Here is a 60,948-nt window from a genome sequence, read left to right on the forward strand (position 1 = left end):
GGGAGAGAAGGATGGAGGGGAGGGCTAAATAAGTGCTAAGTTTGAGGAGAAAATGAAGAAAGAGAAAGAGATGGAGTAAGAGAGAAAGGGGGAGAGGGAGAAATACGACTAAGTGACCTACTAAATTAAATGTGTGCACCTGTATCAGATTGTTTGTATTAGCTAGGCACTCGGGAGGCATCTTCTTAAATTCTCCACTCCTCTGTCACAACCCACAATTCCCCCCTCCCTCTCTTCATCGCTCCATCTTTTCAAAGCCAATCCCACTGCTCACTTGGTTCCAGTGAGTCCCATTGAAAAGCAACCCGTGATTGTTTATTAAAAGGGCCTTTTAACTCTGCCAGCCCATTCCATTGTTGGGGCTTTTCATGGGGAGGGCTTTGAAATTGTAATCTCTAGACGGCTCAAGAGCACACTATTTGTCCTGACCTTTACTGCTTGTAATAACATTATTAGTACTACAGTATCAAACAAGTGCAATCCGGCAGAATGAAGGGCAATAGTGAGGAACCAATTGGGATCTCTTTAAAGTGAGATAGAGTGTGTTTTTTGAAAAGTCACAATGACACTGTGAAATATACACATGACCCTAAGTGAAATATACACACGACCCTAAGTGAAATATACACACGACCCACACCGCAAACTCTGAACATTTTCATCTGGATCTTCACAACTAGTTAACCGCAATCCCGGGTGACTACTCCTGGCTAGCAATTCCATCCCGGAGCAAGCACCAATTAGCCTGAAGCTAGCCCGGCCAGGGCTCCTGTGCTACCACCGAAGCCCACTCCTGGGCTACAATATCCGGACCCCTTCTACTGCCGGTACGGGGCACAGAACCCTGCCGATCCTCTATGACTGGAATACCGACATAATCTGCCCGAGGATTCCAACAGGCCCCTCAGGCGCGACGTCCGCTGAAGGCCCATTCTGCTAACTGCGGCCTACTAGCTACCTAGAGCTACTTGGAACCCTACTTATTCCACGACTGGTCTATCGACGTCACCGCACGAAGAGGCAAAAACAGACTTACCCCAAATCGCGACGTCCCCCAAAGGCTAGCTTGCCTGCCCTGGTCTGCTAACTGCTAGCCCCGGTCTGCCAACTGCTTGCTTGCTAACCCGGTCTGTTAACTGCTAGCTTGCCAGCCCCGGTCTGCTAACTGCTAGCTTGTTTAGCCCCGGCCTACTAACTGTTAGCTTGTTAGCATCGGCCTGCTAACTGTCTGAATCGCCGTGTCCCCAGTCAGCCCAACCACTCATTGGACCCATATGTTCACTTGGCTACGCATGCCTCTCTCTAATATCAATATGCCTCGTCCATTACAGTCCTGGTTAGTGATTACTATCTTATTTCACTGTAGAGCCTCTAGCCCTGCTCAATATGCCTTAACCAACCATGTTCCACCTCCTACATATGCGATGACATCACCTGGTTTAAACGTCTCTAGAGGCTATATCTCTCTCATCATTACTCAATGCCTAGGTTCACCTCCAATGTACTCACATCCTATCTTACCTTTGTCTGTACACTATGCCTTGAATCTATGCTATTGTGCCCAGAAACCTGCTCCTTTTACTCTCTGTTCCGAACGTGCTAGACGGCCAGTTCGTATAGCCTTTAGACGTACCATTATCCTACTTCTCCTCTGTTCCTCTGGTGATGTGGAGGTTAATCCAGGCCCTGCAGTGCCTAGCTCCACTCCCACTCCCCAGGTGCTCTCATTTGTTGACTTCTGTAACCGTAAAAGCCTTGGTTTCATGCATGTTAATGTTAGAAGCCTACTCCCTAAGTTTGTTTTATTCACTGCTTTAGCACACTCTGCCAACCCCGATGTCTTAGCCGTGTCTGAATCCTGGCTTAGGAAAACCATCAAAAACCCTGAAATCTCCATCGCCAACTTTAACATTTTCCACCAAGATAGAACTGCCAAAGGGGGCGGTGTTGCAATCTACTGTAAAGATAGCCTGCAGAGTTCTGTATTACTATCCAAGTCTGTACCCAAACAATTCGAGCTTGTACTTCTAAAAATTCACCTTTCCAAAAACAAGTCTCTCACTGTTGCCACTTGCTATAGACCTCCCTCTGCCCCCAGCTGTGCCAACGATACCATATGTGAATTGATTGCCCCCCATCTATCTTCTGAGCTCGTGCTACTAGGTGACCTAAACTGGGACATGCTTAACACCCCGGCCATCCTACAATCTAAGCTTGATGCCCTCAATCTCACACAAATGATCAATGAACCTACCAGGTACAACCCCAAATCCGTAAACACGGGCACCCTCATAGATGTCATCCTAACTAACTCGCCCTCCAAATACACCTCTGCTGTGTTCAATCAAGATCTCAGCGATCACTGCCTCATTGCCTGCATCCGTAATGGGTCTGCGACCAAACGACCACCCCTCATCACTGTCAAACGCTCCCTAAAACACTTCTGTGAGCAGGCCTTTCTAATCGACCTGGCCGGGGTATCCTGGAATGACATTGACCTCATCCTGTCAGTAGATGATGCCTGGCTATTCTTTAAAAGTGCCTTCCTCACCATCTTAAATAAGCATGCCCCACTCAAAACATTTAGAACTAGGAATAGATATAGTCCTTGGTTCACTCCAGGCCTGTCTGCCCTTGACCAGCACAAAAGCATCCTGTGGCGTTCTGCATTAGCACCGAATAACCCCGTGACATGCAACTTTTCAGGGAAGTTAGGAAAAAATATACACAGGCAGTTAGAAAAGCTAAGGCTAGCTTTTTCAAACAGAAATTTGCATCCTGTAGTACTAACTCAAAAAAGTTCTGGGACACTGTAAAGTCCATGGAGAATAAGAGAACCTCCTCCCAGCTGCCCACTGCTCTGAGGCTAAGAAACACTGTTACCACTGATAAATCCACTATAATTGAGAATTTCAATAAGCATTTCTCTACGGCTGGCCATGCTTTCCACTTGACTACCCCTACCCCGGTCAACTGCCCGGCACCCTCCACAGCAACCCACCAATGCCCCCACCATTTCGCCTTCACCCAAATCCAGATAGCTGATGTTCTGAAAGAGCTGCAAAATCTGAACCCATACAAATCAGCCTGGCTAGACAATGTGGACACTCTCTTTCTAAAATGATTTGCAGAAATTGTTGCAACCCCTATTACTAGGCTGTTCAACCTCTCTTTTGTATCGTCTGAGATTCCCAAAGATTGGAAAGCTGCCGTGGTCATCCCCCTCTTCAAAGGAGGTGACACTCTTGAGCCAAACTGCTACAGACCTATATCTATCCTACCCTGTCTTTCTAAGGTCTTCGAAAGCCAAGTTAACAAACAGATTACCGACCATTTCGAATCCCACCGTACCTTCTCCGCTATGCAATCTGGTTTCAGAGCTGGTCATGGGTGCACCTCAGCCACGCTCAAGGTCCTAAACGACATCATAACCGCCATCGATAAGAGACATTACTATGCAGCCGTATTCACCGACCTGGCCAAGGCTTTCGACTCTGTCAATCACCACATTCTTATTGGCAGACTCGACAGCCTTGGTTTCTCAAATGTTTGCCTCGCCTGGTTTACCAACTACTTCTCTGATAGAGTTCAGTGTGTCAAATCGGAGGGCCTGTTGTCCGGACCTCTGGCAGTCTCTATGGGGGTGCCACAGGGTTCAATTCTCGGGCCGACTCTCTTCTCTGTATACATCAATGATGTTGCTGTTGCTGCTGGTGATTCTCTGATCCACCTCTACGCAGACGACACCATTCTGTATACTTCTGGCCCCTCTTTGGACACTGTGTTAACTAACCTCCAGACGAGCTTCAATGCCATACAACTCTCCTTCCGTGGCCTCCACCTGCTCTTAAACGCAAGTAAAACTAAATGCATGCTATTCAATCAATCACTGCCCGCACCTGCTTGCCCGTCCAGCATCACTACTCTGGACGGCTCTGACTTAGAATACGTAGACAACTACAAATACCTGGGTGTCTGGTTAGACTGTAAACTCTCCTTCCAGACTCACTTTAAGCATCTCCAATCCAAAATTAAATCTAGAATCGGCTTCCTATATCGCAACAAAACATCCTTCACTCATGCTGCCAAACATACCCTCGTCAAACTGACCATCCTACCGATCCTCGACTTCGGTGATGTCATCTATAAAATAGCCTCCAACACTCTACTCAACAAACTGGATGCAGTCTATCACAGTGCCATCCGTTTTGTCACCAAAGCCCCATACACTACCCACCATTGCGACCTGTACGCTCTCGTTGGTTTGCCCTCGCTTCATACTCGTCGCCAAACCCACTGGCTACAGGTTATCTACAAGTCTCTGCTAGGTAAAGCCCCGCCTTATCTCAGCTCACTGGTCACTATAGGAGCACCCACTCGTAGCACGCGCTCCAGCAGGTATATCTCACTGGTCACCCCCAAAGCCAATTCCTCCTTTGGTCGTCTTTCCTTCCAGTTCTCCGCTGCCAATGACTGGAACGAACTGCAAAAATCTCTGAAGCTGGAGACTCATATCTCCCTCACTTGCTTTAAGCACCAGCTGTCAGAGCAGCTCACAGATCACTGCACCTGTACATAGCCCATCTGTAAACAGCCCATCTATCTACCTACCTCATCCCCATACTGTATTTATTTATTTATCTTGCTCTTTTGCACCCCAGTATCTCTACTTGCACATTCATCTTCTGCACATCTAGCATTCGAGTATTTAATTGCTATATTGTAATTACTTCGCCACCATGGCCTATTTATTGCCTTAACTGACCTCATTTGCACTCACTGTATATAGACTTTTTGTTTTATTTTGTTCTACTGTATAATTGACTGTATATTTTGTTTATTCCATTTGTAACTCTGTGTTGTTGTATGTGTCGAATTGCTATGCTTTATCTTGGCCAGGTCGCAGTTGCAAATGAGAACTTGTTCTCAACTAGTCTACCTGGATAAATAAAGGTGAAATAAATAAAAAAAATTAAATGTGAAATATACACACGACCCTATGTGAAATATACACATGACCCTATGTGAAATATACACACGATCCTATGTGAAATATACACACGATCCTATGTGAAATATACACAGGACCCTATGTGAAATATACACACGACCCTATGTGAAATATACACATGACCCTATGTGAAATATACACACGATCCTATGTGAAATATACACACGATCCTATGTGAAATATACACAGGACCCTATGTGAAATATACACACGACCCTATGTGAAATATACACATGACCCTATGTGAAATATATAAATGACCCTAGGGTAAAAACCAACACTGATCTGATCAAAATATGTCTACTTTAGATATTAATTTCACAGTTAATTAAATGGATGAAAACAACCGACTATTATTGCAGTCTCATTCCCTTTGACTCTGAGTGAGCTTAGCGCTATTTTCCTCGAAACAATACAAAAGGGGCATTTGTTTCAAGACACTGAGGCATCATATTATAAATAGCGTCATAGTCAGAATATGACCTATGCGAACATTACTCAACAGTGTCTACTATCTTTCTCGTGACAAGGGTTATCGCAAAACTAATTTGGTGTCAGGGCATGAGACGTTCAATAAGAAAAAGACAAAAATGCCCTTTTTGAACGTTTTGATACAAATCACACTATTTTTAAATTGTGATCATTCATTGATTTGATAAGAAAGTTTGAATGGTGTGTGTATCTTTTTATTCATATAACATAACGATTTAGAGAATATTTTGGTTTTCATTGATAAAAATAATCTCCATGAGACTGTAAACAGCCATGAATATCCATCTGATATTCAGTGGAACCAGATGGGTTGGATATGCTGTCACAAGTTCTTTGGCCTGACAAAGTGTGACGACACACACATAACAAGGCTTCAGGATCAGGATAAAACAAACGCTGCTTTGATAACCTACTTATATCACCCACACACACACACACACACACTTTTGACCAAAACACACACTCGCGCAAACACACCCAACACACACACACACCTTTTTTTATATTTTGCCTACAAAACCCCCAGAAGGACGGTTGCAACACGTCTTTTTGATTCTACCCTTTTCTCACTCACAGCCCATATTTCATCCAATCGGTTTTTATTATGTGAAAATAGTGTTTTTATATAATATACTGTATACTAAATTGCTGTAATTCATGTAATAGTTACTGGTTTGGCCCCGGCTTGAAATGCCGGCCAAGAGTGAAGAGAAAATTGAGGCTGCTGCCTAGGGTTTTCTCAAATATAATGCATCACAACTTTGGCTAAGAAGATAGTAGGAGTTTGTGGTGACATTCTTTGGTTGCCTTTGTAACCTCAAAGTAGTCACACTAAGTTCTTTGTCCCCTGTATTCCCAAACCTCGCTCGCCCACTCGCATTGTCTCCAGACTTTCCTCAAGAATGCTGATTTCTATGGCCGACGAACGCGGAGGTCAAATGAAAATGGTTAATTGCATTGTCACCTCTTGCGGTGTACCACTACCTTAAACGCTTTCTGTTGGCAACTGTGTGTAATTCCCTCCCTCTCTCTCAAGGCCCGCTACAGAATCTGTTTTGTTTTGTGTAAAAGGCAGTTAGGATGGAATGACAAATGATAACAACAAAGTAATTCCTCACAATAAAGACTCATCTTCATCATCATCGACATTCATATTCATATGGGGCAGCAGGTAGCCTAGTGGTTAGAGCATTGGACTAGTAAACGAAAGGTTGCAAGATTAAATCCCCGAGCTGACAAGGTAAAAATCTGTCGTTCTGCCCCTGAACAAGGCAGTTAACCCACTGTTCCTAGGCTGTCATTGAAAATAAGAATTTGTTATTAACTGACTTGTCTAGATAAATAAAGGTAAAATAAAATATATATATTTCAGTTATTATAGTGTTGTTATTCATTATAGTTCATTTGTAGTTGGAGTGGCAGTAGTACTGTTATCATTGTTATTGTACATTGCTAGATCAAATGGTGCTGTATAGAACCTAAAAGGATTAAATGGCTCATTTAATTTATGTAAGTAATGGTAGAAAAGTAGGCCGGGATTCATTTCACTTTTGTGCATTCTGTGACAACATTTCTCTTATTACCCAGCATGCATTCAGCGACCAGTACCAGTTCTCACTGACTGATGCCACTGTTGCCACAAGGAGGGAAGTGGCTTTGGCATAAAAATGTTAACCAGCATTTAACTGCGAGCTTGAAGCCGGTCTGATGTGGATAGTTTCGACTTGTTAAGTCAAATGAAAGGTCAAGAGATTTTCCAAGGATATCCTGCAACCCAAGGCAATGCTATTTAAACCACTTTAATTTAAATGGGAGAGAACTCTTGCCTGGCTTCCTGATGTTAGAGTTAAATGAAGATGGATGGAAATTAAGCAAGGCAAGGAACTTTTAAGATAAAACACACTCAAAATATTTTCTCATAGTTATGTGAAATGTATGAGGATGCCTCTCAATTTTGCTCACGCCTCATTTAAGCCATTCTCTGTCTCTATCTCTGACACGTAATAAGAATTTATAAAACTGAAGACTAAGTAACTGGCTTTGGCAGATCCACCCCCAAAATCCCTCTCTAGTATGTATTTAATTTTCATGATCAGAATCCACACCATTCTGGACGGCTGATTCTTCACTTCTCTCCTCATACAGACTCATGTGAGAGCAGAGCGGTGAGAGAGTGCCGTGATTAGATGGCGATGGCCAACGAATGTGTCCCCTCGCCCCATCCTCCTGTGTGGTGTCAGCAAGTGTGTCCGTCTCACTCTGTTTCATTACCCATCAGCCGTTGTGTTTCTGTCTGTCAAGCCCATCTCACACGTATTGGGTTCCAGTTGTCCCTCACTTTTAAAATGATTGGTTTGTTTGTCACTGTGCAGGGCCTCACCACGGCACGGACACCACTACAATAGGGAATTCACAGTTCACTGGGTGGACAGCTCAGCTCTGCACCTTTCACCCCGGGTTCCTTCTGACTGAGAATTCAGCTTTGCTGTACAGTGCACAACGCTTACGGCAAATGCGGTTGTAGTGACCAACTGCTTAGTGATCATATAGTCATCTAAGGATGTAATCACCGTCTGCAGATTGCACTGTATTAGATTGGAATTCTCAAATTCTCCGTCTGGTTCCAAGCTACTCAGCTACAGTACCTTCCTTGTCTCACACACAAATCCAACTGCGTATGAAATCTAATTTGATTTTGATTGTGTTTAAGTACTTTTACGGGTTTCCTTAGTCCTTATATAGGGTCAGGGGTCATTCCAACTGTCTGTGAGAGAAATAGACCAAAGTCACGCTTTCGTTCAGCAGTAAAATCCTATTACTTGAGCTAGGAGTTAGATTAGGGGTCATCTACTATATAGGTTTCCATACCACTCATTTTGAACCTTATAAAGATGATCTAACTTAGTTTTTCTCGCATTGTCTAAATTTGCGGCCCAAACTTGGCCCCTGCTTTTACGAACTGGCTGAGTGGTTCCATCGAAGCATGAGAATATTGGAAATGGCCCCATATGAGAGTCCTAAATGGCACTCCATTCCCTACGTGGAAGTAGAGCACTGCATAGGGAATAGAATGCCATTTGTGACACAGACAAAGTTTTCATTTCGGGTGCCGAAGGAAAGTGTTTCCCATCGAACAGGTCGACCTTGGGGGACAGATCTGCTTTCAAACTCGGTAATGACATCTGACACAGTTCACTCGCCTGCATGCTGTTACAGAAATGCATTTTCGGGATCTAGGAGAGAAGGTCTCTGAAAGTCTGAAACCAAAGACCCCGGCCGAACATCAGGGGGGAACGTTTTACTTGAACTTGGTGTAAATTCACGTGTAGATTTATTTATGGGTAGTACCTGTATCGGGTGAATCTCTGCATGGATTTGTGTTGCTCTATGATTCGCCTCTCATCCTCATCTAACACGACAGTTGGGAGATTAGATTGACTGAAGGGTACATGGTTGCTGGGATCTCAAACCTAAAACAGCTGCGTTAGGAGATTGTGGAGAGTGCCTGTTGAGTCAGAGAGAGAGGAGACAGAGAGGCAGATTGTTAGATATGAAAATGCAGGGGTAGACTCCCAAATTACGGCTTGATATTTTTTTAATGAGAAACTGTCACAGTGGTTCAGATATTGATAATGGCAGACTCATTTGGGAGGAGTGTAAATGATTGTATCTATTCATTCAGGTATTTTGAAATGTAATTGAAATGACTCAAAAACTCTTAGGGTCGTTTTCCCGAACTCAGATTAAGCCCAGTCCTGGACTAAATAACATTCTCAATGGAGAATTTCCATTGAAAGTGCATTATAGTCCAGGACTAGGCTTAATTTGAGTCTGGAAAAAGTGGTTCTATCTAGAACCCTCTATGTAGGGTTCTTCAAAGAACCCCCTGTATACGGTTCTACCTACAACCCTCGATGAAGGGTTCTATCGAGAACCCGTTTATCGTTGGACGGTTCTTTCTAGAACCCTCTATGAACGGTTCCACCGGCCGTAAAATGTTATTAATTATGACAATACATTACATATATCATAAGGCCTTTCTTTGAGGGCCTAGTTACACCCAAACACAGTGGTGTTAGGAATCTCCTGGTTTACAGGCCACATCAGGCCTTCAAGTCACATTATGCTGGCTTGCAAAGTGATGTGTAATTCCTATTGAAATCCAGTCAGAGTTATGATATCCAACAAGTGGAATTGTTAATCACCTGCAACCTGCATTCAGAATGACTGCTATGGTAGGGAAGATTGAATACTGAGACTACCAAAATCATCTAAACTGGAACAACCATCTCAGTAACGGGTACAGATTGGATGTTTAGAAAACTGTATGTTATTTATTTTTGTGGAGCATAAAATTAATCAACCAATCAATGTACTTTCAAAAACACAGATATTACAGTAAAACAAACAATTCTGAAAATCTCCCTGCAATAGAGTATGCTGGGAAATATTATATATGGTTCTATGTAGAACCCTTCTCGCCTTCCAAAAAATCCTTCTTGCCTTCCAAAGAATCATCAAAGAATAATTTCTTCCTTAGAATGTTAAAGGTTCTAGGTAGAACACTTTGACTTAGAAAGAACCCTTATGTGAAAGCGAAGTTGTGCATCTCATCGCAATATCTGCAGTGCTGCTCGAGGCAACATCATTTCGCTGAGTTAACCAATCAATCTTTCCTGTCCTTGTGTAGCTTTGAGAAAAAGCTTGATTGCACACAGAACTACGTCAGTTTGGTAAGTTGTCCAACCATGACAGTCATGTGGTTTGACATAAGTCATATAAGGTCATAAACCAAATATGACTTGTTGTCAAATGACGTGGACCAATTACATTTAATGTGTGACACAAGTTCATTCATAGTGTGACTTAAAGATGCACTCCGGGATCCTAAGCACAACAAATTCAAATCCTATTGCACTAATTGGATTCGTAACATATCACACAAATTGCAAAAATCATATGATATCATAACAATTGCTACATTCGTAAAATATCACACGAAATGGATGAGGTAGTACACAATTGGATGATGTAGCACACAAAAAATGGGGACCAGTTTTGGCTTGTGAGCACCACTTTCAAAACTAGTGGCTGAAATGATACAAAAAGTTTGAGAGTGCATCTTTAAGGAGTTAAGGACACATAAGGTCATAAACCAAATATGACTGACTGGCGGTCAAGTAATGTGAACCAATCACACGTGCCTTCTCATGAGTGGCCAGATTCAAATAATGAATTATTCACCCTTTAATCCAACTAAACTGTAAATTGAAGTGTGAAGAGTAACAAAGACAATCCAGAGAGGGCTGAGTGGGTCTCCAGTGTATTGGAGTGACCATCCACTCTCTCGATCTCTCTAAGTGTCTTCCTTGCCAGAATATTAACCTAAGAGCGATGGGGCTAAGGCAATTCAATTAAGACAAACCCCCCACTTGTGGCCTACTAGGTGGCCATTTTGCACTTAACCAAGTCTTAATTGTGTATTTGATCCTGCTGATGACTGTTGGAAGTCAAACGGGCTTTCAGTGGGGTCCTGAGATAGGTGGGGTTGGCCATGCCAGGGAGGCCATCTTGGATTATATGGTGTTATTTACTGTGGTATCATGTTGGGAGTGCAGAAGGGCGACGCTTTGGGATGATACATGTCATGAAAGATAGTTGACGTCAATGACACTGGGGCGAAGTGATGATTTTAGTGAAGGAGAATGTCTGAGAGAATCATTATGTTACAACGGCCCTGAAGGAAATGAGAGACTAAACTTTAAGAGCTTATTTTGCGTACTGGTGGCACTTCAATCAAAGGCATTAATGTTAAAATAATATGTGGTCACATAAGGCCTATGCTGCCACTTTAAAGTGCTACAAAATAATGTTTTGTGATAAGAGACAACTAGGTCTACACATGTGAAATCAGGCCAGGACACCACAGATATTCGAAACTGTCATGTAAATGTTTAGTTTTTTCTAATATTTAAAGTATTTTTAAAAAGCTGTTAATTGTCCCTTTAAAATGTCAGTTTTTTTACTTTGTGGAAGGTATTTGATGGCAAATGCCAAATATTCCATATTTGTTATAAAGATTAATAGGCTTTATTTAAAAAATCTAAATCAATATTCATTGCATTGTCTTTTTTACCTGATCGTTTGTATTTTTGTTTTTAATTCCTCATTGTTTATTTTACTATTTTAATTTCAATGTTGCTCGATGTGTATTCTTTCTGTGGAAGTATGATCATTTTCAAAAACATTTTTGAATACTGCCCCTCTTATCACCCAATCAAGTTATGTTTGTTCTCTTCTTCCAAGAAATGAAACCATCTTTAATGTCAGTGGTTTTGCCTCCTTCCTGCAGCTATGCACTGGACTATGAAAAATATTTCGAGGACAACTGGTTAAGTGGAGTTAACCGTTCCCTATTCTCCCCGAGGTAGCTTCCTTTTTGATCCCGCCGAGGCTGGCGCCTTCCACAACACAACTTGTCTGGCTTATTAAATAGTTTGACCTGAAGAAAAAACGCCTGTTGCTTCTCAACCGAGCCTATTGTAAACTTTTTAAAAAAAGTCCATGACAGCCTTTAAATCGGCGTAATGCTGTGTGACAAACAGTCATAGCAAATCGATTTATTTCTCCATTATGTCTGTTCATAAATGGTTATATGACTTTTAATATTCTAATGAGTTTCAATGTATTTATATATTTGTGTATTTCCTTATTTTTTGTCCTTTCTCATATTTTATTTTAGCCTATTTAATACTTTAAAATGATTCCTTTATAACCTTGCATTCTTCTGTATCTCATCACAACGTTCTCGGGTGCGAAATGAATTAATTTAAAGGTTCCAATAAGTGCTCAACTAATGGATGTAAATACTCATGAGGCCTCCCCACTGGTTAATTGCGCTAAAATTGGTCTACTTTGTGTTCCGCGGAGACAAAAACCCCTTGAGCTATCAATGCACCAGCTCCGCACGGGGTCTGTATGATTAAAACTTCTTGTCTCTTTCAAAGGGCCTCTTGATGTCTCTTGGAAGGCAGAGGGCCAATGGGGACGGAGGAAAGGAGAGCTGGAGACGTCACGATGCCGAGCTGAGACGATGATTGGACGGCGCGGAGAGGGGAACACTTACTGCCCTTTTATAGACGACCCCATCTAGTGAGTTGAGCTACTGGGCAATATTCTGACAGCGTGGACAGCAAGCACCAGACGCTATATTCTCGCACGCGATTCGATTTTCCTGAGCTGGCCAGGCGGAGGTGTATGGCCCCGTACCCCTTTGCGATGAATCCCGTTGGCCTACCGGGGTCTCCGTCCCACGAGATTAAACTCAACCAGAAAGAACAGTCGGATACGGAATGTGAGGAACTTCAACCCAAAGATATGACAACCGACAAAGGATACAAAAGTAAGACGAGCAGTCTTCCATTCAGCGTCGAATCATTGATTTCCAAGAAAACAACCTGCAGGACTTACTATTATTCTCCCTCCTCGGATTCGGGTCTCGTTCAACCGAAGCCTGTGGCGGCGGCGGTGCAGATCACCGAACAGTTTTCTCCAAGGACTTTTTACGGTGAGAGGAAAGTTTCCCCTGAAAACTCGCAGAGCGTGTCGGACTGTCAGAATGACGACAATCAAGATTTTTGTGAGAAAGACCAGAGCACTTGGTTCCAGACGTCATCTTTCTCGACTCCCCCTCGTAAGTCCCTGCTAATTAGGCCAACTATTCCCTATTGTTTGTCTATTATAATAATAATATATAGGAGTAGTTTCTATTATTAGTCTATTATTGATTTATTACATCGGTATTACCTCACGTAGTAGATCATTATAAGCCTACCTCACATAAGTTGTCATCACTGTGGTCGTGCCTGTCAATCCAAAAATCTATAGAATTTGACTCGAAATGTCCCTATATCAGTCTAATAATACAATGTTATTTCAGAGTAGCCTGATAGGTCTAAACTGTGCACCATTAGACAAAGTTTGTCATAGGCCTATTTTGGAATTGGAAAATTGCTAGGCCTATCCATTAAAAGCCACGGTGCGGGAATAAACCTTATGGCAATGTCCTTAAATGTATACGTTGTTTGGTGAGACTAATTGTGAAAAAAAAAAAAACGTTTTATTGTCACATATGCGCAGTGAAATGTGTTGTTTTAAAGGGTCAGCAGTGCTTGAGTTTTTCATTTATTAATAACAATACCTTTTAATTTATTTGTCCCTCCAGGAAGCTTAAGTCCACCTCCATGTCCTTTAAGGAAACATAAAAACAACCGAAAACCTCGAACGCCCTTCACTACCTCCCAGCTGCTCGCTCTGGAAAGGAAGTTCCGACAAAAGCAGTACCTCTCCATTGCAGAGCGAGCCGAATTCTCCAACTCCCTCAATTTGACCGAGACCCAGGTCAAAATCTGGTTCCAAAACAGAAGGGCTAAAGCCAAGAGACTTCAGGAGGCCGAGTTGGAAAAGTACAAACTGGCGTCGAAACCCATGCTACCTGCCTTTGCTCTGCCATTCCCCCTGGGAGCGCACATGGGCTCTCCATCTCTCTACGGACATTCTAACGCCTACCCCAGGCCCACTTTACCTGTTCCGGGACTCTTCGGTGGACCTGTCACCTATGGAATGTATTATTTGTCTTGACCTAGATTGTGTATTTACATTTGAGAGAGAATTATATGTCATTTGTATGTCTTCAAACATGGTTGCAACACTTAACTTTACTCCCTGTCTGAAACATGGATATATTTTCCCAGAAAGGCATAATTTCCCAGAAAGCCCATAGGCCTATATTTCTCTACGCGACAGATATCATTTTTAGATATATGTTGTATACGCTCATTAAAGTCAAATAGGCCAATACTTGTGGGACATGTTCTCATGCCTAGATATGCTTAGCCGAATGTTGGCCACATTGTTGATTGAAAGATGGTGATTGCAAGATCATTTTATATCAAAGGCCTGTAGCCCTTATTTTGTATATTTCTGATAGCGATTTCTGATAGTTGAGCAATTATCAATGGCCAAGTTGTTAATGCACGTGAGGCCTTAAAACACAACCCGTTTGCCACTTGCAGCGTGTGTAATTGATCACTAGACCTATACATTTTTGTATCCATTTCGATTATACTCAAAGGGGGGGCATTAACATTAAGTTTATGTAATTTAACAGTCCTAGACAACGGCAATATCCTCGTGCATAATATATAGCCCTGTGCGCCATGCAACGAAAAAGTACTTAAAACAGCCTTATTGAAAGTGCCTTAAAATACCAACTAGGCCTATTTTGAGCTCTCGAAAAGCTTACTTGAACTGTAAAATGTCTGTCATTTGTTTCATTTGTTCAATATTGACGATTTTTCTCATTCAATTGTACGTGCATACAATTATGGAAAATCATGACCAACAGAGTTATGCATGTGTACATTTGCCGTATTTCTTTCCAGTTGCAAGCTCTGTAAATCCGGTTTCTTTTCATGGAGTGAAATATTACTTTAGAAAACAAATGTGCATAAACAATTTGTACTTTTTTACTACGAGAGGCCTTAAGACCAATTACAAATGGGATATTTGTATGATATAAAATTGATTTTATTTTCAAGAAATATAAATAATATCATTGTAAATAGTGTTCACGTGTCCTGCAACTCTGATGGAAGAAGACGCAGGAATATTGATATTTATTAAATATCTCTGTATCTGTACTGTGTACATACATGGTCTTATTTTAATTATTCACTTATACCTGTAAAAACTGATCTCAGTAAATAAACATTATAATTTAAACTTCTGTTGAAATGCTTTTGTCTCGGTCAATGAACACTGATTACACGTATTACACCACACGGGGAACATCAAGATTGAAAGGGAAAATTGACTTGACAGGAACCAGTGTAGGCCTACATTTTCTCCTCATTTTCTCTTCATTTGAAATGTGAGAACAATTTCTAATTTCAAGGTTCAGTATTTAGCCTCCATCTATTTTGAAAAATATTTGTATAATTCGTTCATCTATGACGACTGAAATGGTAAATTGCTGCAACAAAAACGGCAAAAGTTTTCTTGATACTTGCAATGTTTAAACGAACAATATCCTTAGGCTATATATGTTTCTTAACAATTTAATTGTTGTGCGAATTAGGCCTACTTTGACAAGAAAAACTGAATTTATAGGCTACCTTCACAAGACTAGACTTCACACTACCACTAATAGCCGTACTCCTATGAAAATCATGTATTGAAATGTTAATGATAATTATAATCATACGCTTTCATAAGATTTTTCCTTGATATATTGTTTTATTTGTGTGTTGTTCCCATTTGTTAAGCTAAACGGTAGTCGAAACTACAAATGACGATTGGATGCTATGATTGTTTTATTAATCTCTGTCATATTAAACACAATAACAGTAGATTTCAACCAGTATTATTCAATCTATTTCTTAATTGCACATTAACCGTTGTATCATCAATCACCGAGCATTTCGCATAGGCCTACTCAACAAGTGATGATGTGTCTTCATTTCTCCCATGGTGGTTTAGGCTACCGTTTTGGAATGATATGGCATTTTTCACCACCAAGTAGCCTAGGGAACTTGAGCGAAATTGGGAGGATGCTCAGTATTTTGGAAATATGACAATCTCCAAGAAACCCGTCGTGATTTTGGAGTGGTGCGCAAGGGTCCTCATGTTGGAACCACTTCGCACTCCAACACGGTAGTGGGCGATATACACTCATTATTTGTTTCCAGACCAATGGATGCACCAAATAAATAGAAGCACTTCCACAGTTGCGCAGTGTGGGTAAACACATGGACGTGTACGAGGTATTTTGTCAATTTAAGTATTGTAAATAAAACGTTTTTGTAGCCATGTCATTTATGGAAATATTATACCATGCAACGTGTGCTTGTCCTGCATGGCATATAATTATTATATTTTCCACACGTAGGCGTTCGTCTGAAATCTCATGTGTTTGCATTCCGACATTGGCTGTAATATTGGTGCTAACAACTTGCAAGGTTGTCGAACGTTTAGTTTTCAGAGTTAGCATTGAAAATGCAGTTAAGTTTTACATTAGTGCTTGCAATGATTAAACAGCGTTTTGCTCATCTGCAGAAGAAAAGTACAAGCGTTGACATGCTTGTATAATTCAAGACATGTGACTGTTTCAAGTGTCACCACATTGTTTCTTGACAGCAGTACAGAAATGGCAGCTAAGCAAACCCAATAGCAATACCCAACTGAATCCATCATGTGTCTTGGCATTTCTCCTTGGTAAATCCATTTGAATTCAGTCACTTTGACAGCATCCCTTGATTTAACAAAACTTTCCATACATGTTTGTCCATGGAAGAATTGGTCAGAAAGTGACTTTTTGGACCTGGATGCCAAAACATTCAGGAGATAAAGGTGCTCAAAGTTGACTCATGTTGCATACCCTACCATACCATGAGACATCCATGTCTTCACTGGAAAAGATAAACGGTTGAGTTTAATATAATTTAAAAGCTTGCAAACAGGGTTGTCAACATGCTTTTTTAAAAAATAAAAATGTACATTTTAACCTTTAATGTAAATTATCTAAAAACTCATTAACTCTGATATTTTTTCATATTCCCATATGTTGTAGCTTAGACCCTACTTTCCATCATCTGATGTTTTTGTGTTGTGCCCGCCATTGTTTTAGACACAGCATGCTCTTGAATACAGGGTGGGTGTCATTTCAATCATAGAAATAGAATGGACCTATCCCTTTACACCAGTGCTTTCCCAAACTAGGTCAGGCTGTTTTGGAGGACGTGTGACTCGACCTTTCGCCTTTGCCGAGCCCGTTGGGGAGTTGCCGCGATGAGACAAGATAGTAATCACGAAATTGGGGAGAAAAGAATTGGGTAAAAATAAATAAATTGTACTCCCATTTTAGTACATTTATCAGCATGACACCCACCCTGTATTCAAGAGCATGTTTTGTCTCAACCGATGGCGGGCACAACACTAAAACCTCAGATGATGTAATAGGCTCGAAGCTACAACATATTAAAATATGAATGGGTATAAGCTACATCCATTTTTGGACTTATAAATGAATATGTTCCCATTGATTCTTGAAGAATATAACTTATAAATGCCTCATGAGCTTAGTTCAACTGTTGTACCCCTTCAGAACCCTAAATATTAGCTTGTTTTACAAAGAAAACGTAAACAAACACTATATAGCCTCAAAACATGGTTAAAACTATCATTTTGATGTCATGGATGTTGCCTGTTCATGCCCTCTGTTCCTGTGTGCGGATGATTCTGCCATTAGAATAAGGAGACTGTTGAAAAGACCCTAAGCAGCCAACTGCCTAAAGTCAGTACGTGGTTATCTGACAACAGACTCTCTGCATTTAGGCAAGAGAGAATGTATCTTCCAACTTCTCAGTCAAGTGTAATGGTGTAGCGGTGAAGGAAAGATGCTATGTTACATACTTGGGATGTTAACTAGACCAACACATGACAGGTGAACTAATGGTTCTGAAGGTCATTATGAAGGTTTACTCCAGGACAAAGTTTTTGGCAAGAGTAGCCAAGTTCCTGGATACAGAGACTATGAGGACCCTGACAACATCTCCGATCCAGTGCCACTATGACTATGCTTGTATCTTATGGTTCAAGCTTCAAACGACCCAAAACAAACTAATGAAAATTATACTCAAGCTCAGCTCTAGGACGCACATTGGTCCTAATCATTTCAGGAAACTGAACTGGCTTCTGGTTGATCTCTGGGTGGTGCAGATCGAACTGTTGATGGTTTTTGAAGTTATACGTTGGACTAGTAACCGAAAGGTTGCAAGATCGAATCCCCGAGCTGACAAGGTACAAATCTGTCGTTCTGCCCCTGAATAAGGCAGTTAACCCACTGTTCCTAGGCCATCATTGTAAATAAGAATTTGTTCTTAACTGACTTACCTAGTTAAATAAAGGTAAAATAAAAAAAATACATGACCATGCCCCCAATTACATGTCTGGCTATTTTAATTTAATTAGATGACCTCTATACCAGGCAGTGTGTCGGAGGAAGAAGAAGGCCCTAAAAATTGTCAAAGACTCCAGCCACCCTAGTCGTAGACCGTTCTCTCTGCTACCGCACGGCAAGCGGTACCCGGAGCGCCAAGTCTAGGTCCAAAAGGCTTCTTAAATAAGACTCCTGGACAGCTAATCAAATGGCTAACCGGACTATTTTCGTTGTCGACGTCGTCGTCCCCTTTCACGCTACTGCTACTCTCTGTTAATTATCTATGTATAGTCACTTTAACTCTACCTACATGTACATATTACCTCAATTACCTCGACTAACATGTGCCCCCAGTACATACCGGTGCCCCCTGTAGATAGCCTCTCTACTGTTATTTTACTGCTGCTCTTTAATTATTTGTTATTTAGTTTTTTACTTAACACTTATTTTTTCTTAAAACTGCATTGTTGGTTAAGGGGTGATGAGTAAGCATTTCACTGTAAGGTCTACACCTGTTGTATTCGGCGCATGTGACAAATACAATTTCAATTGATTTGACTCTCATAGCCATCACACCAAAGCCAATGTTGCCAATATCAGACCGCTGCGCTATAGGAGCATGTCTGGAAAAAGCTATTTCCTTAACACTGGTGCAGAGGAATGGAATGGTGTACCAAACCATATAATATCAAGTCCTACGTTAGGGACTTTTAAGATAAACCTTAAGAAATGGTTTATGGGCAAAATGCTTTGAAACTGCACAGGCTTAAAGAAAGAATAATTGTTTTCAATGAACGTTACATGGTCATCTATTTTATTCCTTTTACAGTTTCGTCCCTATTTATGAGATGTATTTTGTTTCCATGTTATAATCTTGTGTATATTTTGTTTTCATGTATTTTCATGAGGACCACAATGGAAATCCGTTTAAACCTTTTGTGTCATCCTCAATGATTTTAATGGCATGGTACCATATCTACACGTGTGGTTGTATTGTGTTTTAAAATTGTCAAATAAATCAATGGGAAAATGTGTGGAAGGTCTCGTTCAAATCGAAAGGTTTGCGGCCAAAAAGTCAAATGGATTTACCCTCCTTTGCTGCTACTCTTTGTTATTATCTATGCATAGCCACTTTAATAACTCTACCTACATGTATATAATTACCTCAACATTGACTCTGTACGGGTACCCCCTGTACATAGGCCCCGCTATTGTTATTTACGGCTGCTCTTTAATTATTTGTTATTCTTATCTCTTGCTTTTTTTGTATTTTCTTAAAACTGCGTTGTTGGTTAAGGACTTGTAAGTAATCATTTCACTGTTGTATTCGGCGCATGTGACAAATAACATTTGATTTGATTTGAAGATGCGTAGCGATGCCATCTCTGCCAAGTCAGTGGCACTCATTTACCAAATACTTTCAAATACAATCTTTGACAAAGAATATCAACTCCCGCAATTATACACTTTATACATGATCTAATAGCAATATTTAATTTAATAGCAATATTCGACCAATGGGGCAATGGGCTTGTGGATCTGTGCCATTATGGCTGTGATCGCACAGTCAACGCCATTGAGGCCATCTCCATTTTGAAGTTGTCCATTATCTTCTACTACCACTATGAGTTGGTAAACAAACTGAATGGGTGCATACTGCCACCTGGATGTGTTGTTTGAACAGGTATAAAGCCAAGGTTGGCGATTTATACTTATGTTTGCTAATGAGTATAATTCATGGTCTGATCCCTCTTGATGACCCAGATGGAATTATAACTACTTTAAATGTTGAAAGTCCTCAATGGTGCTGCCCAGGTTAAAACAGGATTTTGAGCACTAGAGTCCTCTATCTGTCTCTATGGGCAGTGCATGGTCAGGAAAAACTCATAGCCCTAAATGTTAGGCATATTTTACTTTATTTGACTCTGTTCATCTCTGAAATGTGTGTCTGTCCAGGTATTTTGCTCTGAGGTAATGGTATCTTTTTATCCCTCAGAATAAAAATTCTTGGAGGCATCCAAGGCCCACATCGCCCATTATTCAACAGAGGTGACCATCCAGTACATGCATAGAGTAGAATACTTGCTCTCACTCTCTCTGACGCACACACATGCTGCAAACTGGAGTATGGAGGGAGAGTCCATACTGTCCTCACTGTTCTCCCTCTCCCTGTCTTCTCAGCTGGAGAAGGGGGGGGGGCAGGACCGAGTTTTAGAAATCCTCTCCTAACCTGCCACGTTAATTATCCTAACCTGCTGTGCAAGTCTACCTAACCTGTTACGAAATGTCACTTCTGCTTGTCAAAACCGGCAGCCTGCTTTGAGAACAGTGTGTTTCCACTAATGCGATACACATGTAAAAGATATGTTCCATGTAGAATATCCCAGATAATTAACGCTATGGTGTACTGACAAGTTTGTACCACTGGGAGGGAGTATATGCATTTATTTGGCTGCAGGTTGAACGTGGCACCAAGACTCACCTACCTAAACTCAGTAAAAAAAGAAATGTCCCTTTTTCAGGACCCTGTCTTAAAAAGATAATTTGTAAAAATCCAAATAACTTCACAGATATTCATTGTAAACAATTAATGAACATGCACCTGTGGAACGGTCGTTATGACACTAACAGCTTACAGATGGTAGGCAATTAAGGTCACAGTTATGAAAACTTAGGACACAAAAGAGACCTTTCTACTGAAAAACAGCAAAAGAAAGATGCCCAGGGTCCCTGCTCATCTGCGTGAACGTGCCTTAGGCATGCTGCAAGGAGGCATGAGGACTGCAGATGTGGCCAGGGCAATAAATTGCAATGTCCGTACTGTGAGACGCCTAAGAAAGAGCTACAGGGAGACAGGACGGACAGCTGATTGTCCTCGCAGTGGCAGACCACGTGTAACAACACCTGCACAGGATCAGTACATCCGAACATCACACCTGCGGGACAGGTACAAGATGGCAACAACAACTGCCTGAGTTACACCAGGAACGCACAATCCCTCCATCAGTGCTCAGACTGTCCGCAATAGGCTGAGAGAGGCTGGACTGAGGGCTTGTAGGCCTGTTGTAAGGCAGGTCCTCACCAGACATCACCGGCAACAACGTCGCCTATGGGCACAAACCCACCGTCACTGGACCAGACAGGACTGGCAAAAAGTGCTCTTCACTGACGAGTCGTGGTTATGTCTCACCAGGGGTGATGGTCAGATTCACGTTTATCATCGAAGGAATGAGCGTTACACCGAGGCCTGTACTCTGGAGCGGGATCGTTTAGGAGGTGCAGGGTCCGTCATGGTCTGGGGCAGTGTGTCACAGCATCATCGGCCTGAGCTTGTTGTCATTGCAGGCAATCTCAACGCTGTGCGTTACAGGGAAGACATCCTCCTCCCTCATGTGGTACCCTTCCTGCAGGCTCATCCTGACATGACCCTCCAGCATGACAATCCCACCAGCCATAATGCTCGTTCTGTGCGTGATTTCCTGCAAGACAGGAATGTCAGTGTTCTGCCATGGCCAGCGTAGAGCCCGGATCTCAATCCCATTGAGCACGTCTGGGACCTGTTGGATCGGAGGGTGAGGGCTAGGGCCATTCCCCCCAGAAATGTCCAGAAACTTGCAGGTGCCTTGGTGGAAGAGTGGGGTAACATCTCACAGCAAGAACTGGCAAATCTGGTGCAGTCCATGAGGAGGAGATGCACTGCAGTACTTAATGCAGCTGGTGGCCACACCAGACACTGACTGTTACTTTTGATATTGACCCCCCCCCCCCTGTTCAGGGACACATTATTCAATTTCTGTGGAACTTGTTCAGTTTATGTCTCAATTGTTTAATCTTGTTATGTTCACAGAAATATTTACACATGTTAAGTTTGCTGAAATAAAATGCAGTTGACAGCGAGAGGACGTTTCTTTTTTTGCTGAGTTTAGTTACCTCGGCTCATGGCACACTTTTCATACTTGCACTAATGTATGAAATTAGTATCATGAATGATTTAAGTGTTGTTTGTCGTTAGCTGAATTTATTTATGTCAATGCTGAATTACTGTATAGATTACATTTTAGTCATTTAGCAGACACTCTTATCCAGAGTTACTTACAATTAGTGCATTCATTTTAAGATAGCTAGGTGAGAAAACACATAAATCGTATAATGTTAATTTTCCCTCAACAAAGTATTAATTAGCAAAGTCAGTGCTAGCGGGAAAAGAGAAGTGCCTTTTTGGGGAGGGGTGGGGCAGTTTCTGACAGTTTCGAACGATAGGCAGGGACTTTGCTGTCCTGACTTTAGGGGGAAGCTTGTTCCACCATTGGGGTGCCAGGACAGAAGAGCTTTGACTGGGCTGAGCGGGAGCTGCCCTCCTGTAGAGGTGGGAGGTTCAAGAGACCAGAGGTGGCAGAACGGAGTGCTCGGTTTAGGATGTAGGGTTTGAGCATAGCCTGAAGGAAAGGAGGTGCAGTTCTCCTTGCCGCTCCGTAGGCAAGCATCAGGACCTTGAAGATTATATGAGCTTCGACTGGAAGCCAATGGAGTATGTGGCGGAGCGGGGTGACATGGCAGAACTTAGGAAGGTTGAACACCAGGCGGACTGCGCCATTCTGGATAAGTTTCAGGGGTTTGATGGCACAAGTGGGGAGCTCAGCCAAGCAGAGTTGCAGCAGTCTAGATGGGAGATGACAAGTGCCTGGATAGGGACCTGCGCTGCTTCCTGTGTGAGGAAAGGTTGTACTCTATGGATGTTGTAGAGCATGAACCTGCAGGAACGAGTCACTGCTTTGATGTTTGCAGAGAACGACAGGGTGTTGTCCAGGGTCACGCCAAGGTTCTTTGCACTCCTGGAGGGGAACACTGTGGATTTGTAAACCGTGATGGAAAGGTCTTGAAGCGGGCAAGCCTTTCCCGGGAGGAAGAGCAGCTTTGTTTTGACGAGGTTGAGCTGGAGGTGGTGGGCCGACATCCAAGCTGAGATGTCTGCCAGGCACACAGAGAAGCGTGTCGCCACCTGTGTGTCAGAAGGGGGAGAAGGAGAAGAGCAGTTTAGTGTCATCCGCATAGCAATGATAGGAGAGACCATGTGAGGACCGAGTGACTTGGTCTACAGAGAAAAGAGGAGATGGCCTAGCGTTTTGGATGTGGCGTTATCCTAGTTATAGGGCCTTTAAACCATAACAATAGTGATTGAATCAATCATCCCTCATTCAATACTAAATACTGATGAGCACTGAGGAATATCATTATATTTTAGAAATTGTTGCCTTATCTTTCCTATCTAATATACATCTTGGTAGATGTCTGGAGATTCTGATAAAAAAAATGACACAAAATGTTAATTTAATATTATAATGATGGCACCTGTAGAAAGTGGGCAATGTCATGAGCTACATACCCAGTTGATCGATATGTATTGTCATTAGTTTGTAGTCAGGTTCAAGGATCCATCATAAATATTTTATTAGCAACTAAAGTGAGTGTTCAGTTATCAAGATGAATTTACTAAAATCATGCATGATAATAAACTTTGTACCGTACATTTTTGATTTGTTGTCTCTTGTTACTGGTTAGTGTAATCGTCAGTCATATACACCGCGCCAATCACAGGTCTATTTGTAGCGTCCCCTTCTCAACCTTGCAGTTCGATTGGCTACTTCTCTCATATCTATCTAAAGATAGGCGGGCTATGTTGCAATATTTCATCCCTGGATGCAGATTGGATTAGATATCCACAATTTCAGATTTGGATTGGCCTGCGGCTCGTGTAGATTAAAAATAGGAGGAGTTATGATACAGATAATTTCCGCTATAGGTGTTATTTGACAGTACTGTAAAGATTGACGAGAAACACGCAGTTCAGGTAAGGGCGGTTATCGTTTTATTCACTTAACAGGTCGATAAATATAATGAAAGTGCTAGTGGGAGGTATGTCTAGCTGCATAAATTGACATTTGTATGAGTCTTTGTGTTGGAGACTGTGTCACCAATGTGCCGAGCATGTCAATCAATAAGCACTGTCCCTGCGGAGGTCAAAAGACAGCATCTTTGCATTAACCAGATTCTGGTGGCTTTTCTACACGAGCCGACTTGGTGAAATTCGAAAGCGACTGTATTTGTACATTAAATTAGATTTTTTTTTCTACGGCTGGTTGGTCTCATCGTAAACAACGGTCTAACGTTAGTTGTTTTGTGTGTTGACATCATCGGTCATCATAAACCAACGCTAACTAGAGGGGACTATAGTTAACGGCTAGTTAGCGAGGTGTATGACGCTTGCCTGCTGTTTCAAAGCGTGTCAACTTAGCTAGCTACTGTAACTAGGCTACTGAATGTTGTGGTGTAGAGGCACACATTGTAACTGTTAGCTATGTACCTAGCTAATTAGCTACACAATAATGAGATTACTTCATTGACTTTCTAATGGGCTTTCCAGAACATCTTTGGCCCTGTTGGGTAGATCAGTGCCTAGACACGAAATTAGCATTACTTCACCAGTTTTATTACCGTACTCTGCGCAAAAAACATACCCACGGTTTGCGCAGGTCCGAACGAGAATGCGGCTACATTAGATTCAAATGAACGAGTTGAGGCACGATCGATTTGATGTGGAGAAAGACAACACTCTCTGTCACCATCAATTCATCGGACAGGCCCTTAAACATGTGCCGACTTCTCGATTTACAAATGGCTCGTTATAGCTACTAAAGGGCCGACCAGGTGATTAATGAGGACTAGTAATGCAACATCACACGCCAGGGTTGCGAATTATGCAACAACTATTTTGACATAGAAACCCGAGCTGACCTACTATTGCCACACTGTCCTGCTACGGTTCACGCGACTCATGGGCTACTAATTCATGTCACAAAAGCTATAATGTAGTTTTAACCTACACATTTGAAAACGGTAATATGGTTCATGCTAATTTATAGACTTTAGGGAGCAAAGGTCAAGTTGGGCCATATGCAGGTTTTTGTTCTCTATGACCCTAGTTATTGCTCATCATAGAAAGTTGGCTAAATCATAGTTCATGTACTTTCTGTCATTGCTGTATTGCCCAACTACCATGCCACAGTAACAATGCCATCCTTATTTGCAATAAAACATTTCCAAGCCAAATCAGTAAGCCTAGTATTGTTGTATAGTTATCTGAAACTAATCATGCAAAAAGGGCAATACCAAATCATTTGAGCAAGCTAGTAGGCCTAGCCTATGTTCCAGTCCATAGTCCCTACTGTAGGTTGTCTGTCCTCTAGGGTCTGACAGGCTGACACAGTAGAAACAACATGCTATAGGCTGTTGTTGGTGGTGTTAATCCCTGGCCCAGAATGTGCAGTGTACGTAAATAAAACAGGCTTGGTTGTGCTATAATTGCTCCTGGTGTGAGAGGGAGAGGAGGAGGAATGATGAGATAGAGGGAAAGGGAGTTAGTCCATGCCTGGCAATGGGGACATCAACACTGGCAGCATTGTTTTATGAGGACAATGGGAATAGCCACCAAGCTATATGGAGGTGTTACTGGAGAGTGGGAGAGAGACAGGCCTAGTGTCTGCTTCTGCTAAAGGAGATTTGTAACATTTACTCTTTTCACTGACAGTGATCTTATTACGCTGTAATAATTCTTCTAGCCTTGTAGTAGTAGAGCGCGATGAATGCAATAGAGTTAGCATAGGCTTACGTGTTACACAATAGTATATACACTGACAACACTTAATGTTCACTGAGATGGCATGAAGGGACACGGAAACTTGCTCTTGGGATCATTTGACACGCAGTACTTTATGTTTGTCTGATTGCTCTCGAATGATAAAAGACAATCAAATTCATTCCACGACCAAAGCCTGCAACTGTGAGTGAGGGGCAGGGAAAATGTCATGATGAGCAAATGGAAATGTGTATGTTTTCCTTTCTATAGGATTACCCTGGGCCTCCTTGTTGTCTATACAGCACAGACCATGTGACGTTTCCAGAGCCAGACAGTACTGCTTGGCTGGGTGGAATCATGGCTAGGCCTAGTTTACCATGGTATTTCATTAAAATGGGCATTTATAAACATAGGGATATTCAGTAGTTTGGGTACTTTCAGTTTTGCTTCAGCAGTTGGTTAAGTGAGTCAAACACAAATGAATGGTGGAGGATGAGAGCGAGTGTAGTAGAGAGAGAATGGACTTTGACGCTACACATCCAGTTTCAGGTCTGTTTGTGACCGGCTATGCAATATGACAGTCCACTGTCAACCACTTTCTCGGATTTGATTTCATCCAATGCAGCTCTTGGCCTCTGGTTCCTAGACCATGATGTCATGGATTAGCCCTTTAGCTGGGGTTCAAAAGTACATACAGAGCATTCGAAAAGTATTCAGACCCCTTCACTTTTTCCACATTTTGTTGTGTTACAGCCTTATTCTAAAATTGATGAGATTTTTTTTTTTTTTATCCATCTACACACAATACCCCATAATGACAAAGCAAAAACAGGTTTTTAAAAATTAGTATTCAGACCCTTTACACAGTAATTTGTTGAAGCCACTTTGGCACCGATTACAGCCATGAGTCATCTTGGGTATGACACTACAAGCTTGGCACACCTGTATTTGGGGAATTTCTCCCATTCTTCTCTGCAGATCCTCTGAAGCTCTGTCAGGTTGGACTGGGAGTGTTTCTGCACAGTTATTTCCAAGTCTCTCCAGAGATGTTAGATCGGGTTCTGGCTGGGTCACTCAAGGACATTGAGACTTGTCCCAAAGCCACCCCTGCGTTGTCTTGGCTGTGTGCTTAAGGTTGTTGTCCTGTTTGAAGGTGAACCTTCGCCCCAGTCTGAGGTCCTGAGTGCTCTGGAGCAGGTTTTCATCAAGGATCTCTCTGTACTTTGCTCCATTCATCTTTTCCTCATTCCTGACTTGTCTCCCAGTCCCTGCAGTTGAAAAACATCCCCGAAGCATGATGATGCTGCCACCACCAGGCTTCACCATAGGAATGGTGCCAGGTTTCCTCCAGATGTGACGCTTGGCATTTAGGCCAAAGAGTTCAATCTCGGTTTGATCAGACCAGAGAATCTTGTTTCTCATGATCTGAGAGTCCTTTAGTTGCCTTTTGGCAAACTCCAAGCAGGCTTTCATGTGCTTTTTACTGAGGAGTGACTTCCGTCTGGCTACTCTACCATAAAAGCCTGATTGGTGGAGTACTGCAGAGATGGTTGTCCTTCTGGAAGGTTCTCCCATCTCCACAGAGGAACTCTGGAGCTCTGTCAGAGTGATCATCAAGTTCTTGGTCACCTCCCTAACTAAGGCCCTTCAGCCCTGATTGCTCAGTTTGGCCTCATGGCTTAGTTTTTTCTCTGACATGCACTGTCATCTGTGGGACCTTTTTCTATAGACAGGTGTGTGACTTTCCAAATCATGTCCAATCAATTGAATTTACCACAGGTGGAGTCCAATCAAGTTGTAGAAACATCTCAAGGATGATCAATGGAAACAGGATGCACCTGAGCTCAATTTCGAGTCTCATTGCAAAGGGTCTGGATACTTATGTGAATAAGGTATTTCTGTTTTTTATTTTTTATACATTTGCAAACGTTTAAAAAAAAACGTTTTTTTTTCTTTCGCTGTGTCATTATGGGGTATTGTGTGTAGATTGAGGATTTCTTCAAATTTGATCTATTTTAGAATAAAACTGTAACGTAACAAAATGTGGAAAAAGGGAAGGGAATGCACTGACCTTTCTCAATGCACTGTAGTAGGCCTTAACCATATCACATTAGCTTGTATGGCTAAATATCTTTCTGTTTGCCTAGATAGGGTATGTTTGATCAGTTTCAGTGGGAGTCAATGGAGGTTTGAATGCAAAGCTAGCTGCTTGTTTGTCTGTGCTCAGCGTGTAGCCTATAAAGACTTTGTTTGGTTTGCATACTTGCATTTGTTTGCGTCAACAAATGGGTTAAGAGAGAGGGAGGGAGGGATGGAGAGAGGGGGAGATGGTGGAGGATCTGGAATGTCTGCTGTGATAAATGGATGGAGTGGCCGGAAGAAAAGGATAGAGGAGAGATGAAGGGAACAGATGGGGGTGGAGTTTCATTGGTCAGGGCTAGGCCTAAATCCCAGGAGTAGTAACCCAAATAGGGCTGAGGGGGTAAACCCTCTTAGAGGACCAGCCCTCAGGGAGATGGGGGGGGGGGGGGGGGGTAGTACAATGTCAACTGGGCACTGCAGGATTGTCTGTCTCTGGATAATGTGTTCCAAATGCCATCCTATTACCTATATAGTGCACTACTTTTGATTAGTGCTCTGTTCAAAAGTAGTGCAAGGTGTAGGGAACAGGATTCCCTTTGCGATGTTGCCTGTGTGTCATTGGAGCACTGCTATTATCTCTAACTCCATTTGGGACTGGGAGAGGATCATGTTGCCAGTTTCAGTGGGGGAGGGGAACCGATGGGGATTGGCTCTGCAGAGAGGCTCTGCTGTTTATGCATAAACACATATACAGTATGTATCTATAAACATCAGTACCTCTCAGAAACCTGGAAAGGTGACTTTCCCAAAGTTCCCAGGTTTTCCAGGAGTATTCTGGAATTCCTACTTGTTGCCTCCTGATTCAGGGACTTTTCCAACCTGGGATTTCTGGAAAACATGGACATTTTAGGAAAGTAACCAGAATTTTGCAACCCTAAACCTGGACAACCTGTACAAAGAGCAATGAGTCATAATTGCATACTAGATAGTATTTAGTATAATATTGTTAGTCATTGCTCTTCGTAGAAGTCCAGGTTTCTCTTCCATGCTACTAAAAAGCTATTTGCTTTACTACTTGTGTGTGAGACGTAAACAGTAGCCTGCATGTCTAATGCCAACATCCTGTTTTGTCTCCTTAGAGGCCGTTGATGGACCAGCCTGGTGAAGAGGCGGGGTTAGAATGGGACAGAGCACCTCGGAACAAGAGGGCCAAGAACATGCAGATGCCCCTCTGGAAGTAAGAACACACACACACACACACACACACAATCCTGTCCTCTACCACTTACTCTGGGCCCCATTGACTTCACCAGCTACTACAGTACTGCTCCCATAGAGAGAGTGTGTGAGGGGATACCTAGTCAGTTGCACAACTGTTAATTCAACCAAAATGTCTTCCGCAGTATGTACAGTATCCACCATCTGTCAGACCATAACCAACTTCTCATCAATAACTGCAGCTGAGTCCTTTTCTCTTTCGTCTCTTCTCCTGATCAATAAGCACTGACCGCCCTTCCCTTCCAGCTCAGTCACGGATTGGCTGAGAGCCAGAGTACTAAAAGCCCATTGGCCTTGCCCCATAGTTATACACAATCTGATTGGTCATGTGACCAGTGGTCAACTCAGCCTTCCCCTTCTCTCTCACACGCACACACACTTTATATTGCAGCAACACTGTATATAAGCTTAACTCTGAGCTAGGATCGTCACTCCTTCAATGAGTCATATAGGGCCTTGTCTTAATCAGCGAAGGGATTAGAACAGGAAATAGAGCAAATTAGAATGATAACAAGGGAATGAGGCAGGACATCCTTTTGGCAGGACATCACTCAAGTTCTATGATATCCTTCTGGAGAAAAGAGTCCTATTGATTTAAAGTTAAAGTGACCTCAAAAGACAAGAGACTCACTGTAATTTCTCTGCTATTGTCCCCAACTGTGTGGGTTTGTATGGCATAGGAGTTAGACATCTCTCTTGGCTCTCTCTCACTCGTTCCTTCGCTGTCTCTTGTGTGCTCTCTCAAGTTTCCTCATTCCCTTTTTATCTTTCTAGTTTGCTCTGTTTCTTGTTCGCACGCACGCTACAGCCAGCTGATCACAGCCAAATCAGATTGCATCATGTCTCAATGAGATCTGTGATATTGTCTGGTTCAGCAGAGTAAAGCAGTAGCAGTCACTTTTCCTATTCTTGGTCTCAGAGCCAGGCTGACATGGGTGCAAGGCAACTAAACCAATATTGACAGAAGGCAATTAGGCTTACTGTATAATAATAATAATAATGATCATCATCAAAGGTATTGTTTGGGAGTTATGTTGTCCCATATATTTATATGGAGCTATTTGAGTTAAGCTGAGTAAAGAAGGGAAGGAGGAATGAACAAGTGGGTTGGGGTGCTGACAAACGAGGATGTTGATGATAAATAGTTAGGCCAAACTAAACACATTGTGTGACCGGATGTGTTTACAAGCCCCTCTGGAAATCGTCAGAACTGATTCGACCCAGATGAAACATTTTTACTTCATCATTCCTCCTTCTCCTCTGCCATTCCTTTCCCTGGGCATGGCAAACCCTGAATTCCTTTACCCGTCAGTTATTTAACTCAGTAACAGAACTTTCCCAGCTCTGGTAAAAGCTCCCTGTCTACATAGTATATAGGCTATTTTACACAGTTGTACACTTCTCTTTTTTTTTGTGTACCAACAGGAAGGGTTTAATAACATCAAGGCGTTTGTGGAGGAAGAGCTACAGACGAGCATGGTTCGTTCGTATGTTGTGGTCTGGCGTGCAGTGTTTCATTCCATGAAGTCGTTCTAATTATGCTTTAATCAGCGGCTGCACACCTCTCTCTCTTTCTGCCCCTCTCTCTCTACATCTCTCTTTCTGTCCCTCTCTCTCTACATCTCTCTTTCTGTCCCTCTCTCTCTACATCCCTCTCTCCCTCTGTCCATGTCTCTCTCTGTCCATGTGTCTCTCTCTCTAGATGATGGGGATGGTGATTGGTGCAGGCATCGCCATAATCCTCATCGCCATCCTCATCTTCTTCATGCTGCGGAGGATCCAGCTCAGAAGTACGTGTCACATTCTCTCTCCAATGTGTTTTCTCCGTTAATTATTAAATGAAATTAGTGCTAGCTTCAGTTACTCTAGCGATTGCCCTTCACTTACACCTAAGAACTTTGTAGCGCTGTCCCCGACCCCCCCCCCCCCTTTTTCCATATATGGCCAAAAGTATGTGGACACCCCTTCAAATTAGTATATTAAGCTATTTTAGCCACAACCGTTGCTGACAGGTGTATAAAATCGAGCACACAGCCATGTACTGTCCATAGACAAACATTGGTAGTAGATTGTCCTGTACTGAAGAGCTCCGTGACTTTCAATGTGGCACTATTCCACCTTTCCAACAAGTCAGTTCATCAAATTTGTACCCTGCTAGAGCTGTCGCGGTCAACTGTAAGTGCTGTTATTGTAAAGCGGAAACGTCTAGGAGCAACAACAGCTCAGCCGCAAAGTGGTAGGCCTCACAAGCTCACAGAACGGGACCGCCAAGTTTTGAAGAGCATAGAGCATAAAAATTGTCTGTCCACGTTTGCAACACTCACTACTGAGTTCCAAACTGCCTCTGGAAGCAACGTCAGCACAAGAACTGTTCGTTGGGAGCTTCATGAAATGTGTTTCCATGGCCGAGAAGCTGCAGAAAAGCCTAAGATTACCATGCAAAATGCCAAGCCTCGGCTGGAGTGGTGTAAAGCTCGCCGCCATTGTACTCTGGAGCAGTGGAAACGCATTCTCTGGAGTGAGGAATCACGCTCACCATCTGGCAGTCGGACGGATGAATCTGTTTGGCGGATGCCAGGTGTGGAAGAACTTGACTGGGCTGCACAGAGCCCTGACATCAACCCCATCAAACACCTTTGGGATGAATTGGAACACCGACTGCGAGCCAGGCCTAATCGCCCAACATCAGTGCCCAACCTCACTAATTCTCTTCTGGCTGAATGGAAGCAAGACCTGGCAGCAATGTTCCAACATCTAGTGGAAAACCTTCCCAGAAGAGTGGAGGCTGTTATAGCAGCAAAGGGGGGACCAACTCCATATTAATGCCCATGATTTTGGAATGAGATGTTCGACGAGCAGGTGTCCACATGCTTTTAGTCATGTAGGGTGTGTGTCTATTCACTAGGTTTTAATAAAATCAAATACAGTGAGGGGAAAAAAGTATTTGATCCCCTGCTGATTTTGTACGTTTGGCCACTGACAAAGAAATGATCAGTCTATAATTTTAATGGTAGGTTTATTTGAACAGTGAGAGACAGAATAACAACAAACAAATCCAGAAAAATGCATGTCAAAAATGTTATAAATTGATTTGCATTTTAATGAGGGAAATAAGTATTTGACCCCCTCTCAATCAGAAAGATTTCTGGCTCCTAGGTGTCTTTTATACAGGTAACGAGCTGAGATTAGGAGCACACTCTTAAAGGGAGTGCTCCTAATCTCAGTTTGTTACCTGTATAAAAGACACCTGTCCACATCAATCAATCAGATTCCAAACTCTCCACCATGGCCAAGACCAAAGAGCTCTCCAAGGATGTCAGGGACAAGATTGTAGACCTACACAAGGCTGGATTGGGCTACAAGACCATCGCCAAGCAGCTTGGTGAGAAGGTGACAACAGTTGGTGCGATTATCCGCAAATGGAAGAAACACAAAAGAACTGTCAATCTCCCTCGGCCTGGGCCTCCATGCAAGATCTCACCTCGTGGAGTTGCAATGATCATGAGAACGGTGAGGAATCAGCCCAGAACTACACGGGAGGATCTTGTCAGTGATCTCAAGGCAGCTGGGTCCATAGTCACCAAGAAAACAATTGGTAACACACTACGCCGTGAAAGACTGAAATACTGCAGTGCCCGCAAGGTCCCCCTGCTCAAGAAAGCACATATACATGCCCGTCTGAAGTTTGAATGATTCAGAGGACAACTGGGTGAAGGTGTTGTGGGCAGATGAGACCAAAATGGAGCTCTTTGGCATCAACTCAACTCGCCGTGTTTGGAGGAGGAGGAATGCTGCCTATGACCCCAAGAACACCATCCACACCGTCAAACATGGAGGTGGAAACATTATGCTTTGGGGGTGTTTTTCTGCTAAGGGGACAGGACAACTTCACCGCATCAAAGGGACAATGGACGGGGCCATGTACCATCAAATCTTGGGTGAGAACCTCCTTCCCTCAGCCAGGGCATTGAAAATGGGTCGTCGATGGGTATTCCATCATGACAATGACCCAAAACACATGGCCAAGGCAACAAAGGAGTGGCTCAAGAAGAAGCACATTAAGGTCCTGGAGTGGCCTAGCCAGTCTCCAGACCTTAATCCCATAGAAAATCTGTGGAGGGAGCTGAAGGTTCAAGTTGCCAAACGTCAGTCTCGAAACCTTAATGACTTGGAGAAGATCTGCAAAGAGGAGTGGGACAAAATCCCTCCTGAGATGTGTGCAAACCTGGTGGCCAACTACAAGAAACGTCTGACCTCTGTGATTGCCAACAAGGGTTTTGCCACCAAGTACTAAGCCATGTTTTGCAGAGGGGTCAAATACTTATTTCCCTCATTAAAATGCAAATCAATTTATAACATTTTTGACATGTTTTTTATGGAATTTGTTGTTGTTATTCTGTCTCTCACTGTTAAAATAAACCTACAATTAAAATTATAGCCTGATCATTTCTTTGTCAGTGGGAAAATGTACAAAATCAGCAGGGGATCAAATACTTTTTTCCCTCACTGTATATGTACTGAGCTTGTCTGATGCTTTAAGCACACTGTTTGATTTAAATAATTAAGACATGACTCTTGAGGAAGCCATGGATCAAGATAGCCTAAATCTTTTGCTGACCCTCCCGCTCACCTTCGCAGATTCTGCCGTTAAGGTCCTGAATTTTCCGTTAATAGGCTACACCAGGGGTCGGCAACCTTTTCCATTTGGAGTACCAATTTATCTTAACATTTCTACCGATCTGTGTGGCAGTTATGATTTTCATATGCACATTTTCATTTATAATATTCTTTGTATCTCAAAGGCATTGTGATTTAATCTAAATTATATCGAAATCTAAATGAAAATGATACAAATCTTAAAGTAACTATCCCCATTGCCAATTATGTACAAATTGCCTACATAAAGCCAGCAAATAAAAACATTGCAGCCTGCAGGTAGAAAATATCCTGATTTTTAAATATAAGTATCCTATCAATTAAGTTGGCAATGCATGGCCTGTCTGCATTGAACTTGAAACATTGTATCAACTGTGTCCTGCAGAAGCTCCTGCTAGAAAACTTGTAGCATTGTATAAAAAATTCCACGGCCCTCAGTTTCCTGCTCGAGTGAGCTCGGGACAGACACAGCTATTGGCTATTTGTGCAAGGGATAAGAAGTAATCCAGGTATTTTATAACATTTCCACTGGATCAGAGCATTAGATGTTTCCCTTTCATGCTGAGTGGTTATCGAAAGGGAGAGAGCTGGAAATATTTTTCAAATGCATTGACAAACTATTGTCATTCTCAATGGATTCTAAAAACAGACTTTGTTAACATTCTGTTTGAGGTGAAGAAAGCATTTCTTTGAGAAGCTCTACAGCCTATTAGTGCTGGTGAGTTAAGACATTCAGAACTGCTATCAAACATCCCCAAATGGGCACATTTTAGAGGCCACCATTAGCGTGCAGGCCAGGTAGCCTAGGCCTACTTCTATATGCGTAATCAGGTGCACGTCCTTACTCAACATTGACAGGAGTGTTCCAAACAAAAGACAATTAATAAATTGACAACTCGTAAATGGAGTGTAGCATAGGCTGTGAGCACTGCAAACAACGTGTCCACTCCGATAATGAGAACGGTAAACAACTGTAGACCTAATAATAATATTTTAACCGAAATTACCATAACCAAACAAACATTGTAGATTGGGAATTAACAGTAAATGTTGGTTACTACTGGTGATATCTGTAATGGGGAATTGATAGACACAATCAAAGGGCAAAGAATTCACACAATTAATTTATGAAACAATGAATGTATACGAAATGGCGGGAAAGAGCCCATTCTGGAGAGAGATATACCTTCTAGCCACACCCCCTTTCTTCTTGGACTGTGGCATCCCCGCTGCCTCCTCCAATGGATTAGTCCACTGAGACAGACGCCAATCAGACCGGTGTCCCGTGTTCCACGGAATTTAAAAAAATCTATTTGCGACTGCTCGACTAAAAAAAATCTTGGTCGACCAACAGCCTGTTGACCAAACAATCGTCCAGTCAACTAAATGGGGTCAGCCCAAGAACTTTATATGTGTATATATCTTTTTTTTTTTCAGTTCATTTCAGTTTTGGTAGTGAATATATGGTTTTAACTTGCTATACAATGCTATAATGTATCTTAAAATGTTCATACTGGTACTTTATCTTGTTCACATTGACTTACTGTTTGTGTTCGTGCTCTAGTATCTCCATATATTTATGTTTTAACTTCTCACAGACCTGCAAGCCCAGGAGGCCCCCAAGTATCGATTCCGCAAGAGGGACAAGGTCATGTTCTATGGGCGAAAAATCATGCGCAAGGTTAGTGGCTGTGGTGGGATGCGTTAGGGGGTTCTAGCAAAGTAGAATGGTACCCTTTTGTTCGACAATGCGTCTTTTTGCCATAATTGACCTTTGACCTCTTGCTCTCACAGGTGTCCCAGTCCACCTCTTCCCTGGTGGGCACAGCCTCCTCCTCGCGCCCACGACTCAAAAAGAAGCAGAAAATGCTCAACATTGCCAAAAAGTGTGTGAACACGGTTTACCCTCTCTACTCTACTGATATCCATGATGCTAACAAACTTAGTGACTACAGAGTAGAGAACAATAGTCTGTTATACATTTGTCCTCCCGCTTTCTCATCCTTCTCTCCATCCCTCCCCCTCTCCTCCCTCCAGGATTCTGCGTTTTAAGAAGGAGGTGCCCACCCTGGTAGCTAAGGAGCCTCCTCCCTCAGTGCTGGAGGCGGACCTCACAGAGTTTGACGTGGCCAACTCCCACCTGCCCTCCGAGGTGCTCTACATGCTCAAGAACGTCCGGTACGTAGGGACTTCTCCGAGTTTGTGTGTGTGTAGAGTGTACTCTGTGTGTGTTAAGATGTTGTGGAGTCCTTATCTATATGGAGGAGACGTGTGTGTTTGAGAGTATCAAAACCGCCATGTATCATGGGTAAATTGTGACTGACTGATCTACAAATAATATTGAGCAGTTATTTATGATGCAAGGTGATATGTAGGTCAGCAAATGTGTGTCTGTAGTAATCTCTCCATCTCCATCCCCCCCTGCAGTGTGCTGGGTCACTTTGAGAAGCCTCTGTTCCTGGAGCTGTGTAAACACATGGTGTTCCTGCAGTTCCAACAGGGAGAGTACGTCTTCAGACCGGGCCAGCCTGACAGCAGCATCTACGTGGTGCAGGATGGAAAACTAGAACTGTGCCTTACTGGAATGGTGAGAGAGAGAGTGTGTGTGTGGGGGGGGGGCAGACATTTATGGGCCGACATTTACATTTTTTTTTATTTTTTTTTGCCTTCTGTGCAAATGAGCCTCCATCCATGCTAACGAGTAAATAGGAACTTATCAGAGGCTTACAGTTCTCTAACAATGAACTCTCTAGTAGGACATTAAATAATGATTAGCACCTATTCGTTTTTGACTCAGATTATCCCAATATGGAGGAAAAGGCTCAAATGGAAGGATCTCTGAATTTAGAAAGTTATGACCACGATAAACTTGCATTTGGGCAAAGATTGGAATGACTTAACATGAACAGAATGTTTTTGAGAGAACTGTCAATTGTACTGTTTGCCTGTGTTTTTCTGTGCTTTTTTTAACACAAAAATGTATGTGCCTTTTGTCTATGTTAATTTATTATTACATACTCTGTTTTACCCCTGTGTGTTTTTAGGACGGCAAGGACGGTGTGGTGAAGGAGGTGTACCCCGGAGACAGTGTCCACAGCCTCCTCAGCATCCTGGACGTCATCACTGTAAGACACGCCCACTTCCTGTCCTGTATTCCACACTCCCTAAATCACCATACACGTGTCGTTTCTTGTTTGAGTCACCCCTTTGTCTTTCCCTTTCACGTTTCAGTCAGAACTTTGAAGTTAGTCAAGGAACAAGTCAGGGCAAGCTAGCGTTGAATCATAGCCTCAGCTTTGGAGGCTAAGTTGAATCATATCAAAGTCATGATGATTTTGCAATTTAATGTTATATCATGAAGCTTAAGTCAGCTTTTACTTTTGGTGGGATTTTTTTACTTCCAATAAGTATACAATGAGCTATTAAACACATGACCCTTTAGAGTCAAGAGGATTTGGCAGCTAGCGTGTAACCCCTATATTTAGTCTTGGGAAAACTCACTGACACAAACATCCATGAGCTCTTGCTTTACGGCTGAGAAAAGGAAGTGGAAAATGTCTCTAAAGCAATGGTTTCTGCTGGTGTGTTCTGCTAGTTCCCTCTTCTTGACTTGAGACTATAAACATTTTGTTAAGTAGTTCAGTTCTTTGTTAGTGCGTGGGTCACAGGGACATTTAAAAAAGGCTTCACCCAAGTCACTGCAGCAAAACAGCTTCTTTCAGTTTTCATTGACTGCTATATGGCCTCCCGAGTGGCGCAGCGGTCTAAGGCATTGCATCGCAGTGCTCGAGGTGTCGCTAAAGACCCGGGTTCGATCCCGGGTTGTATCACAACCGGCCGTGATCGGGAGTCCCATAGGGCAGTGCACAATTTGGCCCAGCGTCGTCCGGGTTAGGGGGGAGTTTGGCCCGAGTAGGCCGTCATTGTAAAATAAAAATGTGTTCTTAACTGACTAAATATATAGGACAGTGATGAAAGAGTCTTGTCATTGTGTTTGTTTCAGGTACACCTAGCTAGCATGTGAAAGCACTCCCAACACAAACTTCCCCTCCCTTTACTGCTGAAAATAGGAACTTGTAAAATGTCTCAAGTCTCCAAAATGTCTGTAAAGTCACTAATATTGAGTTAGTACAGTATATTCTGTGTGTGTGAACCTTATCAATGTGTGTGTGTTTCAGGGACACCAGAAGCCGTACAGGACGGTGTCGGCGCGGGCGGCTGAGGTGTCCACCGTACTGCGTCTACCTGTCGAGGCCTTCCTCTCCATCTTCGAGAAGTACCCTGAGAGCCTGGTGCGGGTTGTCCAGGTAAGCTGTAGTGTGTGTGTGTGTGATTGTCACCAGGTGTGGACGTGTGTTTTCTCTTGATGTTCATGGGACCTTTTCCTCCCTCTGTCTTCTCATGCAGATCATCATGGTTCGTCTCCAAAGAGTAACCGTTCTGGCGCTGCACAACTACCTAGGGCTCACCAACGAGCTCTTCAGCCACGTGAGTCAAGCGCCCCACACACACACACACACACACACACACACACACACACACACACACACAGCGCCACGGTTCATTAAACCACCCAGATCCTCAAACAACACACACCCACACATGGACATTCTGTTCGTTACTTCATCTACCAGGAATGCTACTTCATTAGCTGAAGCTACATCAGACATGCTGTTTTCATTACGATTGAGTCATTCAACGCTAACACTACCGCTAATCACTTTTCAAGTTCTGACCTGGTAATTATAAAGATGCTAATTCAACGCTAGCCTGCCTTCACTGACCCTAACCTCTTCTCTCTTCCCCCATACCCCTGTCCTCCCCTCCCTATAGGAGATGCAGCTCCTGCGCCTGCTGCCCCTGTCCCCCCACCCCGTGCCCCGCACCAGCCCCCAGCGCCACGGCAAGCGTTTCGGTAGCCTGACCGTGCCCGTGGAGGACCGCGAGGCCGCCGTGAAGGACGCACCAGATCCTGGGAAGGATGGAGCCACAGTCCCACCGACCCTCAGCAGGACCATCTCCATGCCTGTAGACATCGCCGGTGAGTACCTCTTTCTGTCGGTCTCTCAATCGCTCTCTCTGTCCGTATGGTAACATCGACATTCTTAGTATGTAACTTTAGCTCTGTGGCTTCAGTCCAGTTTTTACTGCATGTTAGGGACCTAATTTGACATTAGTGCATTTTGTGTTCCTAGTATGTAACTTAGCTCTGTTGCTTCTCAGACTGTTGACTGTGGCATTTACACTTGTTTGTGTCAACATGATTTCTGTGGTGTGTGTGTGCGGTGTCTACACACAGGCATGCAGAAGAATCTGCGGTCGGATTTCGACATGGCCTACGAGAGAGGACGGATCTCAGTCTCCGCTGAGGATGGCAACACGCCACCCACCTATACACGGGTCAGTATACACGCATGCATGCGCTCACACACAAGGTTGGATATTAGTGACACGTGTATAGAACATGTATTTACATTTGAAATAAAAACAGAACAGACATTTTGAGTAATTCAACAGTCATCCTAGTGCACTAAAATACACATTTGCACTTCAAAGTAGACCACTAACTCTTGTCTTTGTACGTCACAGATCTGCACTTCAAAGTAGACCAGGCACAGGGTACAGTAATTGACATTCATGTCCCTCCATGTTTTCTGTTCCTACCCCAGGACCAGCGGGAGAGGAGGGTGACCGTAGACGAGGTGCCGTCGGGGGTGTACCTGTACCCTGAGGAGGAGGGGGGTCCGGACAACCAGTTCTCACCAGGACCAGGACCCGTCCCTGGTCGCCCCAGCCCTGCCCTGTTCGAGGAGGCCCTGAAGGAGCTCCTCAAACTCATGAGGATAGAGGTTAGTACTAACTACTACTTAGTACATGGTCAGTCGATGGTTGCTAAGGTTACTATCTATGCAACCATGACTCTAGTAACAATTTTAATCATGTGGTATTTATCTGTTTTATTGTGTTAAACTGTCACCAAGTTACTTTGTCCTTTGGGCTAATGTACCATGTCTTGATGAGACCTTTTGAAACGCAAAACCCCAAAGTGTTCTTATTGGACAAGTTCAAGTTGTACCTCCCCATTTCAAAACATGTCTCCTTACATCACCCAGCACTTTCTCCCTCTGACTCTTTATCTAAGCTTATTACAGTTCCATTTCACAATCTACTGTTATGGTTGGCACCGAGCATCTGAAATGTACCATATTGAAAGTTCTGTCTCCTTCTGTATATTTGCCAACCCTCTTGATTTGCAGCCCAGGAGAGCAAAAAGGGAATCCAGATGTTTCACCACAAAGAGCGTTTCCTCATTCCCTCCCTCAAACGCTTTCTCACTCTTTCTTTCTCTCGTTCTGTTCTTTTTCCTTCTTCTGCCAGGACCCTGCTCTGCTGAATGGGAGAGTGACTCTACACCATGCCAAGGCAGGAACCGTGCTGGCTAGACAAGGAGACCAGGTACTTTACTGAGGTTTGGAGAGAGGGAAGATGTCTTCCCACTATCCTCTGTTTTAATGCAGGTTGACGTTTATTGTCCTGAATCTTGCCATGGAGGCAGAACTGAGCTATTTCTGCTAGATGGACCAGCTGCAAAGTCAAAATTGTTTATCTTCACGACAATACATACCAACCTGACTGTTTAATCACCCAATTCTATGAGGGAGAAGTCTCCAAAACATAGGAATCTGCAATATCAAAAACCTTTCTTTCCACTTCCAAATCCCTCTTTCCCATATACTTTATTCTCCCCTCCCCAGCTCTTTCCCCCCTCCTCTCCTCCCCTCTCTTCAACCCCTCTAAACACACCAAAACATGAGACATGAAATCTGAAGTCCCTCTTTCTTCTCCTCTCAGGATGTGAGTCTCCACTTCGTCCTGTCCGGCTGTCTCCACGTGTACCAGCGGATGATCGACAAGCAGGATGCGGTGTGTCTGTTTGTCACCCAGCCGGGTGAGATGGTGGGCCAGCTGGCCGTGTTGACTGGAGAACCCCTCATCTTCACCATCAAGGCCAACAGAGACTGCACCTTCCTCAAGATCTCCAAGTCTGACTTCTACGAGTGGGTGTCTAGAGACCAGACTAGAGAGAAACTAAAGCAGGGGGGTAGGCAAACCTGGTCCTGGAGCGCTGCAGGCACTTCCTGTTTTTGACTGACCTGGAAGACCAGCTGTGTTGAATTTAGCCAATCACTGAACTGATCAATTAGCTCAGTTGGTCAGGTGTGGTGCCTAGTAGGAACAACATCCTGCTGCACCCGTGGCACTCCAGGAACAGGGTTGCCTACCCCTGGGATAAACCCTTGTGTGTGAAAGGGGTATCGTTCAGTCTGGGCATTAAGCTGGAACATTTTAGTTTAAGCCTAACTAGGGTTTAGAAGAGGTATGCAGTTTGAATTATTACATGAAATATACCAGCTGTCACTGACTGTTGAATATTAAACCATCTGTTACAAGTAGGTTTGCTTCAGTTCCAAACATGCATTTCTCATTCTGTCACAACTGTCTTACTGCTAATAAGATGCTGGTTATTACTATCTATCTGGTTGTGGTAAAAAGGACGGAAGTGGCTAGCACTTCCCCTAACCCTAGCTTTATTTATCAGTTGCTGTGATATTTAAGCGTAGTGACTGCCTCCCCTAAGATACTGTCTGTGTGTTTTTCCTGATCTGGTGTGCTCTGTGCTGCCCCCTGTCTTTAGGATCATGAGAGAACAGCCCAGTGTGGTTCTGAGTGCAGCCCACACCGTAGCCATCCGCATGTCCCCCTTCGTCAGACAGATGGACTTCGCCATAGACTGGATGGCTGTGGAGGCTGGCAGAGCCCTCTATAGGTATCTGGACAAATCTTCTCTTATGACGGTATTTTTAATTTGACCAGAAAATCTGTATTAGTGAGTTTGTTTTTATTTACAAGAAGGCAAACTTTTTCTGATTGACAATGTCACCTATCTGAAGGTATTTTTGTTTGACAGGTTCAAATGTACACTGTCCTGAAACCAAACAACTCTTTTATTTGGGGGGGGCGGGCAGGCAGGCAGGCAATCTGATGAAAACTGAACTGACTGTTCTCCACCTCCTCTCGTCCTATCTCCAGGCAGGATGACCAGTCGGACTGCACCTACATAGTTCTGAATGGACGGCTCCGTTCTGTTATACGTAAAGCTAACGGGAAGAAGGAGCTGGTAGGAGAGTACGGTCGAGGAGACCTCATAGGAGTGGTGAGACTTTGACCTATTTCTACAGCTGTCATCGTTCTGGTCGTTCTGTAAAGGCAGAATATGTTGTTACTATATTAGCTTATAAAGCTAATATTCAGAATAAAGTAAACCTTATTTATTTATATTAGGTGTGTGTGTGTGTGTGGGTTGTATTAGATCATTGGGGACTCTATACCTTTTTAAATCCCATGATTTTGGAGCTCTTACTATCTCCTCCTGTTTTCCCCAGGTTGAGGCTCTGACCCGACAGCCCAGAGCCACCACGGTCCACGCGGTCAGAGACACAGAGCTGGTCAAGCTACCAGAGGGAACGCTCAACAACATCAAGAGGAGGTACCCACAGGTGGTCACCAGGTTGATCCATCTGCTGGGACAGAAGATCCTGGGGAACCTGCAACAGGCCCGCGGACCATTCTCAGGTGTGTGTGTGTGAGACACACAAGTACACAGGCATGTGCTGTATGCATACACACACTTGCCCTCTAGATAAAGCCATGTACTTCTCTCTCCTTTTCTAATCCCCCCCGTCCTCCTCCAGGTTCTGCCCTCGGCCGGTCCAGCGTAGCGTCCAGCCCTGACGTCACCAACCCGGCCAGTAACCTGTCCACTGTGGCCGTACTGCCCATCTGTGACGAGGTGCCAATCAACGCCTTCAACCTGGAGCTCAGCCATGCCCTCAGCGCCATAGGTACACACTTCTAGAGACTAGCATAGTAACTGTCAATCAAACCTTACTATGACTTGAACGTCTTGTAATCACTATTAACTAATATGAAACATCTGCCTAATGTGACTAGATTCTGTGGACAATAAAGTTGTTCTGTTCTTAACTAAATTGTTACATTGAGCGACCATGATATTCAATTTTATATACATCAGTTGTTCTCTCTAAAATATTAAACATATTTGTCCTTGATGTGTAGGACCTACCCTGCTGCTGACCAGTGACATCATCAGAGAGCGACTGGGGGCCTCCGCTCTGGATAGGTCCGTTTTTATCCCTCTCTTCTTCCTCTCTCCCTCTGCAGTATCCATACCAGTTGGTTGTTCTTAACGCTCGTTCTCCCCTCGTAACAGTATCCATGAGTACCGTCTGTCTGGCTGGCTGGCCCAGCAGGAGGACATCAACAGGATAGTCCTGTACCAGACAGACAGCAGTATGACCCCCTGGACCCAGCGCTGCATCAGACAGGCTGACTGCATCCTCATTGTGGGCCTGGGGGAACAGGAACCTGCACTGGGACAGGTAGGACGGACGGGGGAAGGGTGAAGAGCTGGAGGTTGATTTGGGTGGGGCTCAACTGGAGGATGGGTTGCTAGTGTTTGGAGGATTGGTTGACTTTTGAAGCTACTCTACTTACAAGCTGCCTAGTTACGTTTATTTGTTCAATTTAAAACTTTAGTTGTGAAATTATACATTAACCTCATATTTATTTGTAGAGATTATTTTTAAAAAGCAGTCTAGTTTTGACTGCGTCTCATCCTCAGTACTGTATCTAACCATGCCTCTCCTCTCTCCTCTAGTTAGAGCAGATGTTGGAGAACACAGCGGTGAGGGCTCTGAAACAGTTGGTGCTGCTCCATAAAGAGGACGGCTCGGGGCCCTCCAGGACCGTAGAGTGGCTCAACATGAGGAGCTGGTGCTCTGGACACCTCCACCTCCGCTGCCCCCGCCGGGTCTTCTCACGACGCAGCCCCTCAAAACTGGTGCGACTCCCTGGGGAGATGCCGTGACTTCTTTGTTTCTTTTTTTTACTTTCTCTCTTCCTAACTTCCGTTTGTTTTGTCTTTTTCTTTCACTCGTTTATTCATTCATTACACACCGACCTTTGCCCACATCTGATTGTGTTCCTCCATTAAATGGAGGATGAGGACAGTTGTAAAGAGAGCTCTGACGATGTGGTAAGAGAGGAGGCTAGTCTGTTTGCAAGAAAATGTTTTCTATAAACTTTAATAACCTGTTGAGCATGTCCTCTTAATCCAATCTATATCTTTTTTTTTTCGTTTTATCTTGCACGGAGTGACGGCTCAAAATGAAGCACTTTGCTGTTCTATGAGTAACATGAGTTTTTGTTTTCATGAGAAATAACATAGTGCTTTAGCTACAAAGGCTTTGGGAAACCCAGCCCAGGTCGTTTTGGGGAAATGATCCACTGACAAGCTTACCAACCAATTACAGCGCTTCGGTGGATAGCAACTGTCGCTAACCAGGCCCAAGTCTGAATGGTTAAACATGCTCTCGTTTCAAGCGCATGGAAGCCTATAGATTGCTCTGATTATCATCTGAATTTGACTTTGTGTGTGTTTTGTGCAGAGGGAGGTGTACGAGAAGGTGTTTGAGAAGACAGCGGACAGACACAGTGATTTCTCTCGGCTGGCCCGGGTACTGACTGGGAACAGCATCGCTGTGGTGCTAGGAGGAGGAGGAGCCAGGTCAGTGGACTTAGTTTTTATAGGAACACCTCTCTTTTGTGCTAGACTCTCTTTTGTAGATGATCAAGAAGTACGTTCTTTACTCCACACTATCTACATCATCAAATGCATGTTTTCAATGACAGTCATGGGACCACAGCTCTTTGCGTGAGAAGTCCTGTCTTCTGTTGATTATTATCAAGATTTCTTGTAACCTTAATGTCCTTCAGTGTATCCGTAGTATCGAATTAGTCTTGTTCTTTCAGATCTTTTCAAATGAATGAAAGGAGTGGAAGAAATGCAGGCAAAGTTAGTCTCTTTCGTCCTCAAACAGACAGTGAAATTCCTCCTCTCTGATTGGTTGTTGTCTCTTGTCACTCTCGCAGAGGCTGCTCCCACGTGGGAGTGATCAAGGCCATGGAGGAGGCAGGGATTCCCATCGACATCGTGGGCGGGACGTCCATCGGGTCGTTCATCGGGGCGCTGTACGCCGAGGAGAGGAGTGCGGTGCGCACCAAGCAGAGAGCCCGCGAGTGGTCCAAGGTCTGATCCTCCCATCGCTATACCATCTTACACTTCTCTTGTTCCTGTATCTGACCATTTGACACATTCCTTTGTCAGGTGACATGTAGCGTATTAGAGGGGATCAGTTTGAGCATGGCGAGACACAGAATCACTCGTCTTGATCACATAATGAGTGATCATCTGGGACGCAAGGTGATTTGTGGATCAGTGATTCTGGGCGGTCCGACTGATCTCAGACACGGTCAATATTAACCTTTTGGCTCTCCCTCCTTCCCTCCCTCCCTACAGGCGATGAACTCCGTATTCAAAACCATCCTTGACCTGACCTATCCCATCACCTCAATGTTCACCGGCGCCGCCTTCAACACCAGCATCTCCAAAGTGTTCCAGGACAAGCAGGCTGAGGTGAGAGGTCACACTGTCTGTCAGTGCTACTTGAGATGTCTGTCTGTGAAGGAAACTGGGCCACGTTCAGTAGGCAAACCTTGTGAACAGTTTCAGATAGAAATGTCTTGGAATAGAGCTGCCGTTGATACCTGCTCCACATTTTGGAGAGGCATATTTGTTCTACGTAATATATATCCTTCTGAACGTTCCTTATTCCAATTCATATCTAATGTATGATCTATGTAACCATCAGGACCTGTGGTTGCCCTACTTCAACGTGACTACTGACATCACAGCGTCCGCCATGCGGGTGCACCAAGACGGTGAGTGACAGGCTGCTAACCGCTGGCCCCTCCCCCTCTGCTCTATCGCTGTTTAGAAATGGACAACTAGATTTTGAAGTTGTCTTAAAGGCACTATAGAAGTAATTGTCCTAGTTCTGCGGGATTTTGAGTAGAAATTGGATATAGCTGTTAGGATAACTCGCATGCAGTCAAACACACACACACACACACACACGAGTTAGATATGTAGTTTATTTAGATATATACTTCATATGTAACACTATTTAACTCAATCCACTCCGCTGGTATGGCCCAATATGACCGAGAACTAACGTGGGATTGACATGATCATTCATTCCTAATGTCATTCGGCGTTTGACGGTAACAGCTGGCTAATTTGGAGTATGGGTTATGAGATTAAAATCCCAGCCCTTAATTGTACATTAATATTCCGTATACATTTGAGTCATTTAGCAGACACTCCCATCCAGAGCGACTTACAGTTAGTGCATTCATCTTAAGATAGCTCGGTGTTGTTATAATTAGGAGTTTTAGATCAATTGGTTAGATTCTGCATGCCTTTCAGCTGTGTAATACTAATAGGGAGGTCATACAATTGGTACACTGAAAATCCTCTTTTCCCTGCTTGTTTATGTTCATCCATTGACTGACACTTAATATATGGATTGTTTATGTATGGGATGACTGACTGAGTGAGAAATGCACTACCACTAACTGTAGCTACAATAGTCCAAGAGGCTGGGATTATGACCCCTGCTGACCTCTTGGGGTCAAAGGCCACAACCTTTGGCTTGTGGAAGGAAGCCTACCCCCCCAAATCCAGTGTTAGTACATGTTGCGTGCATTTGTTATCACCGTTAATGGCCACTAGTTTGTAAGAGCAAAGGCATTTATAAAAAGTAATGTATATTATTTCACGTTATTTATGTACTGATTTCTGGCCACATAGGCAAATTAATCCTCCTGGATTTGGGGTGTCAAGGTTGTGGGGTCCTCCAGTTATATCTTCAATGCTTGTCTGCACTTGGCATGTTTACTAACGGCGAGAGCAAAGCTTTACGATGCTCTCTCTATTTACCTTTCTCCTTCCTCCTCCCTAGTGATGTCACTTCCTGTTGACACAGCCTAGTACACTCCCACTACTCATCTCTATTGCTCTCTTTCTCAGGTTATTCCTCCTACCTTTCTGACATCTGTTTTTATGTTTAAAACATGTCTTTTAAAACAACACCAAACAAACCATGCCACAGTGACTTCCCTAATGTTCATTTGCTTATATGGGGACACTTTCACCATCTGCTGTATACGCTACAATTAGCCTGGTCCCAGATCTGTTTTGCCATCTTGCCAACTCCTATGTTCATTGTTGGGTAGATGGTACAAACAGATCTGGGACCAGGCTAGTGTACTATAGGCATAGTGTAGTGTGCTAGTCGCTGATCCTTCCACCCCTGTCCGTGTCAACAAGTAGGATCCAGAACACTCTTCCCTTGCTTTACCTTAACGCCTCTCCCTCCATCCCTCCCTCGCTTCCCGTAGTTTCTCCCAATGTGCTTTTCTTTCATACTGCTACATTTCCATTACTGGAGGCTTACACACAGAAATAGTGTGTTGCCTCTAGATGCTGATCTTGGGTCAGTTATAGATTTTCCAATAATGGTTAAGTTTAGTACTGGGGGGAGGGGAAGCTGATCCTAGATCTGTACCTAGAGAACTTCACCCATAGCCTACACCACACATGGCCAGAGCGCAATATCTGCAGCTCTGAGTAAGTGGGCAGTTTTAACACCAACCTCAGGGTTTTTCAACAGGAAGTTGCACCGTTGGCGCATTTGTAACGCAAGGACTTTACGAGTTTGTGGTGGCACTATTTGGTTTATGCAACACCCCATGTTCCCATAAGCCAACCAATGAACGTTAGTCTCTTCGACGTTGTGTAAATTAAGCATCATTTAGTCTTTATTTTTTATGTTACGCTGGACCTGTAGCTTAATTTCAAGATGGCGGCTTTTAGAGTATGGTCATAGCCATCAAGTTTATAGATCCTGCGTCGTGTGCTCTAGCTAACTCTCCCTGGCTTGAAGATGGATCTTTCTCCATCTTCCTTTGATCTTTTTCTAACTCTTACTTCTCTCTGTTGTCGGCTGCTATCTATCTAACCAAGCTAATAATAATTCTTACACTCTAATAAACAAAACACCAAACAGGATGACTGTGGCTGTTGATAAGTGGCTGTTGATAGCCTGGGAAAGAGTAGAAATACACTGTGTACAAAACAGTAGGAACACCTTCCTAATGTTGTGTTGCACCCCTTTTTGCCTTTAGAACAGCCTCAATCCGTCGGGTTATGGTCTCTACAAGGTGTTAAGAGTTTCACAGAGATGCTGGCCCATGTTGACTCCAATGCTTCCCACAGTTGTGTCAAGTTGGCTGAATGTCCTTTTGAGTGGTGAACAATTCTTGATACACACGGGAAAATGTTGAGCGTGAAACCCAGCAGCGTTGCAGTTCTTGACCCAAAGCGGTGTGCCTGGCACCTACTACCATACCCCGTTCAAAGGCACATTTTTGTTGTCTTGCCCATTCACACTCTGAATGGCACACATACACAATCCATGTCTCAACTGTCTCAAGGCTTGAAATTCCTTATTTAACCTGTCTCCTCCCCTTCATCTACACTGATTTGAAGTGGATTTAACAAGTGACATCAATAAGGGATCATAGCTGTCACCTGGTCGGTCTATGTCATGGAAAGAGCAGGTTTTCTTAGTGCACAAGACATTAAGTGTATGTAGGTCTCCATTTTCCAATGGGGTTTCTGAACTGATACATGGTTCCTTTGAGGGGTTTAGGAGAGTAAATGGATAACACCATTTAGCTATTAGTTTGAAATTCACTGTAATATTAATGCTGTGACGCTATTTAGTTATTTTCTATCTGTATTTAAATGAACTACAGTCCTGTCTGTGCAATCTGTTTTAGTTCTAGAACTGGCCTCTGATTATTTAGTTCTAGAAACGTTGCTTTATGTTACCTGACCATGTTCACTGAGGGTTTTATATTGTATACATCAGATACAATTTCAGGTCGTTTTACGTTTTTAGATTGTATACGTCGAGAGCTCTGGACATGTTTTGCCCCTTTTTGTCTCCTGCTCTTTTCTGTCCCTCTCTCTCTCTCGATATGTATATCTATCTCTAGCTCTGTCTTGCTCCTAGGTTTACAAAATTACAGAAGCTTTCCAAAGTTCTCAGGTTTTTCAAAAATCCAGGTTGGAGGATTCCCAGAATCAACTGGAATTTCCCCAACAAATATGGGAACTTTGGGAACGTTTCTGACAATTTGGAACCCTACTCTCTCCTCTCTCCTTTGTTTCACTCCTTGTCTCTCTCTCTCTCTCTCTCTCTCTCTCTCTGTCTCTCTCTGTCTCTATCTCTGTCTCTGTCTCTGTCTCTGTGTCCATGTTTGATATCCCCTCTCCATCTTCCATTCTGACAGGCTCGCTGTGGCGCTATGTTAGAGCGAGTGCCTCCTACACCCCCTATTTACCTCCCCTCTGCGACCCCAAGGATGGCCACCTGCTTGTGGATGGTTGCTATGTTAACAATGTCCCAGGTCAGAGTTCATAGTTCAAACCCCGACCCCCGTCTCACACCTTAACCCCAAAAGGAGTTGTAGAAGTTGCTCCTGACCACTGATACAGGGTCATATTATTTTCACCCACCTGATGGTTAATGTTAGGATTGGGGTTATGTCATCTGATCCCAGATCTGGGGTTAGGGGCAACTTCTACCTTAAGCTCTTTGAAACGACCGACAATCAACCACGCCCTCCCCCTCCCTCTTTCCCACGTTCCGTCTCACCTTAACCCCACCTGACCAGTCGGACATTGGGAACCCATGGTTTGGAAGGAAAGTTAGGCTAATACAGTGTATATTTCGGTACGTGAGTGGAGGGGATGCAATGTTTCGCTCCCCTACACCCAGAACCACCCATTCTTAACACCAATACTTCTCTATTCAATTTGGCTTCAATAGTTCACACTCATACACAAGTCAGTTCCGAATTGGCTTTGTCCCGCCCCCCAGTGTCAGTAAGCCCCTCCCCATGCCTCCGGATTGGCAGTGAGGCTTTTCTCATGCAGGTACATATCCATGGGTCAGACAGAGAGGTGCATGATGGTCCTGCTTTTGGTGCCCCTCCCCCTCCCTGTTTTTGGTTCTCCATGCTCCTCCACTTCATCTCCCAAGTTCTCCTGCACTTGGCTGGTATACTACACACCAAGTGTACACTTACTCGTCTGCTTTTTCCTGAGCATGGCACACAGGCCTTTCCACGCAGCTTGCTGCTTGTCGTTTCCCACGTTCTAAAGCTTGGGTCTCAGTCACTCGTTTGTCAGTGCAGGTCCATAAGTTATAGGTTTTTGCATATCGACCTAGCTATAGGAACACAACATGTAGCCTTCTCTTCAGGGTTTGAAGCTGATCCTATGGTGTCGGGAAATAAATGTTTTGTGTTGAGGTCAGAGAAGGTCACCATATAGGCTATTTCATGTTTGTTTTTTAATTGTGGTCTGTAGTCGTTTTTTCTCTGTCCATTTGTCTGTCCGTTCGTCCATCGCTTGATCCCATGTCGTCATAGCGAGCAGTGCTTATAAATGGCTTATGTCAACCATTTGCACCACCCCCAGCAGCTACACCTCCCCCTGTCCATGTATGTGCATGTGTCCGTGTACTGTACGCATCTATATATTTACTCTTTACATATATATTGATGACAGTGTTGCTGATGCTACCCGTTTTCCTTTAGCTTTTTCTAGCGAGATGCCAAAAGTGTTCTGGATCCTACCAATGCCCATAGATGAACATACAGTTCCATCACTCTTGTCAGTGAAAGGCTTGATTGAAGCCTCAAATTAAAAGTGGGCTGAAAATGGTGACTGTGCGTTTCGTTAGTACTTCTAAGTCCAGAACAGTTCAGTGATTCCACATTGTAATTCTTCAGTCTCGTATGTCACCTTCAAACTCCACACACACACAGCAGCATCCTTCTCTTCCTCTGGTGCTCCTTCTCCTTCCAATCCATGCAGCGCCCAGCCTCCCCTGCCCTCTCCTGGTCCGGAGTGGTATTACAGCTCTGGGCAGGGCTGGCTGGTTGCCCCTAACATGTTCACTAGTGTCTGAGAGATCTTCAAATGCTGTGACCAGACTACCAACCCCCTGTGCTCCTTGTGTCTAGTTGGGGAGTCAGGGAACTGAAGGCTAGGTTTAAAAGGTTCCTCATACCTGTATTTTTGGTGATTTTTGTTTTGTATGTTTTTGCCAAGTGCTGTAAAACAGACACTACTTTTTGTAAATGGCTATAAAAGAAAAAGCTTCACTTTTTCTCAATTAACCTTTCACAAGGGTTAACTCACAGGGAGCATAAGGTTGTGGTTGGGGACAGAGTCTGGAGATCGAACCAACCCTTGATCCTCTGTGGCAGCACCCTTATCTCTGTACCCTGTGCCTAGACCTGACACACACAGGTCTCTGTGCATGGTAAGGTGGTTCAGGGGATGCAGAAGCAATTTGAGAGGTTGGGCAGCACCACATTCACATCCCGTGGCTAACCCTTTGGCGGTTATCCACCTCTGGGTTAACCAATTGGGATTGCACCCTTTGGTTTGGGGCTGTGGTCTGCTGCCAAAACGCATGACAAACCTGAAGTTACGCCAACATTATTGAGATGTTATCCCCCCCTCCCCTCCCTCCCCCTGGGTGTGGCTCACAGGGTCACTGTGGCGCTATGTGAGGGCGAGCATGACCCTCTCAGGGTACCTGCCACCCCTCTGCGACCCCAAAGATGGCAACTTGCTTATGGATGGGGGCTACATCAACAACCTGCCAGGCAAGTAGATGATGAGGAGAACAGGAAAGAGGGAGGGGGTAGTAGGACATTTTCAGAGTTATTTTAGTTTGAGGGGGGGGGGTTGAGAGATCGTCCATGGGTAAGTAGGGGCTGTCATTGACAATGGTGGAGATGAGTTTGACAGAATTCAGTTGCATTATCTACCATCTGAGCACTGGGAATGAGAGTTCAAATCATTTCCATTGTCAAAATGTTCAAATTTAATTTGCCAACAAATTTTTCAAAATAGAGGCAATTGACTGAGATGGAAAACAAATATGTAAATGAACCCCGTAGTGTATTTGAAATTGGTCTGTAACATGCTTTCAGCTCGGGATCAATCTTTCCTATCAGATGGGAGAAAATACAACACTGAGCGTCAAGTGTGTTAGTGATAGTGGACACTGGCGGTACAAAGTATCCCATTGTCCAATATCCACAAGCTTTTTAAATCCGCACTAAATCAACAGAGTTTCAGAATGCTATGTGTCTGTCAGTAAGGCTTCCTGGTGTCTTACTGGCTGAGAACATCTAAAGGGGCGGGACATGCCGTGTTCCTCAGATTATTGGGGTGTTGATAGAGTTGTGATTTAGGCAACTTAAAAACGATATACAGCTTTCTCAATTCCATAAAACAAAACAATAACCCATGTTTCTAAATCAGTGACTTACAAAACATCAGTCGGCTCTTCCAGTATGAAGACGACACGCAGTATCAGGCCCCTCAACAAACTGGTATTCATTAGGATGTTACCAACTTGGGAGTTCTTCCAAATGGATGTATGGATTGCCTGTTGCATTCCAACTGGAAAAAAGACAACTTGAAACATTGTTTTCTGCCTACTACTCAAATGTCCATCTCTTCTACTATGCTACTCTTACCTCCTCTGGAAGTCGTCATTGTAGTGTGCAGAAGAACAAAATATGACTTACAAAACCATGTTTCACAAACCTGATGAAGTTGAACATCATCCTTCTCTAGTTTGGCTGATTTAGGTTCATTTAGATGTGGAATCTCCTTGCGGTTTGTGCAACATGGTCGGGTGGCTTCGAGGTCTACGATACGTGTGATTATTTGATGTTTTGGGTGGAGACACCCACAGAGTTGTACCCAGTGTGTATCGGGCTAAAGCAATGACTTGTCTCACATTCTAATAGACAGAAGAGGCGCAATGCCATAGCAACCATCTAGTGTTCACGATGGATTTAGATAGCTAGTACCCATAGAACTAACGCTAATGATATAAGTTTAATTTCTTCAAAATTAGGCTTGGTTCATTTTTACATTTTTGTCATTTAACAGACACAACTTACAGGAGAAATTAGGTGCCTTGCTCAAGGGCACATCAACTGATTTTTCTCTGGCTTCGGGGATTCGAACCAGCGACCTTTGTTACTGGACCAACACTCTAAACCGCTAGGCTAAACACATTGGGTCAACACTGTGGAGTGGACTGGTAAGACCTGCACCCTTCACAGGGTACTTGGTCTCAAACCCCCTCTGGGACTCACACCATAAACACACATCAAGGCTGCATTATCAACAATGCAGGAGCAAACAAAACGTGGAGATAAGAATTCACCCAAACATTGGGGCCATCAAAACATTTTCAGGTGTAGTAGGGCGATATGAGTAGATGCACTGTATAAAACTGGAAGTTTTAGTGTGAGTGATAATCCAGCCAATTGGGATGTCTGTTTCTGGTGGAGTGAGTTTGAATGTGGTAATAAAGTATATGAAGGACAACGTTCCTATTAGGAAATAACCACAATAACCCCAGACTGGGTTTTCCTTATCGTCCCTGCTGCCGGCTCGTGTACGTGTGTGTGTGTGTGTGTGTGTGTGTCACAATGTGACGTCCCACAGCGGACATCGCGAGGAACATGGGTGCCAAGACTGTCATCGCCATCGACGTAGGTAGCCAGGACGAGACGGACCTCTGTAACTATGGCGACAGCCTGTCGGGCTGGTGGTTGCTGTGGAAACGTATCAACCCCTGGGCAGAGAAAGTGAAGGTATGATGATCAACACAGATCACACAGACACGCGCGCACACTCCTACACACTATCGTCTCTACCCACCCAGGTTCCAGACATGGCAGAGATCCAGTCCAGGCTGGCTTATGTGTCGTGTGTACGTCAGCTGGAAGTGGTTAAGAAGAGTGCCTACTGCGAGTACATCAGACCACCCATCGACCGCTTCAAGACAATGGACTTCGGCAAGTTTGACGAGATCTACGTGAGTTCCACAATTCCTTCTCAACACCTCTGTCTGTCTCGTCTCCTTATGCAGGCTCTGGGATATGTTCAAAGTGTATTTACATTCATGATCACATTCATGCACATGTTATATATATTGTGCCATGTTACAGTATTTATTATATATATTGTGTCATGCTACAGTATATATTATATATATTGTGTCATGTTACAGTATTTATTATATATATTGTGTCATGTTACACTATATACAGCTGAAGTCAGAAATGTACATGCACTTACGTTGGAGTCATTAACTCGTTTTTCAAACACTCCACAAATTTCTTGTTAACAAACTATAGTTTTGGTAAGTTGGTTAGGACATCTACTTTGTGCATGACACAAGTAATTTTTCCAACAATTGTTTAGACAGATTATTTCACTTATAATCCACTGTATCACAATTCCAGTGGGTCAGAAGTTTACATACACTAAGTTGACTGTGCCTTTAAACAGCTTGGAAAATTCCAGAAAATGTCATGGCTTTAGAAGCTTCTGATAGGCTAATTGACATAATTTGAGTCAATTGGAGGTGTACCTGTGGATGTATTTCAAGGCCTACCTTCAAACTCTGTGCCTCTTTGCTTGACATCATGGGAAAATCAAAAGAAATCAGCCAAGACCTCAGAAAAAAAATTGTAGACCTCCACAAGTCTGGTTCATCCTTGGAAGCAATTTCCAAATGCCTGAAGCTACCACGTTCATCTGCACAAATAATAGTACGCAAGTATAAACACCATGGAGCCATGCAGCCGTCATACCGCTCAGGAAGGAGACGCATTCTGTTTCCTAGATATGAATGTACTTTGGTGCGAAAAGTGCTAATCAATCCCAGAACAACCGCAAAGGACCTTGTGAAGATGCTGGAGGAAACGGGTAAAAAAGTATCTATAACCACAGTAAAACGAGTCCTATATTGACATAACCTGAAAGGCCGCTCAGCAAGGAAGAAGCCACTGCTCCAAAACCGCCATAGAAAAGCCAGACTACGGTTTGCAACTGCACATGGGGACAAAGATCGTACTTTTTAGAGAAATGTCCTCTGGTCTAATGAAACAGAAATAGAACTGTTTGGCCATGATGATCGTGGTTCTGTTTGGAGGAAAAAGGGATAGGCTTACAAGCCGAAGAACACCATCCCAACCGTGAAGCACGGGGGTGGCAGCATCATGTTGTGGAGGTGCTTTGCTGCAGGAGGGACTGGTGCACTTGACAAAATAGATGGCATCATGAGGATGGAAAATTATGTGGATATAGCAACATCTCAAGACATCCAGTCAGGAAGTTAAAGCTTGGTCGCAAATGGACAATGACCCCAAGCATACTCCAAAGTTGTGACAAAATGGCTTAAGGACAACAAAGTCAAGGTATTGGAGTGGCCATCACAAAGCCTTGACCTCAATCCTATAGAAAATTTGTGGGCAGAACTGAAAAGGCGTGTGCAAGCAAGGAGACCTACAAACCTGACTCAGTTACACCATCTCTGTCAGGAGGAATGGGCCAAAATTCACCCAATTTATTGTGGGAAGCTTGTGGAAGGCTAACCAAAACGTTTGACCCAAGTTAAACAATTTAAAGGCAATGCTACCAAATACTAATTGAGTGTATGTAAACTTCTGACCCACTGGGAATGTGATGAAAGAAATAAAAGCTGAAATAAATCATTCTCTCTCCTATTATTCTGACATTTCACATTCTTAAAATGAAGTGGTGATCCTAACTGACCGAAGACAGGGACATTTTACTAGGATTAAATGTCCGGAATTGTGTGAAACTGAGTTTTTAAATGTATTTGGCTAAAGGTGTATGTTAACTTCTGACTTCAACTGTATATAATTGTTAGAAAATACAATTTTAGATAACAGCTGACATTAAGTTTTGGTAGCTAACAAATCACACGGTAAAAGACCATCTTCGAAGCTTGGTCTCCACCAGACTCTTGCTACAGTAGCTTGTTACTGCACCACATGGTCTGTTACCCCAGGCTAACCTGTCCCCTCTGTCAGGATGTGGGCTACCAGCACGGCAAGTTGCTCTTCACCGGATGGGCCCGTGGTGACATCATCGACAACATGCTCAAGGACCACCGCTCGGCAGACTACAACGACACCAAGACGGACGTGAGTCTCACACACACACACACACACTCACACACACACACACACACGTCACAAACCTTACATTCACCATCTCACAGCTGCTCCACTTTACATTAGCACATAGTTACGTTATTATAACCGTCTTTACATTATGACATTCTCCTAACATAACGTTATTATAACATTCCCATGACATTCTCTTGTTTTAAGCTGTGTTCGTTATTACATTTTACACATTCTAACATTCTCGTAACATAATGACATTATCTTGTTTGTATTCCAGTCCTATTCGCGTCCAGGGTCAGACTTCACTGACCTGGCTGAGATAGTGTCCAGGATTGAGCCGGTCCAGACCTACGTCGATCCTGACGCAGATGCTGCTGAGGGTAAGAATCTATTATAAAGTGGAAAATGTACCGAAGTCTGGTCGTATAGTAACCCTGCTACCACGGCGATAAGGGTTTGAGCCTTTCCCCTTCCTCTCCGTTTCCCTCTTTACCGTCTCCGTTTCCCTCTTTACCGTGTCCTAACTCTTCCAAGTGTCCTGCAATAAAATAATAATCAGAGCTCCAGAGCCAGTGTCCATGAAGCCTCTCAGAGCAGGATTGCTGATCTAGAATCAGGTTTGCCTTTTAGATCATAATGAATAAGATTTATATGGAAAGATCCTAGATCAGCACTCCTAGTCTGAGACTATTTGTGAATACGGGCCCTGGTCACCTTTAAAAAATATATATTTAATGTATCTTTACTTAAATTGTAGCTCCTTTATGATAGAAATATACCTGGAGAGAGACACTATATATACATAGGTGTGGACACCTCTTCAAATTACAGGATTCGGCTATTTCAACCAGACCCGTTGCTGACAGGTGGATAAAATCTCCAGACAAACATTGGCAGTAAAATGTCCTTACTGAAGAGCTCAGTGACTTTCAATGTGGCACCATCATAGGATGCCACTTTTCCAACAAGTCACAACTCCATATTAATGCCCATGATTTTTGAATGAGATGTTTGACAAGCATGCTTTTTGCTCATGTAGTGCGTCACATGGCAATCTTCAGTCTTGTTGCTAGAGCTACGGTATAGCTGGTCTCTTTCATATAGCGCATTAATGTGTCTGTGTGTCCCACAGCGGGGGATGAGTCGGACTGCCTGACGGAGTATGAGGAGGACGGGATGGACACCGTGAGAGAAGAGGAGGAGGAAGAAGAGGAGGAGGAAGAGGGGGAACAGGAACTCGATGACCTCTCCCCCGGAGAGTGGGGCCAGAACGGAGTCTTCCAGGCGGTACGTGTAACACACAGACCCCATATCAACATCATAGACTCACACACTCACACCCTACTGTTAGTAGTGACTGTCTGTGTGTTGTTCCTCTAGGATGAGGAGAAGTCAGTCCGCCAGCGAAGGAAAACAGAAGGTGACTCCAACACCTACTCCGAGGTCTCCGACTGCTGACAGGAGGAGAGGACAAATGAGAAAGAGACAGACTTTGGTTCCAAGAACTATGAGGAAGGAAGGGAAGAAAGGCAGGGAGGAAAGGAGATATGAGTCAGGCTCTGGGTCCAAAAACTAAGAGGAGGAGGAAGATGAAAGTTGGATGTCGGGCAATTTCTGCAGCTACTGTAGCTAAACAAATACTTATTTATCCCAACCCTAATCTACCACACCAAATTCTAATAATTAGCTGGTTTATCAAATAAATCAGGTTAGTAGTTACATCAAGGGTTGGAGTGAAACCCTACAGGAGCGCTCTCCAGGAACAGTGTTGGAGAGCCCCGCTCTAACCCCTGACCCTTAACCCGCAAGCCCTTGGACCACTGGTGCCCAGTGTGGCTTGAACCATGAATGGACCCTCTCCAATCTGAAGATGGACTCAACTGGGACCCCTCCACTCTGTCTCCTGCCAAAGCTGAAATACTTTTATTGGGGTGACTAAAGTGTGTCCCTCATACCACAGGGAACACATTAGTACTTGGTTGAAGTTAAAAACAGTCTCTTTAAGCTTTCAGCTCCAATGCTTTGGCCCTATTCAGACTGTCTGTCTGCATGTCCTGTCTGTCCATAATCAGGAGAGGTTCTCATTGATGGTCTCTGTTAAGACACGGATGGGTATTATGTGGATGGAAGTTGGAAAGGTCTGTGTGTCATTTGTATTTATTTGCTAGTAGTAGTATTGATGTTGAATGGAGAGGGAGAGATGTAAAAGGCTGATAATGAAAGATGTGCAAAACCACTGATGCGCACAAACAGTAGAAAGATGGATGTATACTGAACAAAAATATAAACACAACATACAACAATTTAAGTTTTACTGAGTTCATATAAGGAAATCTGTCAATTGAAATTCATTAGGCCCTAGTCTATGGATTTTACATGACTGGGCAGGGTAGCAGCCATGGGTGGGCATAGGTCAGCCAATCAGCCAATCAGAATGAGTTTTTCCCCACAAAAAAGCTTAATTACAGACAGAAATACTCCGTTTCACCAGCTGTCAGGGTGTCTGGTCTCCTGTAGGTGAAGAAGCCGGATGTGCAGGTCCTTGACTGGTGTGGTCTGCGGTTGTGAGGCGGGTTGGACGTACTGCCAAATTCTCAAAAACAACGTTGGAGGTGGCTTATTGTAGAGAAATGAACATTTTAAATTCTCTGGCAATAGCTCTGGAGGACATTCTTGCAGTCAGCATGCCAATTGCACACTCCATCAAAATATGAGACATCTGTGCATTGTGTTATGTAATAAAACTGCACATTTTAGTGGCCTTTTATTGTCCCCAGCACAAGGTGCACCTGTGTATTGTTCATGCTTTTTAATCAGCTTCTTGATATATCCATCCACCTGACAGGTGTGGCATATCTTGGCAAAGGAGAAATGCTCACTAACAGATTTAAACCAATTTTTGCATACAATTTGAGAGAAGCTTTTCGTGTGCATATTAAACATTTCTGGGATCTTTTATTTCAGCTCATGAAACACTTTACATGTTGCATTTTTGTTAAGTGTGTATTATTGGATGTTGAAGTAGGGAGATGAAAATGTGTAGAGGAGAGGTGTGTCATTGGTTTCCACCATGCTTGCTACTACTGTATTCTGCTTGTTCCAAGCGCGAGGATAACAATGCCTTTTTAACCTGAATTTAACCATTTAAAAACGATGGAGAGGGGAGACTTTGCCAATGGACCTTTTAGTATAGAAACCCCCCTCTCCCTACTTGCCTAATGCTTGCATGGGGTTCTGTGTACTCCCTAACCAACAAGTGTCAAACTCATTCCACAGAGGGCCAAGTGTCTGGGTGGTTTTCGCTCCTTCCTTTTACTTGATGAATTAGGTCGCTAATTAGTAAAGAACTCCCTTCACCTGGTTGTCTAGGTCTTAACTGAAAGGAAAAACCAAGAACCCACAGAAACTAGGCCCTCCATGGAATCAGTTTGTCACCCCTGCCCTAACCTCTCAAATGGTCACAGAATAACTTAGTCTAATCTTAGTAATAACTATATACACACACTATACCTACTTTACACCTGTTAATACTCATATGTATATCATAAATACTTTCTATGTCAATGTTTTTCTGCTGCAAAACTAGGACTCTTTTCGCCTGAGAGATGTCCTTCCTAAATCCATTCAAATGTGCACAGAACTTTTTTCTTGTTGCCAATTTTAGTTTTATTTGTTTTTCCACTGGCTTTTTTTAAATAGCCTTTTTTTTTAAACACTGAACAAAAATGGAAAAAAAATCATAATGGAGAAATCTAATTACAGAATAATGACCTATACTGTCCTTTCTTATTAGATTGGGTTTCGCTATTTTGCACTAATGAATAAAAAGAATAATTATTTGGGTGGAAAGGAGATTTTAGTTTTATTTGCATCTGCCTTAAGATGCCCTGTGGAGACAGGATGGTATGGGATGTCATTTCAATTTAAAGAAATGTTCAAATGCATACTGAATAATAAATCTAAATTATAATGCAAACGGTTGTTTTTATTATATAACAGGTAGAGGAGAGGATTTCTCCGGTAACTTGGCTTTCACTGTACCTATAGTTTCTGAAGTTGTCCACAGGAGAGAGCCCTGTTCATTCAACGTGATGAGAACCCCCAACACTGCTCTACTGAATCATCATAGTTTGCCAGCGCCACACCTCCCTCCCTCAACACAGCAGAGGTGGATGTGCAGAAACACGTCCAGAAGCAGCTTCCAAATCATCCATGCACCCTCTCGCTCCACCCCAGCCTCAGCTCCACATCTCTGGGTGCTGCGTCTGCAGTTCCCCCAGTGAAATTACTCAACCACATTACATGACTGAGCATGACCATTCCCTCCAATAACAGTCTTTTGGATCCTTGTGAAAGTGATATAAAGTGATCTCTCTCTCTGGAGGTGTTCATTGTATTGCTATGTGTAGTCCTACTGCACTAATAACTCTACATGGTATGTTAAAGCCACTAACAGTCCCATGACACTTTTTAACCTGTTTTGTCCTATGTTGTCCAGAAGCCGATGACAGGATGTTACATCATAACCTATGTAGTGTTACATCAAACCATGCGCTGTGGTGGTACAACATTGACTAACAGGATATTACGAGTGAAGTGACACACACACACAAAATACTGTGAAGTGAACTACTGTATGACAGACAAATTCCTCCTTACATTTAACCTATAAATCAGGTTGGTTTTATCAAAATGGCTGGT

At 43.3% G+C, this 60,948-nt stretch overlaps 2 protein-coding genes across 7 annotated transcripts; both read left to right on the top strand.

Moving 5' to 3' along the window:
• Positions 1–12,648: 12,648 nt before the first annotated feature.
• Positions 12,649–15,290, top strand: LOC106564687 (homeobox protein MSH-C-like). The gene is made up of 2 exons (XM_014130935.3): positions 12,649–13,196; positions 13,728–15,290. Exons 1-2 carry the CDS (start codon positions 12,761–12,763, stop codon positions 14,141–14,143), a joined length of 852 nt encoding a protein of 283 aa, XP_013986410.1. The 5' UTR covers positions 12,649–12,760; the 3' UTR covers positions 14,144–15,290.
• An 8,934-nt stretch (positions 15,291–24,224) lies between these two features.
• Positions 24,225–60,223, top strand: LOC106564686 (patatin-like phospholipase domain-containing protein 6). 6 transcript variants are annotated; one of them, XM_014130929.3, is made up of 35 exons: positions 24,225–24,348; positions 29,355–29,452; positions 30,919–30,972; positions 31,196–31,283; positions 35,748–35,830; positions 35,944–36,035; positions 36,187–36,327; positions 36,577–36,736; positions 37,194–37,274; positions 38,328–38,456; positions 38,557–38,637; positions 38,983–39,190; positions 39,449–39,549; positions 39,819–39,998; positions 40,528–40,605; positions 41,002–41,207; positions 41,846–41,977; positions 42,241–42,364; positions 42,594–42,783; positions 42,903–43,052; positions 43,288–43,351; positions 43,442–43,610; positions 43,889–44,071; positions 44,679–44,797; positions 45,163–45,319; positions 45,590–45,706; positions 45,942–46,011; positions 49,492–49,608; positions 51,766–51,882; positions 53,750–53,898; positions 53,970–54,122; positions 56,149–56,262; positions 56,525–56,627; positions 57,380–57,534; positions 57,628–60,223. In XM_014130929.3, the coding sequence occupies exons 2-35, from the start codon at positions 29,396–29,398 to the stop codon at positions 57,703–57,705; spliced, it is 4,200 nt and encodes a 1,399-aa protein (XP_013986404.2). In that variant the 5' UTR covers positions 24,225–24,348; positions 29,355–29,395; the 3' UTR covers positions 57,706–60,223. The 6 variants fall into 6 exon arrangements, with proteins under 6 accessions (XP_013986404.2, XP_013986407.2, XP_013986406.2 ...); XM_014130932.3 differs by lacking the exon at positions 51,766–51,882; XM_014130931.3 differs by lacking the exon at positions 49,492–49,608.
• Positions 60,224–60,948: the final 725 nt, after the last annotated feature.

The sequence above is a fragment of the Salmo salar genome, chromosome 12 (assembly GCF_965601325.2).
Source record: "Salmo salar chromosome 12, fSalSal1, whole genome shotgun sequence".
Classification (NCBI taxonomy): Eukaryota; Metazoa; Chordata; class Actinopteri; order Salmoniformes; family Salmonidae; genus Salmo; species Salmo salar.

Excerpts from the sequence above, each read along its gene's own strand:
- LOC106564687 (XM_014130935.3), top strand. The coding sequence starts at position 12,761 with ATGGCCCCGTACCCCTTTGCGATGAATCCCGTTGGCCTACCGGGGTCT. Across the intron at positions 13,197-13,727 it reads ATCTTTCTCGACTCCCCCTC|GAAGCTTAAGTCCACCTCCA; the intron begins GTAAGTCCCTGC and ends TTGTCCCTCCAG.
- LOC106564686 (XM_014130929.3), top strand. The coding sequence starts at position 29,396 with ATGGGACAGAGCACCTCGGAACAAGAGGGCCAAGAACATGCAGATGCC. Across the intron at positions 38,638-38,982 it reads CCAACGAGCTCTTCAGCCAC|GAGATGCAGCTCCTGCGCCT; the intron begins GTGAGTCAAGCG and ends CCCTCCCTATAG. Across the intron at positions 54,123-56,148 it reads GCAAGTTTGACGAGATCTAC|GATGTGGGCTACCAGCACGG; the intron begins GTGAGTTCCACA and ends CCCCTCTGTCAG.